Raw genomic sequence first — 56,497 nt, 5'->3', positions numbered from 1 at the left:
CCTTAATTTACAGATATTAGTTGGAGAGTTTGAGCGAGATGCTCGGAATTGGTTGATTTTTCAGGTATTCTGATCACATGTACACAACATTAGATATCTATGTTTGCTTGCTGAGAAAGGATAGGAAAATGAAAACGAATTTAAATCCCTGAAGCACGGATTGTTTATTGTTTGGGTGATGATCTCCACTAAATTGAGCTAAAAGTAGATATTTTGCTTATTTGGGATATTACATTCTTTATGTTTTAAGATATGTCATCATAGAGCGCGAATTTATTTGTTTTTTCGCAGTTCAGCTTTGTGGATTCTCTGTAGCGAAACTTCATAATTTTACGAATCTCATTTAGAAAATATGAATCTTCTGTTAAGAACTTATTAAGATAAATAGAATGTTGAAAAAGCAAAACACCAATCACGTTCTGAAAAAAGGCAAGAGGTGATTCAAGGAAAAATATGGCATTATAATGACGACGAAATCTAGTGTTTGATTGTGTTTTCATTTGTTACATTTTGACAAATATTGTTTTGATTTTCCTATGATTCCTCTGATGTTTTATGTGGAGGAGAAGACAAGGTTCCAGTTTAGCTCGTTTTAACTATTTAGTGATATATAAAAGTTAGCAGATATTTCTGCATAAGGGTAAAATATGTGGTGAGGGACAAAATGATTCTGTCAGATGAAAGGTTTACTTTAATTCACAGGCTAAAATCTACCAAATCAGTTGTTAATTATCTCTTGGGGATTTTCCATTTTCAGTGAAGATGTGACCCAAAGGACCTATCCTGAAACTTATGTATCCTTGACTTGGGAATTGGTAAAAGATACATCTCCACAAATTTTTATTGTTTTCTGATTTCATTCTGAGCCAAAAATTTAGTAGCTCGAATTTTTCAACTCTAATTTAATAAATGAAATACTAGTCGTCTTAAAGAAATGTAAATAAAAAGAAGCTAGTAGCTTCCTGGAATTTCAAATTCTCGACAGTGATCTAGAATTTAAAACTCATGGATGAAGGTTTGAGCAGATTTCCTTTGCGTCAATTTAACTTATGGTGCCTGGTTGACGGGTATTTACTCCAATAAATGTTTGACGAATGTTATTCTGTCTTAATGGAGAACTCCTTTTTAAATTGATGCACATTTCCAACCTGATATGCTTGTGTTTTTATTGAACCCCATACAAACAATATTTTGCTGACCAGTTGCATACATGAAATGAGACTACATATTTCATAATTGAAGTTATTGGTACACATGTTTGCAATTATTTTAGTTGGACCGGCTATGTTTTTCTTTCTTCTGTTTGCCACAAACCTTAATGGTCTCTTTAGTGAAGCTACGCTAGTTTCAGAAACCTTTTGAGTTCCAGGTCTGATATGCTCCAGATATGCCATGGGAGTATTGATTTTCTATGACGGCTGAGATGAGATGCAATGCGTGCTGGCGAGAACTGGAAGGCCGAGCCATCACCACAACCTGTGGTCATGTTCTATGTATCCAGATTGATAGAAATACTGTGCCTTTGCAGTTGTATAGGTTAATTATTTTTCTGTCTGAAAACTGGAGTCATTGGTCCACTTTTTCAAAAATTCCTTGATGTATAAAAAGGCACAGAAGATGCCAGCAGGATTCTTAGCAGTGATGGAGCTTGTCCTATTTGCGATCAAGTGCTCTCTAAGAGGTAAGTAAGGTGTAATGAGGATCAAGTGCTTTCTAAGAGGTAGAAACTTGTAAAGGTGATGCTTAGATTTTGTTTCATATTTTCTTTTGTTTAAATGTTTTTAAGTCTGTATTCTTCAAGTCGTGGATTTCTTAGATGTGCATTGGTGATAAGCATAGATGAAGATCAAGAATTTAACCATGATACACTGCGAAAACTTCTTGGCTTTAAACGCCTTTGTAAAGCTATTTTTCTTCGGTGATCTATTAATTCTTTTTGAGAACAAAACAGAAAGCTTTGATATGAAACTGTCGTTAAAATGTTACTTGGATGCTGAGATAGAGTTGTTGTTCACACTTAAAGTCTCGTTTCTTACTTCCAAGCGGCATTTATACATTCCTGTTATACCCTACTTATTCTTCCTCTCTACTTGACAGTCATATGAAACCCGTGGATACCACTCCAAATGATGAATGGATAAACGTAAGCAATTTTGAAAATTACATGTACTTGATTGGATTTTTTAAGTACTGCCCTAAACTCGGTCCACTTCTCTAGAAATTGTTTCCCTCTGGTACTTTAGTTTCTTTACCTGGTAACTTTTTCAACGTGTTGTTGGTTGCAGATGGTTATGGCTGGAGTATCACCTCAGATATGTATCCTTTTTCCTGAATAATGTAGTCTAATAATAATGTTACAAACTACCCTAGGACAGAAAACGAGGGACGATATGGTGCATTACTTTAGATTTCTCCTTGTGTGAGTAATTAAACCAAATAAGGTGTGCTCTATGGCTTGTGCAAAGTTCAGTTTGGTAAGACGACAGAGGGTGACTTTTCTTTCCTTGACCAATCCCAGTGATGAAGGCCTCATACAGAAGCGTAATGTTCTATGTTGGACAGAAGGAATTGGAAATGCAGTACAAGATGAACAGAATAGTAGCTCAATGCCGGCAGAAATGTGAAGCAATGCAGGAGAAGTTCACAGAAAAACTGGAGCAGGTACATACTGCATACCAGAAAATGGCTAAACGGTGCCAAATGATGGAACAAGAAATCGAAAGCTTATCCAAAGACAAGCAGGAGCTCCAGGAAAAATATGCAGAAAAATCCAGGTGTTTGTTTTCCCGTTACTGTGCATTGTTAACATTCCTGAAACTTTAGTATTAGCATTTTCTGAAATTTAACAGTGCCACTATTGGCTCTGATGTTATAACACTAAACTGTTCCTTATCAGGCAGAAGAGGAAATTAGATGAAATGTATGATCAGGTGAGAAGTGAGTACGAGGCAATGAAAAGATCTGCCATCCAACCAGCAAGCAACTTTTATTCGAGAAATGAGCCTGATTTATATTCCAACCCAGCTACTGTTGTTAATAACAGAGAAGCTATCAGAAAAGGTAATCTTTTCCCTGTTTCATACCACATTCTAAGCACTAACTAATTGTCAAGTCTGGAAATTTTCTCTACAATGTACTAAAAATTATCAGCACTTGAAAGCGTATAAGTTGGCTTATCGACACTGGCACTAAACGAAATAACTTGTGCTTGCTTAGATATTCCAAAACCAGTTGACTTACTTGTTGCAGATTGGCTGGTTTTTACTCCGAACACTCCAGGGCCCAGAGACGATATTTGGACAGTGCGACAGAATAGTTCAAATTCCGTTGGTACCTATGACATTGGCTCACCAGCAAAACAAGCTGCTATTCCAGTTGATGCTGGGAACAGAAGAGCTGGTGCTCATTCTATCTTTCGAACTGGATCTGGATCTGGATCTGGCAACCCCTCAACGACTTTGAGGAACTTGATACTCTCTCCTATCAAGAGGCCTGTACTCTCACGTAACCACGCACAATTGTTCACGTAAGCCACAAAATTAATTTTATCAAACTTTACTTGACTACTCTACACACTAACTTTTCTTGGCATTTTGTTTTAGGTTGTAGGATCAAGGTTGGGGACTTGCCATCTGCTCGACTATTACTCTGGTTTAAGAATTTGTTTCCGAAAGTTTCTTTTGCCACATCAACAACTGATGATCAACAACTATATCGATCATCTTTTTCTCCGAACAAAGGAATTCTGTAGGTATTGTAGAGAAACATGAATCACAGGTTCTCACAAAGTTTATAGTGAATGCTAATTTTCTTTTGGTACTGTGAATGCTAATTTTCATGTGTAATGATATGTTCTTTAAGCTGATTCACCTGGATGCGAAATTGCCAAAACCTCTTCTACTACTATCACCTTTTGTAGCTTCCACTGTTGAAAACTTTTTTTTTTTTTTTTGAAATGTTTGAAATTTGAATGCTGGAATCATCAATATGCTTGGTCTTAAAACAAGCATTGGAATTTGAACTTGGGAAATGGAACTTCATGGTTGCTTCCCTGGCCATGCCAATTAAAGAGAAAAAAAAAAAAAAAAAAAAAAAAAAAAAAAAAAAAAAAAAAAAAGCACGCAGCCTGTACTCCTACTTGTTACTAGAAACATCGTTCTAATTGAAAATTTGAGAATTTAAATGTTCCGTATATAACTGAACTGTGATATGATAAGCTTGGCAGGGTTTAGCATAAGAGATTTTGATGTACCTACTCCCTTATCATTGTGAATCAGGATAGAAAAATATTAGCAATGCACTTTTATCCAGACTTAGCTAATGCTTGAGAGTGCCAACTCCCGAAGAACAGATTATGGGTTTATAGGTACGACTGCTGCTGTAGTCCACAGCACTTGGAAGAAAACTTACAATCTGCTGTAATCAGCGATTTCAATTCAAGAAAAACGGATGTTAGATAGTGTTCAACAGTCCGTGAAGGTCAGCTTTATAAGTGGCTTGATATCGAGCATATTCTTTATGAAACTTATAAAGCCAGGTATGCTTTAAGTTTATCAAGTGACACTGATAAACTTTACTCTAGATTATACGCCATAAAAGCGGTAGCATTGGTTTTTCTTCAGCCTACAGTCAGCATGCTAGTTATATTACTTGATATTCTTTTCAATGAGAATAATATTTGGAATTTTCACCTTACATGACTAATTTGTTTCACAAGAACATAATGGTAGAAGCAGGCACGTTCTAAGAAGAGTTGCAGGGTGTTAAGAGGGCAAACACCTGTTGCATTCTTGTAGGGTGTTAAGAGGAAGTGTTGTAGGGTGTTAAGAGGGCAAACACCTATTGCATTCCTTTGATTAGTGATTAGATAACTTAGAACTTTCATTTATCCACCTTCACCATGTGTCCCTACTGTTCTTAAATTCACTTTTAAATAATATTCATGTTCCAGGAATCCTGGCGTCACTTTTCTAATTTACGACCCTCAACTTTTCAATATTGTGACATGCTCAATCTACATTTCTGAATCCGTTCCAACAACAAACAAATGACTCATGCTGTATTAAAACAGCTAAAATTTCAAGTCGTATGGACAAACTTTCGATATCTAAAGCGCAAGTATAGGATACCTCAGCTTCCTTTTCCAGTTGTGTGTTGTAACAAATGGTCCGGCAAAAAGACCTTCAAAATTGGGGCCTTGGAAGATACTTCAACAGTATCCCCGTTTTTTACAGAGTAGCAAACATGGGAACCATCGATGTATATGACACCCTCTTTACAAAACCATGTCAAGCCCATGGATTGATCCGATTTGACTAATCCATGCAATAAGCTTGAGGTTTCTGCTGAAATGGGCTCTCTCACCAAGTACTGTAGATCACGCGATAGAATAGGCATTGGAAACCCACCTGCTGAAAGCATTGCTGCCGTTGATCCAGCAGCTGTTGAAACTCTGAGACCACTTGAACGACAGTGCACTATACGGGAAAATGATTGGTCATTCCCTTTAAGTCTGCCGAGGAGAAAAAAAAAAAAAGATATTTCGTTCATTTATTTTCAGTTTGAGAAAAAAAAGTTTGCCCATATAATCTGCAAAAGGAAAGGCCAAATGTGGCTTAATTTAATGAAACATGGAAATCAATTTACTTGAAGGAGAACCGAGAAACTGATGCTGGACATGGATGTGCAATCAAAATGTCATTCAGACCATATGTAGGCAGCTGCTTTGAGTTTAGACGCATTAACATCCTTGATAATTGGGAAGGAACTCTTCGACCCTCGATGATGCTGTCTAGCACCTGAAAGAATTATTTGCTGTTTTATAATGAAACCTAATATCAGCATTTATAAAATAAATTTATGCATTGGGCTGAAAAGCACCATCAACCATGAAATTAAAATGTGAGTGCAACCTTGTTAAAATCTGTGTGCTCCCATCTCCATCTCTTAAAACACAAAATAATTTACATTGGTAGTGTTTCGGGGTTCGGGCTATTGGTACACAAGCCCATCAATCAATGCATAGGTGGCAAAGCTGAAACTACTAATACAATTTACAACTCTCCACATTAAAACAAATAATTTAGGAAATCTTACCTGTTCAAAGTTGTTGATGGTTGCTGCACAAAGGTAGCCAGTGCTTCTAGTAGCATCAAACTCATTGCTGAACTCTTTCACCTAAACATAAGAAAATAAAAATTAATCTACTAATGGCGACAACTTCCCCAATAAAAGGTATTCAAATCTGATTATGGAAACCATGCACCGAGGAAATGGATATGCTAATAGAGGAGTGAAAGTCTCTAATTAGACAAGCAAACAACCGACCTCATCAACTTGGGTAGGATCAGAATTTACACCTATAACTGGAATCGAGTCATCGATGAAATGGCTGGCCTGCAAAAGAGTGCCATCCCCTCCAACTGTAACAATCAGGTCCACATCAGAGATGGGACGTGATAAATCGTTACGAAATATGGGTTCCCACTCAACAGGCTTATCCCGCAAAACATCCTGGCAAAATTTTATGGCATCCTTGTGCACTTTAAGCCTATTTTCCAAATAACGCAAGACCTGTGATTCCTTTGAAAGAAAACGAATTTCAAGTGAGAAAAATAATTGAAAATAATAGTACAGGTTTCCGCACACAATACATTCATGACACAAAATTCTTTTGGTGAGGTCTCTATCTTCATTCTCATTTTTTAAATCCTTGCAACAAAACAAAATATGTGTGTCGAAATCTTACCTTAGTTCGGATTTCCGGGGCTGCTTTATTCTATATTAGGATAGTTGAATATTTTGTATTAAGTTACCTAATTTCTTGTTTATTCTCTTTCCTTATTTAGGTTAGATTGTTACCCTTATATTTGTTTACCTTTTATTCTGTTCACACGGTTTGCATATTGCAATCGTTTCCTATATATATGCAACTGTAATGTTCATTCAATCAATAAGAGAAAATCAGAGAGTATACTTTCTCTCTCAGTAATTTTCATAGTATCAAAGCCTACCTCTGAAAAACCCAAATCCCTTTTTCATGACCAAATACGGCATGGCTACTGAGACTACATCCGAAGTAACCTCCACTCCAGAAACTGCTGCACCAGCTTCGAGCAGCCATGGAGGTCCGGACACTCATTCTCTTCTCATAACCGGCCACAAACTCAATGGTCAAAACTATCTCGAATGGTCCCAGTCAGTTATGATGTTTATCTGTGGGAGAGGCAAAGACGAATATCTCATTGGAGAAGTCACCATTCCAGAAAAGAATGATCCCAAATACAGGCAATGGAAAACCGAGAACCATATGGTAATGTCATGGTTGGTTAACTCGATGAACAATGAGATAGGAGAGAATTTTCTCTTGTACGAAACCGCACAAGAAATCTGGAATGCTATTAGGGAGACATATTCAAGTTCTGAGAATACTTCAGAACTCTTTGAAATCGAGGCCAAGTTACACGATCTTCACCAAGGAGACCTCACGGTTACTCAGTATTTTAATACTCTCACTCGATATTGGCAGCATCTTGATGTATTCGAAGTGCACATATGGAAGTGCCCTGATGACACAGCCCTCTACTGGAAAATTGTGGAGCAGAAATGGACATTCAAGTTTCTTCTCGGCCTCAACAAAAATTTAGATGAAGTTAGAGGAAGAGTAATGGGGATCAAACCTTTTCCTAGCATTCGTGAGGCCTTCTCAGAAGTTCGACGTGAAGAAAGCAGGAAAAACGTGATGATGGGTCCTCAGGAATCTACTCCAACTCTTAAAGGATCTGCCCTTGCAGCACGAGGACCACCAACAAACAACACTTTTGACAACCGGCAGAGGAGAGGAAGACCATCGTGTGACCACTGCCGCAAACCAGGACATCTCAGAGAAAATTGCTGGAAAATTCATGGCAAACCCGCTGATTGGATGCCCTCTCGATCAACAAATGACAAGGAAAATCGTGCCTATGTTGCTGCCTCCAAAGAAGATAGTCCAACCACAATTGAGACAAGCCCTTTCACCAAAGAACAACTTGAAGTCCTACAAAAACTTTTCAGCCAGAACAATCAGCCTCAGACAAGTACTTCGGCACCCGAAACCAGTATGTTAGCACAAAAAGGTAACCTTCCAATGGCTCTTATAGCTAATAGAGGGCACTTGACACCATGGATTATTGACTCTGGAACGTCAGATCACATGACGGGAGATGCAACTATATTTCACCAATACAGGCCATCCAGTGAGAACTTTACCATCCGAATTGCTGAAGGTTCCTTATCCAAAGTTGAGGGAATTGGCTCGGTCCAGATTACTAAGGACTTGATTCTAAATTATGTCCTCCATGTTCCTAGTTTGGACTGTAATTTACTCTCAATTAGTAAATTGACCAGTGATCTGAATTGTGTAACTAAATTCTTTCTAAACTTGTGTGAATTTCAGGAATTGGATTCGGGGAGGAAGATTTGCAGTGCTGAGATGTGTTATGGGTTCTATCTACTCAACACTCCTCTAAGAAGACAAGCTCAAAATGCAAGTGGTGTGTCCTTTAAGAGTCAGTCAGTTTTAAATTCGTATGTCAATAAAGATAGTGAAATTATGTTATGGCACTATCGTCTTGGTCATCCAAATTTTATGTATCTGAAAAAACTGTTTCCTTCTTTGTTTATCAATTAAGGTTCAATGTCTTTTTATTGTGAAATTTGACAACTTGCCAAACATACTCGTAGTAGCTATCCTAGTCATTCATATAAGTCATCTCAACCATTTGCCTTGATCCATAGAGATGTCTGAGGCCCCTCAAGAGTGAAAAACATAACAGGAACTCGATGGTTCGTATCTTTTGTTGATGATCACACTAGATTAACCTGGATATTTCTCATGAAAGAAAAATTTGAAGTTGGTCAAATTTTTCAAAATTTCAATTCCATGATACAAACCCAATTCCAAACCAAGATTCGAGTTTTAAAAACTGACAATGCCAAAGAATACTTCACAACTATCCTTGGTGATTACCTCTTGAGTCAAGGCATAGTCCACGTAAGTTCTTGTATTGATACTCCCCAACAAAACAGGGTTACAGAAAGAAAAAACAGACATTTACTTGAGGTAGCCCGATCTCTCATGTTCTCTACTAATGTTCCAAAGTATTTATGGGGAGAAACTATTCTTACATCTGCCTACCTAATCAATAGAATGCCATCCCGAGTTCTCAAATTCCAAACTCCTTATCGAGTCTTTCTCCAAAACTACCCACATACCAAACTTATTTTTGCCTTAGATCCAAAGGTATTCGGGTGTTCAGCCTTTTTGTTCATATCCATTAGCAAATTAGATCCTAAATCCATCAAGTGCATTTTTCTCGGCTACTCCTCAAACCAAAAAAGGTACAAGTGTTATTCTCCTATTACCCGGAAATTTTACAACTCAATGGACATAACCTTCTTTGAACATCAACCCTACTGCCCCAAATCTGAAATTCAGGGGGAGAACATGAGGGAATATCAGCTTTGGAATGTTCCAGCCAATACTGAATCCTATTCTGGTTATTCACCACAGTCAAATGAAATACTTCCTGAGACTATGGATCATATACAACCTGACAGTGAATCCGATAGTCAACCACCTCCACCTGCACCTGCAAACTCACCACAAAATCCAGTTTCTAATCCAACCTCTTCTGTCCACAATCACTCCAAATCACCACAAACTGCAAGTAAAGAGCTTCGTGACTATGTTAGAAGGAAAAGACCCGAAAGGGAGATAGAGCACTCAACTCCTCTTGCACATGTTCAAGAACCTGTACTGAGTCCAAAACCTGTTCAAATTCACTCAGGTAAGGAAACTCCCACTCTTGAGATTGAGAATGAAGTAATTGCCACTAATGATTGTGATATGCCGATTGCTCTAAGAAAGGGTGTTAGAACATGCACACAACATCCCATATACAACTTTGTCTCCTATGGAAAATTATCTCCATCTTATCAGGCATTTGTTTCGGCTCTTGATGGTGTACAGGTACTGAAGTTTTTAGGGTTGAATGATTATTCTCTCATTAATTAAAAACATGTATGTACAGCCCTACTTATACATTAGGTCTCTGTTCACCCTAGCACTAATTACATAATTACTGATTCCATATAGAATCCGGAAATAAAGAATAAAATAGGAAACAAATCAGAAATCAAGAAACTACCATAAATAGAGATATTGGGAATGATCCGAAATCTCTTTATTCCTAATTTACTATTGTTGGAAAGTTAGGAAATAATATCCCATAGAATCAGGAAATTAGAATTTGAATATTTTCTGTTTTAGTTCTTTCTGGTTTTGTTTCTGTTTCCTTTTCTTACTCCTCAATTCTAGGAACCGAATATTGTGTTCCCTTTCTATTTAAACTAGTGTAACCTGTGTTATGAATAATAAGAAAGAGAGAGGTTCTGCCCTCTAGGTTTTCCTCCTTGATCTACCCTCTTTTCCTACATGGTATCAGAGCCTTAGGCTCCGATCTAGGGTTTATCTATGGCAGGCCAGAATCCGTGGAAGACAGCTCTAACCGGTGCAGCCAGCAAGGACTCAGCGGCGCTAGGGGAAAGCACTGTGAGTTCGAATCTGAACTCCTCCATCTCATTCAATGGCACAGAGGGGTCCACTAATTCACTCCAACTGAGTATTCACCGTCTAAATGGAAAAAACTACACGAAATGGTCGCAAACCGTTCGGTTGATCTTGGATGGCAAAGGGAAACTTTGATATCTGATAGGAGAAGTAACAAAACCTGCAGATGGAGATTCGGGTTTCAAAAACTGGCAATCAGAGAATTCCTTGATTATTGCGTGGTTGGTAAATTCAATGGAACCCACAATTGGAGAAAGCCCTTCATATTTCTGCCAACAGCCAAAGATGTTTGGGAAGCAGTCAAGGACACGTATTCTGATTTGGAGAATTCTTCGCAGATTTTTGGTTTAAAATCCAAACTTTGGCATGCAAAACAGGGTGACTGAGATGTGACCTCATACTACAACGAGTTAATGACCTTGTGGCAAGAGTTAGACCTCTGTTATGATGATGTTTAGGAGTGCACGAATGACGGCGTTCGCTTCATGAAACGACAAGAAAATGATCGTGTCTTTATGTTCTTGGCAGGGCTAAACAAGGAGTTAGATGAGGTGCGTGGCAAAATTTTAGGAAAGATGCCTCTGCCAACAATTCGTGAGGCCTTCTCATATATTCGGAGAGAAGAAGCACAGCAGAATGTGATGCTTAGCAACAAATCCAGTCCTCCTTTTACCAATAACTCAGAAGTAGAGAGCTCTGCCCTCGTAACTCGAGGTTTCCATTAGGAAGTGAAGAAGGATGGTAGGCTTTCTGAACGACCGTGGTGCGACCACTGCAAACGCTCATGGCACACACGGAAAACCTATTGGAAACTTCATGGCAAACTTCATGGCTCACTCAGCTACTTATGCGCGCCAACTTCCACTGGGATGCCGCGGCCATAGAGGCTTTTTTCCGCCTCAAGCAGGCCATGACAACGGTGCCAGTCTTGGCCTTACCCAACTTTACTCAGCTTTTTGTTGTGGAGGCGGATGCGTCCGACCATGGCCTTGGGGCGGTGTTGATGCAAAACAACCGCCCCCTCGCCTACTTCAGCCAGACCCTCTCCTCTCACGCGCGTTTGAAATCCGCATACGAGCGAGAATTGATAGCTATTGTGATGGCCATCCGCAAGTGGCGCCACTACCTTCTAGGCCGCCATTTTGTGGTCCACACCAACCAACGGAGCCTTAAATACTTGCTAGAACAGCGGGAGGTTAGCGCCGAGTATCAGAAGTGGCTCACCAAACTCATGGGATATGATTTTGATATTCACTATAAGCCAGGTTTGGACAACAGGGCCGCGGACGCCTTGTCCCGCCGGGAACCACTTCCTTCCCTCGCCACCCTGGCTGCTCCATACTGCTTATTACTAGGGGACCTCGACGCGCAAGTTATTGGGGGATGAGAAGCTTCAGGCCATGGTTGACACCCTTAAACGAGGCGGAGTTAGGCCTGCGGGGTATAGCCTCGTGCAGGGGCGATTGTTATACCACAACAGGCTGGTGGTGCCACGCTCCTCACAACTGGTGGGTACCATCCTCAAGGAGTTACATGACGGCGTAATGGGCGGCAATTAAGGCTATTTGAAGACTCTTAAGAAAGTGCAGGCCTGTTTCTATTGGCCAAGGATGAAGCTGGATATCCTCCAGTATGTTGCTCAGTGCGCCGTATGCCAACAAAACAAGAATACCACCTTGGCTCCCGGGGGTTTGCTGCAACCTTTGCCAATACCGGACGGCATTTGGGAGGATGTTCGATGGATTTCATCGAGGGTCTTCCGCATTCCAAAGGGGTCAACGCTATCTTAGTCGTCATGGATCGGCTGAGCAAGTATGCCCATTTTGTGGGACTCCGACACCCATTCACGGCCCAATCGGTGGCAGGAATCTTCGTGAAAGAGGTAGTTCGCCTCCATGGCATTCCCTCTTCCATTGTGTCCGACAGAGACAAGGTGTTCATAAGCAAGTTCTGGACCGAACTCTTCCGTCTTCAGGGAACGGTGCTCAGGCATAGCACGGCATACCACCCTCAAACGGATGGGCAGACCGAGGTTGTCAACCGCTCCGTGGAGACGTATCTGCGCTGTTTCGCATCCACCCGGCCTAGGACGTGGGCGCGTTGGCTGCCATTGGCGGAGTATTGGTACAATACTTCGTTTCACACGGCCACACGAACCACGCCCTTCCATGTTGTTTATGTTTGGGACCCTCCCCGTTTGCTGCGTTTTGAGGCTGGTTCCACTCCCTTCTCAGCAGTGGACTAGCAACTGCGGGACCACGACGCTGTCTTGGATGAATTACACCAACAATTGTTGCAGGCACAACAGAAAATGAAGCACCAAGCGGATAGGCATCGCCGGGATGTGTAGTTCGAAGTTGGCGACCTAGCCTACTTGAAGATCCGCCCCTATCGCCTCAAATCCTTAGCTCGACATCCTAATGAGAAGCTCGCTCCCCAGTTCTATGGGCCTTTCAAAGTCCTCGCGCAAGTAGGACCGGTCGCCTATAGACTCCAGTTGCCCGAGTCTTCTTCTCTCCATCTCGTGTTCCACGTCTCCCAGCTCCGTCGCGCGGTGGGTGCCACGTCTGTGATCTCCGAGCTGCCTCCCCACCTGACTGAAGAGTATGAGCTACTGATCGAACCAGAGAAAGTGCTGGGGTTGCGCACGTCATCGGCAACAAGTGCAAACCCACTAGAGGTGCTGATTCAGTGGAAGAACCTGTCTCCTGCAGAGGCCACGTGGGAACCTTTTGAGTTGATCCAAGGCCAATTTCCCACATTTCACCTTGAGGACAAGGTGACTCATTGGGAGGGGAGTACTGATAAGCCTCCTATTCAGTTCACTTATGCTAGGCGTGGCAAGCACTTGAGGGGGGGAAATTAGTTGGTACGGTAAGGTCAATTTGGGAAACTCGTGTGGGGGCCTGGGGATCTGTGTTAGTTACACGGGAATTCAGTTGTAATGGAATAAGAAGGGGGGGATTCGGTGGAGAAAGGCAGGCATTTAGTGAGTGGAGTAGAGTAATTCCTCTGGGAGAGAATTGAGCCTCTCGAAAGCTCAATACCTATCTTACTTTCCTGTATTTTCTATATTTCCGATTGTGCTTCCATTAATACAAACTTCCAGTTTCTTTTCCCTATCATCTTGCTACTTTCTGTGTGGACTCTATCACTCTCACACTTCATAATGTCCTTCATGTTCCAAATTTGCCTTGTAACTTATTGTCCATAAGCAAAATAACTCATGATCATAAGTGTCAAGCTAACTTCTATCCATCTTATTGTGAGTTTTAGGAACTAACCTCGGGGAGGACGATTGGCAGTGCTAGAGAGATTAGTGGACTTTATTTCTTTGAAGATGGATCTGAATCAAGAAGACCGACTCATAGTACTTGTCTTGAATCTATTTCTTTTACTAAGAGGGATGAAATAATGATGTGGCATTATAGGTTAGGCCACCATAGTTTTCAATATTTAAAACGTTTGTTTCCAAACTTATTTAGAAATAAAAATCCATCTTCATTTCAATGTGAATTTTGTGAATTAGCTCGTACCACATTTCCATTACAACCATACAAGGCTTCAAAACCTTTTTCTTTAATACATAGTGATGTATGGGGGTCTTCACGGATCACAACACCATCGAGAAAGAGATGGTTTATCACTTTCATAGATGATCACATAAGGATAAGTTGGGTTTACTTACTAAAAGAAAAGTCAGATGTGGAGGTGTTCAAAAATTTTTACATAATGGTGATGACACAATTTCAAACACAAATTCAAGTTTTTCGAAGTGATAATGGAAAAGAGTATTTTAACAAGATTTTGAGAAAATTCTTCCTAGAAAAAGGCATAGTTCATCAAAGCTCGTGTAATGACATCCCTCAATAAAATGGAATAGTTGAACGAAAGAATAAACACCTCCTAGAAGTAGCTAGAGCACTACATTTCACAAATAAGGTCCCGAAGTATCTTTAGGGGGAAGCTATCCTCACAGCTACCTACCTTATCAATAGGGTGCCAACTAGGGTGTTGAAACTCAAAACACCATTACAGGTATTTTCAAGTTGCTATCCAACATCTAGGTTATCGCCTACAGTTCCTATAAAAATATTTGGATGCACAGCCTTTGTAGACATTCATGATCATAACCGGGGAAAACTTGACCCTAGAGCTAAAAAATGCGCCTTTGTAGGATATGCACCTACTCAAAAAGGTTATAAATGCTTTGATCCAATTTCTAAAAAATGTTTGTTACCATGGATGTAACATTTTTTGAATCTAAACCTTTTTTTGCTACTTATCTTCAGGGGGAGAGTACAAGTGAAGATGTAACCAAATTTGGTAAACTAACATGGTATCAGAGCGGGAGGTCCTAAGTTCAAACCGCCGTAATTGCATTATTTATTCCCATTTAAATTGTCATCATGTGTTGGGTCTTTAATATATCTCGGACTTAAATATTCACGTGTTGAGCTTTCCAATTAATTTACCCACACAATTGCCTATTGTGCAGCCCACACGTGAGGGGGAGTGTTAAAGTATAAAACTATTGTTGGCCCACCTCCTAACAGCTTAAGCTATTGGGATGGATTGGTAAACTAACATGTTGGAAAATAGGAAAGAATCCGGATAGTGGAGATTAGGAAAGAATCCGGATATGTTTTGTATATTTTAGGAAAGTAGATAGTTGACTTCCTAGAATTAATGTGTAATTATGTGTAATTAGTTTTCTGTTTTGAATAAGTGATTTGTTTCCTTTTTTTTGCTATAATCACAGCAGTAATGACAGCATGTATACCGTTTATCCTTGACCTCCTTAAAGAAACAAAAATGAGTAGGTGTAGGCCTACTAATACCCCAATGGACCCTAACCAGAAGTTAGGAGATGCCAAAGATGGAGATCCGGTAAATACAACACGATATCAGAAGTTGGTAGAAAAATTAATTTACCTATCTCATACCAGACCAGACATTACGTTCGTAGTTAGTATGGTAAGTCAATTCATGCACTCACCACGTGAAGAACACCTTGAGGCAATATATCGAATCCTAAGGCATTTGAAAAGCACTCTAGGAAAAGGACTCCTCTTCAAGAAACACGAGCAGAAAACAATTGAAGCATACATAGATGTAGATTGGGCAGGTTCCGTCACAAACAGAAGATCTACATCTGGATATTGCACTTATGTTTAGGGAAACTTAGTCACTTAGAGGAGTATGAAACAAAGTGTAGTAGCTCGAAGTAGTGCAGAAGCTGAGTACCGGGCAATGTTGTAGTTAAAAAGGATCCTTGAGGAATTGAAGAAACCAATAGAGATGCCTATGAAACTCTACTGTGAGAACAAGGTTAAGCTCAGTATTGCTCACAACCCAGTGCAACATGACAAAACTAAACACGTTGAAATTGACAGACATTTCATAAAGGAAAAGCTAGAAGAAAGCGTTATTTGTATGCCGTTTGTTCCAACAACACAACAAATAGCTGATATTCTCACGAAGGGATTATTCAGACCAAGCTTTGAGTTTCTTATCAGCAAGTTGGGCATGATAGATATCTATGCACCAACTTGAGGGGGAGTGTCGAAGACCTAGGTTTTGAAAGTTAGGAAGTTATCTCTTAAGGAGATTATCATTCTAAAAGTTAGGAGTTATCTCTTCCTAGATTATGTTTTAAATTTAGAAATCCGGATAGAATATTTGATTAGGTCCGGATAAAGATGACTTGGAATTCAATTAGGATTTCATGATTAGGTTAGATTTTCTAAGTTAGTTTTATGCCTATTCTCAAAATTCAGAGTAAATAAGATGATGAAAATCGATTAAAAGTGTCTAATTACGAGGGGTTGTTTACATGTATATATAATTACACCATTGAGACTAATTAAGGAAAGAATAAACAAGAATCTCCTAATTTACAAATTAGAGAAGTCAACTCTCCTAGAATCTGAAAACAATAAAACTAGAAATACAATCAATCAATTACACAGTTTCCTAAAATAGGAAAAACGTGTTCTTTCCAACACTCCCCCTCAAGCTTATGAATGGATGTTATCCATTCCAAGCTTGTCCACTAGTCTTTGAAAAACTGTCATAGAAAGCCCCTTTGTAAGAATATCTGCAACTTGATTCTTTGCGAAGACGAATGGAGTACAAATTAAGCTACTATCAAGCTTTTTCTTTATAAAGTGTCTATCAACTTCTATACGCTTCGTGCGATCATGTTGCACTGGATTGTGAGCAATATTGATGGCCGACTTATTATCGCAAAACAATCTCATCGGACTTTCAATCTTGACCTTTAGGTCTCCCAAAATAATCTTTAACCATTGAAGTTCACAAATTCCAAGGGCCATGGACCTGAATTCTGCTTCTGCACTTGATCTCGCAACCAAATTTTGTTTCTTACTCCTCCATGTAACAAGATTTCCACCCAAGAATGAACAGTACCCCGAAGTTGATCTTCTATCATCAACTGATCTAGCATAATCAGCATCAGTATAGGCTTCAAGGCTTAGCCTTTCTCCTTGTTTAAACAAGATTCCCTTACCAGGTGAACCCTTCAAGTAGTGTAGAATTCTATACACGGCCTTTAGATGAGTCTCTTTAGGATTATGCATAAATTGGCTCACTACACTAACAACATATGCTATGTCTGGTCTTGTGTGTGACAAGTAGATTAATCTCCCAACTAACCTCTGATAATTGCCTTTGTCAACCACCGCACCTTCTTGAACACTACGCAATTTATGGTTGAATTCAATAGGTGTGTCAACTAGTTTACATCCCAGTTTACCTATCTCCTTCAAAAGATCAATCACGTACTTCTGTTGAGATATGAAAATTTCTTGTCGAGAGTGAGCCACCTCTATGCCAAGGAAATACTTAAGATCACCAAGATCTTTGATCTCAAATTCTTTCACTAGATGCTCTTTTAATTTCCCAATTCCTTCCAAATCATCTCCAGTCACTATGATGTCATCTACATATACTAGCAATGCCGTTACTCCCCCTGAAGCTGAATGTCTTACGAACAATGTGTGATCACCTTGACTTTGTCTAAATCCAAGATTTAGCATCACATTGGTAAACCTTCCAAACTAAACTCTTGGGGATTGCTTGAGGCCATACAAAGCCTTTCTTAACCTACATACCTTTTGTTCTCCACTTGTAGAGCCGAACCCTGGAGGAACCTCCATATAGATTTCTTCCTCAAGATCACCATGTAGGAAGGCAATCTAGACATCAAATTGCTGCAGTCTCCATTCAAAGTTGGCTGCCAATGACAGTAACACTCTCACTATGTTCATCTTTGCTACCGGGGCAAATGTCTCAAGATAACCTATGCCATAGGTTTGTGTATAACCTTTGGCAACTAACCTTGCCTTATATCTTTCTAGTGAGCCATCGTACTTATATTTCACGGTAAAGGCCCATTTGCATCCAACCGATTTCTCCCCTTTCGGCAATTCCACCAAATCCCATGTCTTGTTTTTCTCAAGGGCCTCCATTTCCACCTTCATGGCATTCCTCCAATTCTCATGTCCTAGTGTCTCAGGTAATGTTTTAGGAATGGTAATGCTGTCAATACTAGAGAGAAAGGCTCTATAGTTATGAGATAGCTTGTTATAGGTCATGAAAAGGTATAAGGGGTGTTGGGTGCAAGTCCTAGTCTTTTTCCTAAGTGCTATAGGAACATCAAGGTCAACTTCTTTATGGATATCTGGATCTTTGGAATCATAAGGAGTAGTTGAAGAACTTACCTCATCAGTCACCAGGTTTGATTCAGATGATTGGACTTGTATCGGTTGAGATAATGGCCCTTTCTTCCTTGAATAAACTTTAGCAAACGGCTCAAGACGATTCTGTGTACAGGAGGAGCAGTTTCGGCTTGGACAGGAGCTGTTTCGAACTGGACAGGCTGGACAAAAACAGCTTCGGACTGGACAGGAACAGTTGTGACAGGCTGGACAGGAACAATTGTGACAAGCTGGATAGGAAGAGTTGTGACAGGCTGGATAGGAACAGTTGTAGGCTGAGACGCATGCAGCTCAAGAAGAAACTTATCTTCCATGAATGTCGTCTCCCCCTGAAGATAAGGAGTGTGAAAGTATTGGTCGTCCTCAACAAAGGTAATGTCTGCAGATACATAAAATTTTCGAGCGGGAGGATGATAGCACTTATAACCCTTTTGAGTAGACGAATAGCCAACAAAGACACATTTGGTAGCTCTTGGGTCAAGTTTACCCCTATTTTGAGAATGGACATGAACAAATGCACCACAGCCGAAAATTTTTGGAACAAGATTGTTGGAGACATTAAAATTAGGATAGAATTTTGCAAGGACCTGTACAGGACTCTAAAAATCAAGTACTCTCGTGGGCAATCTATTTATGATGTGGGCTGTGGTTAACACGGCTTCTCCCCAATAATTTTTTGGAACATTTTTCTGGAAAAGGAAAGCTCGGGTGGCTTGTAAGAGATGTCCATTTTTCCGTTCAGCAACCCCATTTTGTTGAGGGGTGTTGATGCAAGATGACTCGTGAATAATGCCATTTTGTTGAAAGAATGGGGAGAGAGTTTAATTGAAATAATCTCTAGCATTGTTAGATCGAAATCGTTTGATTCCCACGCCAAATTGGGTTTTAACCATATTAAAAAACATTGGAAACACAAGACTCACATCGGATTTGTTTTTTAAGAGGAAAATCCATGTCATACGAGTATGATCTTCAATAAATGAAACAAACCAACGAGCTCCAGCAATATTGGGAACTGTAGAAGGCCCCCAAATATCACTATGGATAAGAGTAAATGGAAATAAGGTTCTTTTAATGCTTATTGGAAAAACAAAACGCTTGTGTTTAGCAAGCTCACACACATCACAATGAAAGCTTTCGACATCAATTTTATTGAATAATGAAGGAAACATGACTTTAAGAACATTGAATGATGGATGACCAAGACGACGGTGATGAAGCCATATTTTGTCTTTATTGGTTTTAGGTGACTCGGTGAAGAGTGATAGGGAAGAATCATCCTCAAATTTATGTTGTTCACTAGGTCTTTCAAGATAGTAAAGGCCATCTCTCTCCCTAGCACGTCCAATCATCTTCCCCGTACCTAATTCCTGAAGTTCACAATGAGAGGAATAAAAAAATCACACTACAATTAGCATCTTTGGTCAGCTTTTGGATAGACACATGATTGGTGAATAATTTTGGGACATGAAGAACATTTTTACGTGTAAGAGATTCACTAATAAGAATATCTCCCTGACCAGGAACAGTAGTGACTGAACCATCGGCTATGGTGATTTTCTTATTACTAGGACAAGGTGTATATGAGATAAATTTAGTGGAGGAAGAGGTCATATGGTATGTGGCTCCTGAGTCCATTATCCATGTACTATGAATAGCATTATCCGAGGCAATAAGAGCACAAGGGTTGGAGGATATACCTGATAAGGCCAGGTTACAAGTACCTACCGCCGTGGGTGACTGTGTCCCCAAGAAACTCTTCAATCTCTCAATATCTTCTTTGTTGAACTCCAGTGATGTTTCTAAGTTGTTGTTGCTGTTGTCGGTAGTCTGTACTCCAACCATGTGAACTTAACTTTGTTGTCCTCTCACTTGTCCATTTCTTCCTGTCCCGTTCTTATTGGGAACTTGCGGCCTACCATGAAGTTTCCAGCACTTCTCTTTGGTGTGGCGAGCCTTTTTACAGTAAGTGCACCATAGGTTGTCTCTGTTTAAAGGCTTTGACTGATATGGCTGTTTATTTTCTTCAGTAAGAGACTGTTCTAACATGACATTCTTCTCACTTGTTGTTCTTGTCACCAATGCAGAGCTCTCAATAGAAGCATTTTCCATCATGACTCCTCTCCTTCCTTCTTCGGCCCGGATTATAGATATTGTCTCATTAAGAGATGGCAAGTCCTCCTTGCCAAGAACTTGAACTCTCACTACATCAAATTCCATATTAAGACCTGTCAAGAAATCATAAATTCTGTCTTTTTCAACGAACCTTTTAAGAGTGGCTGCATCCTCACTGCACTTCATTTGGATGCATTGATAATGATCCATTTCTTGCCAAAGGCTTTGCAATAGACTGGAATACTCAGTAACCGTTCGGCTTCCCAGTTTTGTTGCAGCAATTTTAGTTTTGATCTCATAGATTTGTACAGCATCTCGAACCTTTGAATACGTTTGTGCGACTGCATCCCAAATCTCCTTAGCGGTATTAAGAAAGATGCACGTATCGCTAATCTCTGGAGACATGGAGTTCCAAAGCCAAGACATCACCATCGAATCTTCTTCATCCCACGCATCAAACATCGGATCTCCCCTTTTTGGACCGGTACCAAGCAAGTGGCTCAGCTTTCCTTTGCCCTTTAAGTGTGTCCGCACCAGTTGAGACCACTTCAAATAGTTCCTTAGCGGTATTAAGAAACATGCAGGTATCGCTAATCTCTGGAGACATAGAGTTCCAAAGCCAAGACATCACCATCGAATCTTCTTCATCCCACGCATCGAACTTCGGATCTCCCCTTTTTGGACCGGTACCAAGCAAGTGGCTCAACTTTCCTCTGCCCTTTAAGTGTGTCCGCACCAGTTGAGACCACTTCAAATAGTTCCTTCCATTCAGCTTGTGCATTGCCTGAATATTAGGTAGCTCTCGGACATCATAGCAGCTGTCGTCGGTTGGGCTGAACCCCGGTTACTTGAGATTCAGATGTATGACTATCTCCAGCGTTTTTTGACATGATTCAAGCGGAATGAAGAGAAGAAAGACAGCGAGAAAGAAGGCCAGGAAAAAAAAAAAACAACAACTTGCAATAAGGTCAAGACAGTGAATCAATTGACAAAGGAATAAATTCTGGAATGAGAACCAGAATCGATTGACAAAGGAATAAATTCTGGAATGAGAACTAGAATTGATTGACAAAGGAATAAATTCTGGAATGAGAACCATAATCGATTGACAAAGGAATAAATTCTGGAATGAGAACCAGACTCGTTTGACAAAGGAATAAATTCTGGAATGAGAACCAGAAAAACACAGCAAGGATCGATAAACAGAAGCTATGAAATCCCTAGAAAAAACTAAAATCCCTAGAGCTCTGATACCATCTCAGAATTCGGAGTAAATAAGATGATGAAAATCGATTAAAAGTGTCTAATTACGAGGGGCTGTTTACATGTATATATAATTACACCATAAGGACTAATTAAGGAAAGAATAAACAAGAATCTCCTAATTTACAAATTAGAGAAGTCAACTCTCCTAGAATCTGGAAACAATAAAACCAGAAACACAATCAATCAATTACACAGTTTCCTAAAATAGGAAAAACGTGTTCTTTCCAACACTTATAAATAGCTTATAAATTCCGCGTATTAATAATAAGAAAATAAGTAATTTTTCTTCTAAAAAACTACAATTATTATTATTATTATTGACGTATTTTCCTAGATGACAAGCAAGAAAACGAATCCCCCATCCCAAAAAATAAAAAATAAACAATAAAAAAAAAACCATAACCGTATAGCATTCAACAAAACCTTTCATTTCGGCATTTCATCAAACATGTTGAATGCCAATGCCAACTAGAAGCACAACTCTTGAAAATGTTGTACAACTTAATAAAATCGTTGGGGAAATTAAGACAAACAAGACCAAATATGAGAAAAGTGAAAAACGAACATCCGCCCATTATTGGAAAGCGACCAACTTGGGAGATTTAACAGAGTAAAGAGTAATTAGTTTTTCTTTCTTTTTTTTTTTTTGATAAAACAGAGAATAACGATTCAGCGTGCATTTAATAAACCATTAAAAACCGAAACAGAAAGCTTAGTTACCAGAGGGGTTTTGAGGCGAGAAAGACCTTCGGATCGCCAAACTGGGTAAATGTCGAATGGTTTCAACAGCAGCAACAGCTTCCTCATCGCCATTATTCTCTCCCTAGAACCGGCTCTTTGGGTTACGTAGTTTGACAGACAGTGGACCACCGCCTTCTTCTATGTAGCCGGCTATTGACCCAAATAGCCGGGGCTGGGCGGGACACATCCTTCTTTTTGCCCCTCGCTTTCTTTCTTTCTTTCTTTTAAAAAAAGAAATTTTTTCCGATACGTCAGCAGTTAAATAATTTTTTATCTATTAAATTTATATAAAATCACGTAAAAATATATAGATTTAACAATTAAAAAAATTTATCCTATTGATATGCTAAATGTACTAAAAAATCTTCCACATAAAAAACATATATTTTAAAAAAAGATATTAGAGCAAAGTTCGGTCAAACGCTTAAGGCGGCATATTTTTCACAATTTGAGTCAAAAAATTCTAACTAGAGTCAAGATCCATTCAAGATAATTTGTGCTTATGCTTTTAAGTAGTAGAAGAAAATAAACATAAATTGATGCTTTTTTATTAGTGTTTGGATAGTACTTGAAAAAATATTTTTATATTTAAGAATAGTTTTTGACCTTGTTTAAGTAAAAAAAAAAAAGTCAAAAACACTTATAAAAAGTAATTTATTGTTCATAAATAAAAGGTTAAAAATATAAATAACAAAACTCTTTATAAGCATTTTTTTCATGACCAATAAGGAGATAACTTATTTTAAAAGTGCTTTAAAAATCATAAGCATTTTAAGATTGTCCATCCAAACATGTTTAAAAATGACTTTTAAACTAAATAAAACAAAAACAGCTTTTTTTAGCCAATACAAACGGGCCCTTAAAAGCTTTCAACTTAAATTGGTATTTGAGAACAAGAGTTTGGAATATGATTCAAGTTAAAAATCAGTTCTAGTTGGTCAAATAAAATCGGAGTTCAAGTTCCTTTTGAATTCATTGATTCCAGTTAAATGAATAATACATTTTCCTCTTTAACATGTCAAAACTTTTTTGTTTCATCTGTGATGAGACGATTCTTTTCTCTGTGTATTTAGAATGAAGAGACGAACAAAATTACATCCATATATATTATTAAAATCCGTCATCTTCATTGAATTTTTGTGAGAATATTATTGAAATATAAATTAAAATTTTATTCTCATTTTAAATTATTATTTACCTATTCAAGCACTAGTTTGAATCGTAATTCCAATTTCATTAAGCAAAACACAAAAGCCTTGAGAACAAAAATAAGTAAAAATCAGAGTTCGAAGTAATTACCTTAAGTTTTGTATTGAAGATTGTATCTAATTCTTCCTCTCCATTTGAGGCGATTTATAACACAATAGGAATTAGAGAGTTTGATTCTTCTGTTTATTATAGAGTTTTATTATTTCTTTTATTACAAAAAAACTTTCACCTTTTGGGCGTTACAACTGATGAAATACTTCATATGCTTTACTCATCGGTCCCTACTTGTTTTATATTATCATTGTTGTTGGAGTAAAATTTCGTCCAACACCCAATCAACCTTCTTAGACTAAAAACACAGATCAAACGAACTAATAATCTAAGAAAATTGGATAAACACTTTAAGAACATAAACAACCTAGAAGAACAAATACAAAATGTCAGAATCTCAAGGTTCTTGTATTGAAAATTGAGTGTCTCATTTTCCTCTCAAATCGAGGGAATTTATAGTACAATGAGAATATGGAATTTAATTCTCCCATTAATTCGAGAGTTTATTCTCTCTTTAATTACAATGTAAAACTCTTCATCTCTTAGGTGTTACAATTGATAAAAAATCAAATCAAATTTACTTTGGGTCATATACATTTAATTACCGGCCGTTATGCTACTTGGTGTTGCTATATGACCTTTGAACTTCCCCTTTAATCCTAGCATTAATGCTCAAACACTCGAACAATTGGATAGTCAGACAATCGGACACTTATGGGATGTTTAGTTGGAGGATTCAAACCATGATTTGAATCATAGTTTATGGTTCGCTACAGTATTTTCTCTCACGAAAAATTTACGTAAATTAAAAATAATTCTAATCACATGATTTTAATCCATGAACCAAACGTCTCCTTAGATACTTGGACGCTTGGATGCTCAGATGTTTGGACACCCGGCCCATTAGTGTTCAGACTTTGTACAAGCCACGTGGCATAATGCCACGTTGCAAATATATTATTGTAAAAATCTCATCCAACAATTATTGTACTACTTGATGACGCTTTGTGACTTTCAAGCTTCTGCCTTTAAGCCAAGATGTACTCAAACGCTCAGACACTCAGGGGGCGTTTGGTAGAGGGATTCGTTCCCTGATTCGAATCATGATTCGTGGTTCGCTACAGTATTTTCTCTCATAAAAAATACACGTAAATCAAAAATGATTCGAATCACATGATTTAAATCCTCTAACCAAACGAACTCAGTGTTTAAACGCTTAAGTGTTCAAGTGCTCATATGTTCTGGTTCTTAGACTGCTACAACGTCTGACGTATTGGTGTTTAGATGTTCCATGCGGCATGTGGCATTATAATGTCGTACATATTATTGTAAGACATTGCATCTAATATCTCCTCCTAGTCTTCCAGTGTTGCATGCCAAGCGAAAGAGATTATAGATTTTTACAAATATCTTTACGTTCAGTTCAGCCAAACTAAATTCTAAGTCTAAACCTGCCGAGCAATTTTATATCTAACGGCCTACTGGACTCGCTCAATTAAGATATACGTAATTAACTTCACATTATTGTGTTCAGTCATGTTGAATTTATTTAATTCGAATCCACTGAATCAACTTCTTTTTTGTGTGTTTAGCCATGCTGAACTTGTTCAATTCGAACCTATCGAATTAACTTTTTTTATTGTTCAGTCCTGTTGAACTTGTTCGCCTTAAACATGCTAAATTAATTTTTCGTTTTTAGTAGGTGGTAACTTAATCTTATTCTCTGAATTTCGACAAATTAATCCTTAACCTATTAAGATATTGGCAATTAAAATATTTCCATCCATTTCGTTAAATTTCTAATGGATTGTTGCTTGTGATCCGCACATACATCTCCTTGTTGATAAAAAGTTGACTTTGCATCTTTTTTATGGATGGATAGAGTTGATTTTGCATTTTTTATGGATGGGTTTATGGGATTTATGTTTTATATGAAGGTTGTTACGCATGAAAAGTCATTAGAGTGGGGAACAATGCAAATGACCTAGGTTACTGGAGAGATTATTTGTAACACATTAGGTTAAGAACGTAATCAGGTACCTAAATTGTAAAAGGTAAAAGTATAACAACTTGGTTTGACGTGACCATTTCTTATACATATTATTAACTTAATTACTTAGAGCCCGTTTAGTTCATTGATTCGAGTTGAAATGTGACTTTTTATGAGAGCTTTTTACTATAGCAAAAAAGTTAAATGTGATTATTTCTTAGAGTTTTTTACTGTAACGAAATTCAAATTCTAAACTCAAATCTGTGAAGTGAACGATGCTTTAAATTTGTAAAACATTTTTCTAAAACTTGTTTAATTTAAAATTGAATAAATAATAGTATAGTACTAAAAGTCATAATTATCAAAACATATTTTTATGGAATAAAAATACGCATTACTAAGAATGGTGTCTAAAAAGTATGAGATGCAATAAGATATTATTTAATAAAAATAGATTTTCTATTATTTTGTGTGCATGTATTATTAAACTATTGAAAATTTCGTGATTATTTATGTAACCTTAAATATTATAAATGTATGTAACATTTATATATAATGTTGTATATAAGTGTATATACAATATTTAAGGTTATATTAATATTGTATATAAGTTTACATTTTTTAGACTATTAACACTTTGTATATGCAGGTTTTTCATCAAATTAATGATTTTGATACCAAAGATACTAAAGGAGGAGATTGTTAGTATTGTTAATCCTACGAGGCATTTGTGGCCTGCGTGAAATTTGTGGCTTTTTGTTGGCAACCTTATATCAAAATCAATTTATTTATTTGTTGCTGATTTTCATAAAATTTTCATTTTTACGCGATTACAATTTGTTTTATTTGTGTTGACTTTTAGGCCGCCATTCGATTTTTATCATAGAATTATTGTGCTGATTTTATATGATAATAATTTGGTTAACTATTTGTCACAATTAATTTTGTGGTTATTTCAATTTCAGTTTTTGTGGATTGATCCATGAGCACAACAATTTTATCAGAATTTTTTGTTCAATTTCGGATCTAATTGAAATTATAATTGATAACAATTTAATTAACAGATAACGAGTTGTATGTCTTGAGTGTTTTGACAGTTGCAGGATTCAAGTACTCTAATAAGCAAGTTGTCTGTTCGCACAATGTAAAGGATTTTAAATATGTTCAAACGAGAACAACTAGAATATTGAGAATACTTAAATTAGAAGATTTTTTGCAACTAAAATTCAATCTAATGAGGAGATTGCAATCAAATTTCAACTTTGATTAAGTGGAGAAATTTTAGCCCTCGCTCATATTGAGGTGGTTCATCATTTAAGGAGGTCACATTGTGACTTTCGCTTCTTTGAGCATTTATTTGTGAGAGAAAATTTGGGTATTCTCATTTGTACTCTAGAGTGAGAGAAGACCAGAGTTTTTATTAGGCTTTATTTGTAACTCTCAAGCTCTGTAGTCTATAAAATTTGTGAGAATCAAAAGTAGGTAGGAGGAGCCGAAGGCGAATCGTGACGCTCGGAGTAAAGTCGGGAGGACTGAAGGCGAGCATCGTACTTAGAGTAAGTCAAGGGGATTGAAGGCGAGCAGATGATACGGAGTAAGGTGAGGAGTCTGAAGGTGGTGAAGAGTAGTCAATGTGAGTTAGGAGTTGGTGTTGATGTGCGATGTTTCTTGTAAATTCAAGCTTTGTAACTGCATCTGGTGATAGTGGAATCCTCTTTTGTGCTGGTGTGTTCAGAGCACGTGGTTTTTTTCAAAAAAAACTTTGACTACGTTAATTAACCATATCGTTGTGTTCATTTCATTTCGCAATTTTACTTTACACAACAATCTTGGTTTCTATTTAAACACCGTTGATCTAACTGTTTTGTGCACACAAAATGTCAATATTGTGTTTGGCAGGTCTTACAAAATTAAATACATTGGTGCACCCTATCTAACTGTATTTAACAACTTAGAATCCAAGCTTTACATTTTAACAAATAAGATCCAAAATTGAAAAATTTATTACAATTATGGTCCAATAGTTAACATACTTCAATTAATAAACGGAAATTGTGTAAGTTTTTTAGATAAATACATCCCAAAATTTTTTGTTGTTGAGAATTTGGACTCTCAATTTTTTAAAATATAGCATTATGTATCATTATTACTGTTACTCTATTGATTAGACTGCATTGTCAAAGATTGTAAAAGTTAAAATCTTAAACACAAAAAGATAACGATATGTTCAAGGTGCAACATGCAAATAACGATATGTTCAAGGTGCATGAATCCAATTTTCCCTTTCTCTAATTAAATTTTAACCTCAATTGCAAGAAAAAAAAAAATTTAAATTAAACCCCAATTAATATGGGTACAGGATTTTCGGACCTAACCCATATTTGTCTGACTGAAACACACGGTCCTCCAAAATCCAACCCTAAAATTACCGGATTATCGGATCGGGCTCCTCTGAAGTTTCCAGGAAACAACAAACGTTTCTTCAGCAATCTCTGTAAGACCCATTTCAGTTTTGTCGTCCATTTGCCATTATTTTTAAACTCCCTTTTTCCTTTGTTGCGTTTCACTCGTTAATAGAATTTGTCAACGTAATTATCGGTAGTTCTGATGAATTTTCGGTGTGATTCGTATGCTGAATTGCGGTTTTTGGAAGAAATTGCAAGTGGAATGCTGAATTGAAATAGTTGGGAAAAAAAAGAGAATGTTTTGGAATCGACTTATTTACCTCCATTGAATTTAAAGTGTTTATAACCTTTTTTTTTAAGCTTTTGTCGATCTGATGATTATATTTATGGTTGCTATTCAATTTATACACAGATTCTTGTATGTTTTTCTTTTGTGGTGGCTTAGGGTGTTTCATCACTGAAGATTATTATGGTGCCGTTTGATTCACAGCCTAATAATGAATAAAAATGAAGATATTTACTCAATTCATTCCGCCCTTTTCCTGATAGGAAGAAATAGAGAACAATTTATGTCTTAACAAATTGCACATAACACATAAAGTTAGTGGTATTTTATAACTAATCGATTGAGCAGCAGCTTGTAGACCACTTAAAAAGAATATTTATTATTTCAACCGTATCTTGACATAAGAATGCCAATGGGAGCAATACTTGAAATGGCAAAGCCATTAAAAAAAATACTGATATTGAGATCCACTAAAACAAGGTGAATCACAATTCAAATATTTTTGTTGTAGTTTTTTTTTTTTCTCACAAAAATTTGAATTTTTGTTTAAACTTTTTGTTCAAACTTATGACCAAATGTGCAATATTATGCGATAATGATGTTCGAGATTTTAAAGATTCATCCTGTCAATTCATTTGATAATTGTATTCTGTGGCTTAGTGATTCTTGTATTTTCTTACTTGATTTCATATGAATGTACAGCATTCGGTTAATTTCAAGCCTATGTGATGGAAATACCGAATGATTCGGGTATTAAGAAACCAAAAAGGTTGACCTCTGTCGTGTGGAATCATTTTGAAAGGGTCAGAAAGGCTGACACTTGTTATGCTGTTTGTGTCCATTGTAACAAGAAGCTCAGCGGGTCGAGTAATAGCGGCACGACACACCTGAGAAATCACTTGATCCGGTGCCTGAAAAGATCTAATTTTGATGTGTCCCAACTACTTGCAGCAAAAAGGAGAAAAAAGGATACCACTATTAGCCTTACAAATATCGGTTACGACGAAGCCCAGAGAAAAGATGAGTCTATTAAACCTTCAATGGTAAAGTTTGAGCATGATCAGAAAAAAGAAGAGATACTCAACTTTGGTAGTAGCAAATTTGACCGGGAATGTAGTCGATCTGATCTCGCCCGTATGATTATATTACATGGTTATCCACTTGCCATGGTTGATCATGTTGGATTCCAAGTTTTTGTCAAGAATCTTCAGCCAATGTTTGAGGTTGTCCCGAGTAGTGATGTTCAGTATTCCTGTCTGGAAATTTATGGGAAAGAGAGAGAAAAGGTGTTTGAGCTGATGAATAGATTTCATGGGGGAATTAACCTTTCTGTGGAAACGTGGTCTTCTCAAGAAAATGTCGAGTATTTGTGTTTGACCGCACATTATATTGACGAAGAGTGGAGACTACAGAAGAAGATAATGAATTTTGTTACGCTTGATTCTTCTCATACAGAAGACTTGCTCTCAGAGGTCATTATTAAGTGTCTAATGGATTGGGATATCGATAGTAAGCTGTCCGCTTTGACATTTGATGATTGTTCCACTGATGATGACATTGTTCTGAAGATTAAAGATCGGATCTCTGAGAACAGGCCTCTCTTGGGTCGTCAATTATTTGACGTGCGCTCTGCTGCACATGTTCTGAATTCAATCGTGCAAGATGCCATCGAAGCGCTACAAGAGGTGATTCAAAAGATTCGAGAAAGTCTCAGGTACGTAAAAAGTTCACAAGTAACGCAAGGGAAGTTTAATGAAATTGCACAAGAAGTTGGAATCAACAGTCAGAAGAAATTAGTTCTTGATTATCCTATTCAATGGAACTCAACATACCTCATGCTCAAAACAGCCTTAGAGTACAGGGCCGCATTTTCTCTCTTGCAAGAGCATGACCCTGCATACATGTCTTCCTTAACCGACGTGGAATGGGACTGGGTCACTTCCATCACTGGTTATTTGAAACTCTTTGTTGAAATCACTAATGTCATTTCGGGCAACAAATGTCCAACTGCAAACGTATTTTTCCCTGAAATTTGCGATATTCATATCCAATTAATTGAATGGTGCAAGAGCGCAGATGATTTTCTTAGTTCTACATCACTAAAAATGAAAGCCAAGTTTGAGAAGTATTGGAGCAAATGCAGTTTGGCTTTGGCAATGGCAGCAATTTTGGATCCTCGGTTTAAGATGAAGATTGTGGAATATTACTATTCTCAAATCTATGGCAGTAATGCTCTGGATCGGATCAAGGAAGTTTCTGACGGCATCAAGGAACTTTACAACATGTATTCGATTGTTCCAACTATGGTAGATGAAGGGTCAGCTTTACCTGGCTGTAGCATGACTAGTAGTAATGAGACTGGGGACAAACTCAAGGGCTTTGACAAGTTCCTCCGTGAAGCTTCTGAGAGTCAAAGTTCAATATCCGACTTGGATAAATATTTAGAGGAACCAGTCTTTCCTCGTAATGGTGAATTCAAAGTGCTAAACTGGTGGAAGGTCCACACCCCAAGATACCCTATATTGTCTATGATGGCACGCGATATTTTGGCAACTCCAATGTCCACAATTTCACCAGAATTAGCATTCAGCACAAGGGGCCGAGTGCTTGATCAATCTCAAAGTTCATTGAGCCCGGATACTCGGGAGGCTTTGATTTGCACACAAGATTGGTTGCGGGTGGAACCACTTGGTACTTGAGCTATTTCTCTATTTAACATCGCCTTAAATTTCTTGCACGTTGTACTTTATCTTATTCTAATTGATTTTATGCCATCAGATATCAATCCCCTCGCGATCCATACAGCTCGACCGCTTCTTATCGAATCAAGTTAATCACTCCTTGGTATGGTTGTTCTTTCTAAAAGATTCTCATGTTGCCTACATTATCTCTTGCCAATTTACTGATATTTGTATGATGTCCTTGTCTTGCAAGGTTGAGGAATTTGCTAAGACACTCCACATTACTCTCTGGTGTGGTCAGTGAAGCCCCCCATTTTCTTATACCTTAGATAAAAATATTGATAGGTTTTGCAACTTTATTAATGTTATTATGCAGATTAAATGTAAATTTCAGGACACGACCAGCTAGATAGACTGTGCTTGAAATGGAAAACCCGTCTTTAAGTAAGAAGGTTGTGTAGATTATGCTTTTCATTTCACTATGACTCTAAGAGGGCTGCTTTCCCATCGCTGGCTTAAAGCCTTTCCAATCCTCTAGTTATATCTTGTTGACCGGCTTCGTAGGTTGTCCTAAAAATGGGGGAAAAGAAAAAGTAAAATAAAATTTTATTCTTGACGTTTCCCCGGCTTGAAATTTGAATCCGCGGCTATTAAGGAACTTATATAATTTGTTTTATAGGTCTGAACAGAAATGCAAATTTTTGTTAGTGAAAAAAAAGTTCAAGCCCATGAAATAACTTTTAACAATTGTCATAGCTTACTCAGCAGAAATATAAGTGTGAGTTTGTGTGGTAGCAATTGATTGAGACCTTGTCTCTTCCGGAAGAAAATTGAAAACTATCCTATTAGATGTTAGTACTTTGTTTTCTTTGAACACAAAATAAACAATTGAAATCATAAGACAAACCATTTTGATATTTTAATAAGTTTATTTATTTATTTATTTTGAATGTATTTATCTATTTATTTTGGTTTATATGAATGCATAGCGTTTCAAAATTCTTGGAATGTGTAAAACTGAAATTATTTTATTTGTCCCATTTTTTTATCCGTTATTTTAGTTTCATAAAACTAAAAATGAATCATTGTTTTAAATATATGTAACATTTTCCTTTAAAAAAATTAAAACTCGGAGACTTCTTTTTTTTTTTTTTTTTGGGCTAAGAACTCACAGACTTGTTTGCTTGCACTTTTCTATACTATACTATCTTCTGTTCATCAAGACATTGAGAACAATTCCCACAAAATATATATATATATATATATATATTGAGAACAGTTATTTAGGTGACATTTAATTCATGAATCTAAAATCATTTTTATGATTTTAATAGTTGAATTTTATTTTTTTTTAAGAAAAAAACTGTAATAAAATTAAGAATTATGCTCTTAAACTATACAGAATTTTTAAAATAAACATCACTTTATTTGTTGAATACAGAAACCAAAACAAATCCCATCAAATCTTGAGCGCTGCTACTCTGTTTTAATTGATCAGGGTGTCTGGAGTTCATTTTCAAGGATGATACACAGCAAAACTGGAATCTTATTATTCTTTTTTTTTTAAATCCTATCTTTGTATCTTATTATTATTATTTTTTTAAATCCTATCTTTGTTTGGAAGTTGACTAGATATCAAGTGAGCATACGATACTCTTACGTAGAGCACTCTTATATCATATTTATTTTGATGGGGTTAAAATCTTGATACCGATACAAAGAGGGTCTCGTTAAGTGAGTAGGTGAAATCTAACTTGATGGGCTCATTATTTTATAAGTGATGAGGTTTATCCTAATAGGAATAAATATTATTTATTTCCTACATATCTTATAGGATAAGCTCATATTATACACAAGGCAGGTCTCACTAAATATGTTAAAATAGTATATTTGATTAATTGTTTTACTTTGTAGTTAAAAATATAATGACTTTAAATCTTATTTATTTTTCTATTAAAATTCTAAATTCTGAATTTCGTGAAAGATAAAATTCTAATTTTCAAAGGTGAAAAAATGGCAGTGTCATTTCTTGAAAAAGAAAAATCACAACGTTATAATTTTTGCTGATCAAATGACAATGGTATAATTGTTAAGCAGAAAAGGCAACACATTAGGCACAAGTAACTAAATGTTAGAATTTATCAATATAACATATAATCGATAATAAATTTTGACGTTAATTACTAAATATGTTATTATGCTGTATTTCATATGGCGCTGCATTGAGATTGAAGAATGATTTATTATTATTATTTTTTTTTAAATCCAATTGGGAAATTGTGATATTGACTGATTTCACTAGAGATGCTCTAAGGAAACCAAATTCTTGCGCCAAATGCAATGTATTAATTGATGTGGTAACTTTCTATCCACACAAACAAATTCATTTAAAGAATTGATCTCCTGTCTTAAAATTGCAATTCTTGATACTTCTAATGCACAGAGGAAAAAATAATAATTATAAAAGCTCTTCTGATGTATGCTAGTATGCAACATTTAATTCAAAATGTGTACTGAGTTTCTCGTTTGTAACTATTTAATCATTTAATGATTTTAAAATGTCGTAATATTGGGGTTTGAGTTTGAGAATATGACTGAAAAATAGCTGAAGTTGAAAGTTTAATGATATCGAAAAAGAAGATTAACTGGTGACATTTGGTAAGGGGATTCGTATCTTGATTCGAATCATGATTCATGGTACGTTACAGTGTTTTCTCTCATAAAAAATACACGTAAATCAAAAATAATTTTAATCCCATGATTCTAATCCATGAACTAAACGTCTTATACAAAAATTTCAGACTATGGCGGTTGAAGGTGTGATCTTTCAATTCATTGTTTCTTTCCTTTTTTTTTTTTTTTGTTTCAAAATATGGATGAGAAATGATTGTGGAAAGCAGTATAGGATAATTGAAATCACGTTCTTTCTTACTTATCAATTGATAATGTGCTGATGTTTTCGCGCGGAAAATTCACAAGATGAAACTACCGGAGGACTTCAACGAGATCGAGATCGAATCGAATCAAAACGAGCAATTCGTTACCCAACCTCGAATAACATGTCATTTCAATATCCACCTTTGAATATATTAATCAAAGAACCACACGTGTCATTTTCTACGAATAATACGAGGGAATTTCTCTGATAATTTCTATGAAGAAATTCCTTTAATATTCTCAAAAGCCCTATATGACATTTTTTATCCTCAAGAATAGGCTAAGGGATCCCATTGAGTAATCACATTAAGGGTCTGTTTAATTCGCTGACTCGAGTTTTATAATTCGAGTTGAGATGTGATTTTATGTGAGAACTTTTTACTGTAAAAAAAAAAAAAATAGATGCGATTATTTTTGAAATTTTTTTACTATAACAAAACTCAAATTCTAAACTCGAATCAGTGAAATGAATGGAAACTAAAGGGTTTTTGATTTGAGCGTCGATGGAGTATACTCCTCACGAACTGAGAGCGATGGAAAATGGGAGAGCTGATAGAGGAACATTCATTAATGTTGTAAAATCCACACCATTTATTTTTTGTTCTCCTTTGTTACGAACCGTGTGGATATGAACTTGCAATTTTTTCCGAATTTATTATTATTATTTAAAGAAAAAAAGTCCGTACGGGTCTCAAACTTTAAATAAAAGAAAGAAAGAAAAAAGGTTCTCGTCTAGAGTAATGGATATCCTGTACACCGAGAAGAAAGGTAATTACATCAATGACCCCACATGTTATAAAGATTCTGGACCATAGAATCTTAATCCAAATGTTCCTTTAACGTGCATGAGTGGAAAAGAACAAGAGAACACAACACTTGTAGTGCCCCCACCTTGAGCTAATTTTCCCAAAACTCTTGTAACTTATAATGGGGATTTCACACACTGTCTGTCGACTGTCTGTATTTCCTTGGATAAGTTATGAGCTAATTGTCCCTACAAATGTGTCCAAAAATGCCTACGCCCACTATGGCTATACGAATTGCAAGCGCATCAAACAGCCAAGATTGATGGAGAGAGAATTTCTCTACGAGAGCTCGAGTTTAATTAGAATTTTGAACTAAATTATTAGTATAAAACAAACTCAAAATCTCATATACATATATATGTTAGCAAAAATATGGATAATATAAAGAAGAACAATATATATATAACAATTTTTACAAGAACAAAAGAATGAAATTGTTACAACACAAATTTAACATTTCTACCAAACTCGAAAAAAAAAAATGAATTGGCAAAGATGTCGAGGCATGTGAACTACGTTTTTTTTAAAACAGATTCGTCAATTCCGGTAAGTGCTTGAGGTAACATTGGATGTCCGTCTCCTAAGATATAACGATAACGACGATAGCTCTATCATTAAAACCGAACTACAAAGAACTGTAAGAAAAACTCAAAGAAAATGAGAGAATTGAGTAATATATGTAAGTAGTATAAAACAAACTCAAAATCTCATATGCATATATATATATATATATGTATTTACTATTTATTTCTTTATTTTTTTTTATTAATTTACACTTTTTTCTTTCATCCTAGAGTTATATAACTGTATTGTATTCAATTTTTAGCTATTTAGATTTTTAAGCTTAAAATAATGAATACAAGTTAAAGAAATGAAACAATTTGTATGTTGTATGGATATAAATGAAATTTTTTAAAATTATTTCGCTTAGTTTGAAAATGTTTAATGGGGCTATTTGGGCACGACCATGTTGGCTATAATGTTGTTACTATTCGTGCCCTGGATCTTGTTTTTATTTTGATTTATTTTATCTTTGTATAACAGGATTGGAGGATTTAAACGTTAAGATCTCCATGACAGCCAAGAGGAATGTGGAATTATTCGTACAGAAAAAAAAAAAAGACGGAGACAGAAAATATATTGCAATGCAAACAATTAGGTTTCATTTTTTTGCTGAATAACCAACAGTAGTGATCAAAGGGGCCATCGCATATTAAGATCCCGTTTATTTCACCAATTCAAATTTTGCTACAGTAAAAAATTCTTAAAAATAGTCATATCTAACTTTTTTACTACAGTAAAAAGTTCTTACATGAAGTCACATCTCAACTCAAATAAAAAACTCAAATCAGCGAACTAAACGGGCCCTAAGTATTACTTGCATTGAGCAAAAACTAATCAACATTAACCCCATAAAGACCTCAAGAATATTGATTTTTTTTTTATTTTGAGAAAATCAAGAATATTGAATTGGTAGCCTAGTCTCAAGCACTTCATATGGAATCTTATTTGATCAAGCGTCTATCAAATTAAGGGTATGCATCAAACTTAAACCAATTATTAACACACGAAAACAAAACTAAACTAAATCAATTTACTAAAGGGTTTAATTTGGTTAATTTTTTTTTAAAAAAAAACCAATTAAATTGGAACGGTTCATGGTTTTATTTTTAAAAAATCAAACCAAATCAAACCAATTTTTGTTTATGAGTATTTTACACATTTTTTTTTTGAACTAGTATGGTTTTCACAACTTGTCCCCTGAACTTTTAGTTTTGGTAACTTGTCTCCTCAACTTGTAAAATTATTGTAAAATACCATATTTTGATGATGATTGTGCTAAATTAATGTCGAAAAGGCACATTCGACGAGAAATCTTTTAATTTTTTAACTTTTAATCCCTTAAATCTAATAAAAAATTTGAGTAAATTTATATAAAAAAAAATGGGACACATTGCAACAATTTTATAAGTTTGAGTGACAATTGTGCTAAAAACCCTTTATTTATATATTTAAGAAAATTATATATATATATATTTATATATTACATTTGACAAAACATAATTAGCTAGTTCATTATATGGTATTATGTGTCATTATTGAATGATAGATTAGTTTGTAGGTATTTAACTCCATATGATTTTATTTTCGTGATGTATTTTATGCATACTTTTTATAATTCATAAATAAATAAATGTTTATCCTATCAATTAGTTTTGGTTTTAATTATGGCCGAGAACAAATTGATAAATCTTAGTTCAAACTTACTGTAGTCAGTTTTTTTTTTTTTGTTTTTTTTTTGTTTTTTTTTTTTAAGAATCAGTTTGGTTTGGTTTTGATCCTTTATATGGCTAGGTTTGATTTGAAAATCTCTAAACCAACTATAAGTTCATTTGGTTTGTTCTTGAACTAAAATAAGTAGTTTGATTTGGTTGCACACCCCCATATCAGACCACTTAAGAATAAGCTCAATGCTATTAAGCTACTACCTTAATAGATAAAGAACTAAGGCTTAGTTTGGTATTATATTTCCCTCTTAAAATTATCTTCTGCTTATAGCAGAAGCTGATTTTAGTGTTTGGTAAATATCTTTAAAAGTACGTTTTGAATAATTTTTTAAGAATCTACAGCTAAAATTAGCATCAGCCTAAAGACAACTTTAGCTTTTAGATTGTGCGGGAATCAGCATAGTACAATTAATAAAAATTTCATAATACCTATAATACCCCTAATGAAATTTAAAACTTACAATCTTCCAGATCTAAAATTCAGACTCGTAATATAATATAATATTATAACAAATAATATCATAATTATATTAATAACTCTAATATTATTATTTCATCATATAATATGATATTATAATAATCACCCCCTTAAGATTATTATCCATTTAGCTTGCTTAGAAATGCACCCTTTATTGTTTCTAACTTCTCCCTTAATTTAAATAAAAATAAGGTCGCTTTTGTTTACTTATTGACTACTATATATATAGATAAAGTCTCCAGTCTAGCATCAGATTATGTATTTTTTTTAAAACATGTATATTTTTTTTATTAGAATGTGTATATTTTTTTTAAAACATATATATATTGTATATTTTACCATAAAAGAAAATGTACATATTTTAAAAGGAAATATACACATTCTAAAGAAAAAATATACATGTTTTATAGAGAAATGAAAAAGTGCCGCTCCAGTCTGGGTACCGGACTGAAGACAATTCATATATATATATATATATATATATTATATTATAGTATAATATAATATAGTTGTAATTTTTAACTATCCACAGCAATTTAACTTCATAATTTACCAAACGCTATTACATTGATTTTGAAACCAGCACAACTACTATAATTATAGTTTACCAAACACTTAGTTATTTTTTATAATAGCTGCTTCTTCTTTCAACACAGTTAAAAGTAATTTTTTTTTAAATCTACAGCACTACTAAATTAGGCCTAAGTTTCAATAAAGCTTTGTTCATGGATGCCAACTCGTCTTGTCTATTTTTTTGTTATATTTTCCGAGTATTTGATGCAAGACATTTTCCTACATTTTCGTATCTTTTCTTCTGCATAGATCTTAGCTTCTTGTTCTAACGCTACGAGTTGTAAAAGTGAGTGCAAATTAGGCTCAGTATCATTTATATCTTTTATGAAGTATCATTTACATTATTTTTATGTGTAAATTAGGCTCAAATCTTTTCACATAGTTGAATATTCGAATACTAACTTTTGAAAGTGATATTTCCTTATTTTTATGTGTAAATTAGTATCACTATAATAATAAAATGTTTCTAAAATATTAAATAGTTGATGCAAATCTAAATGTGCGGTATGATAATAAACTCCGGAAAGTAATTTATTAACATTGTAGAAAATTTCTAAAAATTTAGAAATGTACTCACCAATACTCCAATCTGTATCAAAAATTAAAATTTGATCGTTCTTACTGTTCACATACGTTGTGATGAGTGTTGGTATGGGAGTGTTGCCTTCAACATTAAGTAGGTGGAGTTTCACATATGTCTAACATCAGTTGAAAACTTTCTTGGGCGCATCTGGCTACTCTCGCAATATTGTCAAAATTCTTGGAGCCGAGCTCCAGAACTAGATATGAAGGATAAAGATTCTTTAAAATTTGTTAGATTAGAGGAAATATGCTCAATTCCTGCTTGTACTACTAAATTTATTATGTGACAAGCACACCATTGATGAAAAATTTTGCCACCAAATGCTTGTTTTAAACTACGTTTAAATATGTTAATTGCAGCTATGTTAGCTGACGCATTATCAAAAATAATAGTTAAAACTTTATCTTCTATCCCATAAAACCAAAAAATTTTCATTATTGTTCTAAAAATAGCATTTGCGTTATAAGGAAATGGACATAAATAAAAACCTATTATTCTCTATTGTAAAACTCATTCATCATCAACATAATGCGCCGTGACGCATAAATATCCAGTTTTATTGCACCCCTCCTATAGATCAGAAGTACAAGATATAGTAGCATTAAAAGACCTACAATTATCAACTATAGATTGTCTTATTGTATAGAACGCTTTCATGCAATTGTGCCGCCTTCAGCAGCTAGTAATTGGCATCCTCTAGTGGCTGATGTGGTCAAGATAAACATTAATGCAAGTGTGCAACGATCGTTGAATGCAATAGGTATTGGAGTGGTGGTTAGAGACAAGGAAGGAATTGTTTTGGCAGCCATAGCAAAAAGGATGGATGGATGTTCTACCCCTCATATAGTGGAATGTTTTGCAGCTAGAGAGGGTGTGGTGCTGGTTGAGCATCTTGGCTTTCACAAGTGGATCCTTGATGAATCGGATGCTATCAATGTGGCTCGTGCTATTTAGGGGCTTCTTGGTCGTGGTCTTGAATCAAATATCGTTGCAGATATTTAAGATTGTGTCTTTAGAGCACAAAGTGGTACCGTTTGTCATATCTCCAATAATGAAAATAGAGCGGCTCACTTCTAGCTAATTATAATTTTCGGTTGTCTACAGATCTCTTTTCTATTGATGTTTTCTATAAGGCTATGCGACCTTTTGTTTTGTATGATATTTCCAAGTTAATTTAAAGTTTCTAGTTTTTTCCTAAAAAAAAACCTGTAGCTCGTACAAGATAATGCAAATGCAACGACCAAAGGCAATATAATTACTTTTCTAATTATTATACTATGAATATTGTTGGTGCAAAGTTTCGTCCTAAAAGAATGCCATTTGAGCTGTAATTCCGATCAAACGAACAACTTTACTAGGATTATTCCGAGTATGATCCTTCTAGCTCCAAGTACTAGTGGTAGCTAGGGAGTCCCCAAAGCTCGCATTCATCCATGCTTCAATTAGGAATTTACCTAGTTTGACGGTCAGGATTTCCCTAGCAATGAACGACGGCGAATATGTGTCCCGACGAGTAGTCAAAGTTATTTTATAAAAAAAAAAATACCCTCTAACAGATTATTCCGAAACATATTGCGTACTAAACGACAACAATGGTGTTAATCTTGGATGATGAGGCAAAGATATTCCAGAGTGAAGTTGTTTCCCTAGCTCCAAAATGTCTTTTCAGTTTCATCCCTTGGGCTTTAGCAACCAAAAATGGCTTTCCTTATACTACTCCGTTCTTGCAATAATTTGGTTACAAACTTATTTTTCTGTTAAAAATTAAACTTCTATTCTTGTGTGGCATTTGCTAATAGCAATATCCTTTGCAAATTTAGAAATGGCTAGCATTTCTAATTTTCACATAATACGCTGAATTATACGTGTCAAAATATTTTAAGAGTTTTTTTTTTGTTTTTTTGTTTTTTTGTTTTTTTTTTGTTTTGTTTTGTTTTGTTTATAAAAAGTAAAAACAGCTATTTGCTTTCAATCAAACGAATATTAAGCTCATTGTAGATAATGAAATCGAAATATAACATTGTCCAAACCACTGTATGCTACTGTGAATCAAATTTGTAGAAAGATTTGACTTACTTTTAAAATATCATAGATAATTAGTAATTTAATAGTTATATCAATATTTTTATTCAAAAAATTGGTAAAATCAATACGGAAGGAAAAAAGTTAGAGACACAACATAATTCAGGGAGCAAAACAAGTACATTTTAAAATTCAAGGGGCATATTGACGTAAGTGACAAAGTTTAAGAGATATTTATAAGCACTTTTGTTAAAAAACTTAACGGAGTTAATCTCAGGGAGCATGTTGACATAAGTGACAAAATTTAGAAAACACAACATGTATATTTTAAAATTTAAGGGGCATATTAATACAAGTGACAAAGTTTAAGGAAAATTTATAAAATTTATCCTCAATTATAATATCAGAAAAAAAGTAAAATAAAATGAATTTGGGAATATGAACCAATAGATCAGTGACAACTGTTGTTAAAAAAATTCAGTAGAATATAGATCGTCACACTCAAGAATCTTTTAAAGCTAGCTAGCTATACTTGAGTCAAAGTTACACTTAACACGTATTATTCTCCAACAAAAACGGCCACTTTTGTGATATACATATACATATATATATATATATATATATATATATAGAGTGAGAGATATATATATACACACACTTTTGACCCGGCGGGGAAAGACTGCTAAAAAGGGTAAAGCTAAATAACTAATAAAAAGAAAGTGAAAAATCAAACTGTGGCGTCAAGATAGTGAAATATATATAAGTTTTATTCCACGACCACTGACGAAATTACAGGACAGTGAAATATATATAAGTTATATAAAATTAGAAATATATGTATATATTTTTTTATAAAAAAAGAGAAACATACGTGTATATATAAAAAATGTCTTCACTTTCGACGGTCGTACCAGTCTAATAAATATAACATTTTTTATTTACTTGTGTAACATTTTGCTTACATTTGTATAATTCAAATTTTGTCTGAGTGTAACACTCAACAAAATATAATCTATCACTATATTATATACAACTTGTTTTAATATAATATCATGTTACACCGAAGATTCACAAGTTCATAATGAAAAATATTACACATGTTGTACCGTACCACCTCTGGACTAAAAACCACACAGACACATGTATAAATATTCTCTCCATCCAATTAAAAACAAAAAAACAAAACAAAGAAAAGAAAAGAAAAACCTAATGCTCATAGTGTATATGCGCCCTAATTCCTTTCCCCGTTTTACCAAAACAATTTACAAAAGTAAAAGCAGAAGCTACAAATGTAACATGTTAGATATTTTATAGCAAAGGGGAAAAAATAGAGATGGAGATTAGAGAGTGATTCGCGAAAATCTTTTTTGTAAGTTGGACCCCAAAAGCCCTACGGCCTATGGGGAACAGAATGAGAATTGTTGACTCCAAGGGTAGGATTATATAACGATGCCTTTGGCTTTTTGGGATTCCCTGTCGTCGAAATTGTGGCATGCAAAAATATTGCAATCAATGCAGACATTTACCATTATTTTCGCTGCCATTAGCAATTATTGTCCCAAAGTGTCTTTTCCTATATCCCACCAACAAAACTAGTGTTAAGAGTGTATCTTATCCTACTCGAGAGAGTACGCGTATGGAGGTGTCGTTCGTTTTAAAAATAACATTTACGTTACGAGGATATAAACATAAACAAAATTTCTTTTTATTTATTTATGAAACTCATTCATCGTTAATATAATATGTCGTGATGTATAAATATTAAGTTTTATTACACTTCTTTCATAAATCAGAAGTACAAGATACAGTAGCATTAAAAGACCTAAAATTATCAATTAGAGATTGTCTTATTGCATAAAACACTTTCATGCAATCAGAACGAGTTGAGAGTGAGATCACGAGAGAAAAGCTTAGAATCAAAATCAAAGAGACAAGATGAGAGATAGAATGAGAGTGAGATGAGAAATTGAGAGTGAATTGTTGTGTGAGATTTAGGGTGGGATTAAATGATATTTATAGGGAATTTTGAGAGCTTTTTTCAGATTGTGACTGTTGGGTCAGGCCCGTCACGAGCCGACCGTTGGGTCAAGCCCATCACGAGCCGACTGTTAGGCCCGTAAAGGGCCCAACAGTCACAATCCTCACAGGTTGGAGGGCTTTTTAGCGGGCCGTTTTGTGGGCCTGGGCCGGGCCGAATAAGAACCGAATCCGGGCTTAGGCCAAACTAGGCTTGGGCCAAGCCGCGGGCCTTTATGGCCTAGCTCAAGCCCATCAAACGTGCCGGGTCGGCACAGGTCGTAACAGTACCGTATCGAGCTGTGCCGAATTCGGCACTGTTACGGGTTGGGCCGGGCCGTCCATAAACGGTCCGGCTCATTTGACACCTCTATACGTGTACCGTATATATATATATATATATATATATATATATGTATATATGCCAATTTTCCGGACGGGTATGGAAATTAGAAGTATAATGTGACAATTATAGATTGTGTGCATATATAATAATGTTAGTTAAAGGAGCGATAACAATAAATTTATGGTCCATTCCATTTTGATTCAAGAGTTTGAACAAAAAATTAAAATTAAAATTTAGTTATTAATGTGACAATTATTCTGTGAAATAATAATTGTAATAATAATAAACAATGGTAATTAAAGGAGTGATCATAACAAGAAATTTATCTATTTTTGATGATTGTTATACATTTTCTATATCATTACAAAAATAAATGTCATTTTACACTTTTCTGAGTGTAGGATGGTCCTTTAAAAAGGATTGAAGACTAATAATATAATATAGGGTTATGGTATTGTTAATCACTTATAGTGATATTGTGATCTCTAATCTTTTAATTTTAGTAAATTAGTCAATGAATTTTTATTTTTAGTACTTTTGGTCCCTGACACTAAAATTGACAATTTTTTTTTTTTTTGAAATTTAACATATATAACACATCCTTATCAGAAAATCACATCCTTATGCAAATTAGCCAACATTTTATTCTATTTGAGCATTACTGTGTTTTCAGAGCTTTTTTTCTTCTTTTTTCAAGCACGCTAGAAACAATGTTTGATTTTAGAAATTAGTAAAAACAGTCTTTCTCAAATCATGTAGGAAATAAAAAAATTGATAATTATTAGTAACTATGCAAAGTACTCTACGGATAAGTATTGTTTTAAAATGTAAATTTTTTTTTAATCAAGATCTATTAATTTCGTATAGTGCATTGGTAGGGAAGAAAACTTCAAATTAAAGAAAAATAATGATAATAATAACAGACATATACAAATTTGCACAAAAACAAAAGGATTAAATTGTACTGTTGCACCCGAAATCTTTTTATTGTTGCATAATATACTCCAATTTTGAATTTTGAAAAATTACATTCTGAACTTTGAAAAATTTAACAATTAAGGTCCAATAGCTAATGAGCATCATTCAATGGATAGTTTGAGACACAGTATTTATACATGAAAAGTAAAACTCACTATTTTTCAAATTAAGTCACGTATAAATCTTATATTCTGAACCGTCAACTTAGTAATACGTATCTATCAGTTATTCGATTTTAAATTCTAAAATTTAAGAGAAAATTTGTTAAAATTAAATATTGGGGGTGTATACACAAAAATATAAAAAGTTATTAGACGGTAATAATGCGATTTATGCAAATACGAGAGCATTCTTTGGTAACGAAAGAAAAGATAGCTATATGACAAGTGAGCTCGAAAAGTTTAAAAATACAGGAACCGACTATAAAAGGCTGATTTATGTGTTGTTGTATTTGTAGAAAAAGGCATGAGGTGGTGAGCTAGAAAACCAGTAGTAAAAAGTAGCAGATCAAAGGCAATCTAATTTGCCGCGAGCATCTTCTTTTATTTATTTATTTATTTTATTTATTTATTATTTTTAACGATCAAATATTTGGGAATCTTTCTGTTTCTTTCTTGCAAGTTGGAGGACAAGTGCAAAGTGAATCAACATACTTTTTGTAAAGGTGAATAAAACTTTCCTGCTTATAAATTTTAGTTGCAAAAGGTAATTACAGTAACGAAAAAGAACAAAAAAAGTCTAGGCAAAAGAATAAAAGAAAAGAAGACAAAAGTAGTGCAAAAATTTTAGCTCACGTGACGGCCAATCCAAGGGGACAAATAAAGAATGTTGTGTTGTAATTGTTGTGTTTTGCCTGATCACTACGCGTGTTAATAGGGTCAAGAATCACAATAAAGCCCCACCAGCGAATTCAAAAGCACAAGGTCTCCTTAGCTATTTAGGCCCAGTTTATTTCACCGATTCGAGTTTTGTTACAGTAAAAAACTCTCAGAAACAATCATATTTAACTTTTGTATTACAATAAAAAGCTCTCACATAAAATCACATCTCAACTCGAATTAGCGAACTGTTTTGATTAACTTTGCATAATAACAATGTCTGCTTAATTAAATATTTTCTTTGATAGGCTTTTAGAAGTTGTACAATAGTTGCGTGTCACAATCTTGCCCTTCCAATATGTGTAATCTCCAATTGTCCATGGTTAAGTTTGAAGACAAAAAGCCCCGTTCATTTCGCCAATTCGAGTTTAGAATTTGAGTTTTGCTACAGTAAAAAGCTCTCAGAAATAATCACATCTAACTTTTTTGCTACAGTAAAAAACTCTCACACAAAATCACATCTCAACTCGAATTATAAACTCGAATCTACATTCAAGTTTTTGTAGTGTGACTCAATTTAGTAACGCAACATTAATACCAAAAGTAATTACATAAATATTCCTCGTACTTCAACTTTTCACGAAAAGTATCCTTTAGATTTGAGAAAACATGTTTCAATTTAATTTGAGAGCTTTTAGGGTGTCGAGAGATGAATTCTCAGTATTAGTGTCAGGAATATAATAATTTACACAATTTACATTGAAACTTGCAAATTTTGAACGTTTAAGTTGTAAAATTACGATAGACTTATTAATTTTAAGAGAGATAAGATAGTTTGTGCATTTGAACGAGATACTTCAAAATGTTGACTATTAAAATTGTAAGAGTTACGAAAAATTCGTGAGCCGACGACAGTGTCGTGGAGTCCAACACGCGAAAATAATATTTGAAAACAATTTTAAACATTTATAAGATATTAAAACCATAAAATAACACATAAATTTTTTAGAGGAAAGCATATTTGACGCCCATAATTCTTTTGAAGAAAAACATAGAAGTTTTCTTAAATTGTTTTTCAAGAACTATTTATGTGTATTTTTGTTTTTCCACTTTATTTTTAATCCAAAAGATGCGGGAAGGATGAAACTGAAACATGTTTTTTATAATTTAAATGATGTTTTTGTAGATTTTAAAAAGAAAAGTGGGATAAATTATGGGCTCATTTAGTTCGCTGATTCGAGTTGAGATGTGAATTTATATAATAACTTTTTACTGTAACAAAAAAGTTAGATGTGATTATTTTTAAGAGCTTTTTACTGTAGCAAAACTTAAATTCTAAACTCGAATCGGTGAAATAAACGGGGCCTATAAAACTGAGAGTTGTACTTGTGTAATTAGCACATAATACAAACAAAACAGTCGGATCCAATACTAACCTCCTATTCAATTCTTAACAAAAGTTGGGACTTCGAAGAGAAAAGAATGGCACGCCACATTTATATCGTAGCATGTACTACAGAGATGGGATATGTTTGGTAAATCTTTCTAGAGGTTATGTTTGAATTTAAAAACTGTTTTGAAATTGTCGTGAATATTCTTTGGGCCTGTTTAGTTCGCTGATTCGAATTTTTAATTCGAGTTGAGATGTGACTTTACGTTAGAGTTTTTTACTGTAGCAAAAAAGTTGGATGTAACTATTTCTGAGAACTTTTTACTATAACAAAACTCAAATTCTAAACTCGAATCGGCGAAATGAACGGGATCTTTGAAACTTGTACTAGAGTCTCGTTCAAACATTATAAATTAAACTCTATTATAATGCTTGTATTGCTTATGAAAAAATTTTAAAATTATGTTGATCGATTAAACTATTTTAAAATGTGGTTCTAAACTTTTAAATTTTTTTTCTTTTAGTGACTAGAACCAAAAACAACAACTCTGCGAAACAGGCCCGTAATGTCAGTTGTGATTGAACTAATTCCTTCTAATGAAAAATATTTTGCAGCGATTTTTTTCCTTATGTTCTTTAAGAGTAAAATTCATCTGATTTATGTGGATATTCAGACTTTGTTTATTTTTCATCTACGAGAGAAAAATGATCATGCCAAAAGCCAATCAAAGAAAAATATATTTAAATCGTGAGGAACAATTTAATGTTTTTAGAATTTTTAAAATATTTTCAAATTTTTTCCCAGAAAAATTATATTTTTGAAAAGTAAATTTGCTTTTAAGTAAAGGGTATTTTTTTCCCTTTCCTTTTGTTTTTCCGTCTACAAAGTATGCGGTGGATGATTTTGAAATAAGTTTTTATAATGTAAATGATACTTTGTTGTTTTTAAAAACAAATAGACAAATTGAAAAATAATCAAAATTAGAAAGTATAAATATGTAATTAATTTCACTTTTGACCCTGAATTATCTTCCCCATCCCATTTTGGCCTTGAACTTCAAAAGATTACATATATATCTTCATCTTTTGGACACAATTATTCAATCGACCTAATGAGCCACAACATCGATGATACCAAAAGAAATACACAAACGGATTTATTATTGCCTGTCATACATTTTGATATGCTATTAATTAAAATTAAAAATATTAAAAAGTACTTCATGAAAAGTTATGGAAAAAAATAATGCTGAAAAAGCTTGGGAATATTTTCAGAGTATCCGTGAGGAAATTAAAGTTCATTAGTCTATACTTGAATTAAGAATAACACACTTTTTGAGTTAGGTAACTTGAGTGTAGATTTTGAGTTGAGTTTGAGTTATAACTTGAGTTGAAGTTGTAACTTGAGTTTGTGTTTGGTTGTGTACATTTGAGTTATGGTTTGAGATAAGAATCTTTTTTGAGTTTGTGTTTGAGTAAGTCAAAACTTGAATTTATTTTTAGGTAGTATTTTAATAAAAACTCAATGCTGATGAAAAATTTTAATAGGGTATATGAGTCTAGTTTTATTCGTATTTTCGTTGTCAACGCATAGAAAAAAAAATCATCTCAACCAGAATTACGAAAAAGTTATAACATTTTTAAGAATAGAAAAAATACTGTTCATTAACTTGAGTTCGAGTTTCTGAACTCGAGTTGAAGGGAAAACTTGAACTCGAGTTTGAGTTCCAAACTTGAGTTCAAACTTAAAAGAACATGAACTCGAATAAAGTTGTAACCCGAGTCACCTTTATTTGAGTTTTTCACTCAAAAATTACCTCACCGAACAGGCCCTTTGTTTCCTAACACTAACAATTATGATGAAGCGTCGACATTCTTCAACGTTTTTTTGGTTAAAGAAAAATTCAAAAAAGGGACGATTAATGTTAGCATATCTCGTGATCATTAGAGGAATATATCACTTCAATCTTACTAAATGTACTGATGATAAATATATGTGAGGGCGTAGTCCCAAACACTTTAAATTAAATACCAGATCGATTACCACAAATCATCACATTTAAAGCTTAAAGAGAGCCATTCAACACACAAATCTCTGATCACTATCTAAAACCCCAAAGAGAGCCATTTAAGACTCGAATCTATGATCACTAATCCACTATGACAACCCATTACGGCAAAAAAAAAAAAAAAAAAAAAAAAAAGAATTCAACTTCTTCATCCCTAAGGAAAAAAAAAATGTTAAAAATTTAAAAAAAGTAAAGGGGAACAAATTCCCTCCAAATGATTGGGCGCAACCACAAAGGCCAAGAAAGCAAGCCCCTCTCCTCTTCCCTCCCACCCCGCCAAAAAGCGAGTCTGACGAAACCATTGTCTGCCAATTCTTTTTCTCCCGATTCCTCCCTATATATATACCCTCTTAACTTTTCCTCTCCGATTTCTCGATCATTTTCTCTCTCTCACTCTCTCTCTCTAGCAATTTCGTCGACGAAGCAGCAACACAGTGGCTCTCAAATGCTCGAGATCGTTTAGCGAGCCTACGGTTAGCTTTCTCTCTCCAACTGAGATCTCATTTCGTTTGAATTCTTCTGAAATTGATTGAATTATTCTGGTTTCACTATGAATTTCTCGATTTCTCTTTGCGCGCTCTGTTTCGTTTGAGTGTCTTCGTATACATACACACACACACGCACATATATCTAGTGCGTGTAGTGATCTGATTGAAGTTCTTACTTGAGCAGCTATATTTGCTTGAAGCTGTACTACTGCGCATCATTTCTAGGCTTTTAGTTTCGATCCACATTGCTATTGATATAGTGGAGTTAGGCCGGCGATTCAATCGTTCTGATATATGAATTCCGAATCGGTTTTATTATTATTATTTTGTTTGCTTGGCTGCGATTAGGTAATTTTTACTTCGTAGCAGAAACATTTTATCTAATTTTTACGAAATTTTTAATACTGCACAGAATTTCGCCTTTTGAGATTGCAGTAAACAAACAGGGTGTTTTCTGTATCTATGGTCGCTTTGTAGGTTTTGAGATCACATATTTGAAAATTTTAATTTGAGTTTTCGCAATGAAATTTTAAGGATACATATCTACGTTAAGTCCCGCTCTTTCCCTCCATTTGTATTTTTTCTGCAAAGAAATGTTATGCTGTACATTTTTCATAATTATTCAGATCAATATAAGGTTAGTGCTTTGAACTGCCTACTTCGCATTTGATTTTAAGAACTATTTCTATAGGTTAGAAAGGCAAAAGTTCAATTTGCCCATTTGTGGGCCTTGTTGAGGGATTTTGATGTCCTGTTCAGAGTTCTTATTAACATCAAGTTTAATGGGCACGTTTGTCATGTTTACCAATAGAACGCAAGATATTTTGTCCATTAAAGTTCATTGGCGGCATTTTTTAGCCTGGGCATTTTGGTTCCTAGCTCAGAAAATTAGACAAGGAAAAGAAGAGCGAGTCCAATAGCTCGTTAGGTGAAGTAATCTCTACCCATTTTTATTTATGCAAGAAAAGTTCGTAAAAAACCTTCAACTGAAAAACAGAGGAAAAGAAAAGGAGCCTTAGTAAAAACTCTCTAATGTTGACAGCCTCTGTCAGACTTTGGACCAATGTGAAAAGAGTTACTACTGTGCCAGGCATGGCTTATTGTAAATTCAAAAATTTTTACCGTTTTTGTTCTTCCATGGGTTCCACTTGTAATTCATTCATGCTAAGCATGCTTTGTCCTGTTCGGTTTTTCATTCAAACAAAGACGCCAGTTTTGATTATTTTCGTCCATGAGTCAGGATATCTTTGGTTGTGGGAACCACATCATATTTTAGGTGCCTACCCCCCGTTGCATGCGTGACAAATTTGTGTAACTATACGTTTTACTTCGAATTCCCTGGCTACTGGGTTGTTTTCACGGGCTCTTCCGCACTCTAGAAAGTAGAATCTCACAAGTCTGACCATAGCAATAATATCAACTCCACTTGCACCATAGCAATAATATCAACTCCACTTGCTCTCGCTTAGCGGAGAAAACAACAATGCTTCATGCGAGAGTTTTCTGTCAATTTCTGGCTTTATGGTATTTTCACTGATTTATGCGTCCATTTCCAGTGCGCGTTGCCTAAAAAGCTAAAGACAGTCATAATTTTTAAAGAAAAGAAGAAAAAAAAAAAAGAAAAAAAAGGGAAAGTCAGCACTAAATTTAGTGTTAATATTTGAGCAAAGAGCTAGCTGTTTATAACCGGTTCATGCGGTTTTCTCATATGGAGCTCAATTATAAATAAAGCTCCTCCCATTTTTAATTTTGCATATCATTCTCACCTTTATGAGAGAATTCCCATAGTGAGAGAAAAATTTATGGTACGTTTAGAACTCGTTCTAAAATAATTTTATTTTTTATATGAAAATTGAAATGAAAATGTTTTCAATTTCAGACAAAAATTATTTTTGAAAATGCGTTTGGTAGTTTTATCAAGAGATTGTTTCAGTATAAAAAAATCCATTAATGTCTATGTCTCTCTCTGCTCTTGAGAGGAGAAAACGGAAACAAAAAATAAAAAATGACTAAAAACCGTTTTTTATTTCTGTCTCATTTTACACTAAACTAAAAAAATGTTTTTATTTCCGTTTTTTGTCTTTAATTGTGCTAAATGCCATTTTTCTTCCGTTTTTATTTTTTCTTTCTCGAAAAACGTGAAAAACAAAAATAACTACAAACACAGCCTTAGTTTTTCCGGTTTTTTCTTCTTTTGTAAGGTGTTTTTCTTATTTACATGAGAGAGTGGTTCTTATTGTTTTTTCCGTATAATTTAGAAAGAATGTTGTAATTCTCATTTTTCATAGTGAAATTCTTCTACAGTTATTCCGTGGTTTTTATTTTGTCTCTTTTGAGGGTTTTTCACTTAAAATATGTGTCTATTTTATCTTTATTTTTACTCATTTCTTATTTTATTTTTATTTTTACTCATTTCTTATTTTATCTCATATTTGCCAACATGTACTGTGCCTTTTTTTCACACCCTTATCTATTGTTTTATGAAGGGTTAGATAGGTCCGTATCTCGTCATTCAAAAAGATATCTAAAGGGAGTTGGTTATTATGTTCAGTGACAGTGTTAAAGACCAAAAGATTGTTTCCTTCCTTCAAGAAGGTAAGTGCTCTTGTCTTGGTCTTTTTAATCTTATCTTCTTCTCGTTACATTTGATATATATCAGATTTTGCGCCAACTTGCTTTTCTTTTTTCCCTCTCGCAATAGTAAAAGGATTTTCTGTCACTCTTTTCATCCCCCATTTCCTTCTCTTACTTTTTGTTGGATTACTTTGACATTTGTTTGGGTGCCACAAGCTTTAGATTCCTTCTTTTACTAGGAGCAACTACTTTTTCATGCACATGATCAACTTTAAGTTAACGACTTGTTGCAGCATCTTTTATAGGCAAGGCACTGACTGCTCTATGCTAGTCATGCTACCTAACTTGTGTGAACTTGTGGTCAAGTGATGATGTAATATTGTTTTCTTAAGATCTTTCTGGAAATAGAAGGGGAATGTAAAATACATTATATACATACAACTTGTATAGCTTAAGAATTTTAAACCTAACTAGGGTTTAAAAACAATGCCAATATAGCGGTTAAACTAGTGATCAACAATGATGAGAAAATATATCCAAATAAATTTACTCGAGTAATTTTTCTTGGGGACTTTGGATAACTTGTTTTGATAAGTCAAAGAAGGGTAGTTTTATTTAACGCACGTGATATTGAATGCAATAATATAAAATGCGTAAACTGTGAGGTGACATTGGGATCCGAAAAAAAAGGGTTTATAATGCTAAACATCTTGGGTCTACTGTATATCAGAGTGGACCATAGGTTTTTTTTAGCATTTATCAAGTAAAAGAACATATAGTTCCCTTTTTTTTCTTTTGAAAATTTTTTATTTAATTATTCCTCATGTACAGGTTAAATGATTTACGGAGAAAATAAAGAAAAATTTGCTAATCAAAATTATTATAAACGTTCCTACAAAGGGAAACAAAATAAAAGAGAAGAAAACTTTGCTTAATCATGAGCATAAATGTTGGTTTGCCGTGCGTAAGAGTTGGTGACCTATGCCGATTATGGCTTTGGTCCAATTTGTTTTCTAATAGCATTTGGAGCACTGTCTTGTTTTGTTTAGTTGGTTATTTATGTGAGAGAAATATCATAGCACAAAATGTTAACTCTGAATTTTTATAAGAGAAAGCATTATAGTAAAATTTTAAATTGTGATTCGAATCAATAAAATGAACATGATTAACGGTTTAGATAAATAAGAAGAAATCTTTTAACTAATCAATTGACATAACTTTTTAGTTGAGTAATTAGACTAGCACGAGACACTGTATCATAGTGTCCATTTAATTTATGAGTTTAAATTATAGTTTATAATTCTAAATTTTAAAATTAAAATTTTTATGAGAAAAAAATATTATAACATAATTAAAAATTATAATTTAAACTATGCACCACTGGTTATTTTGCTAATAGTCATTTTATTTATTTTTGTTTTTTTGACAAATGATTATTTTCCGGCTAGTAGTCTAGTCATGGGCCGCTTTGTTTTTGTTGGTCCCGTCCAGTTACTTAGCGCTCGGTTTTTCGGCGAAAGTGTCCTCCTTTTTAAGTGATTATTTTATATAAATTGTCTATTTTAAAAATTATCTATTTATTATCTATTTTTCATGATATTATGATTCTATTTATATTTTAAATTAATTATTTGTATTTCCGCTTGATCTTTTTTGTGTACTGATATTGATTATTACAAAATTGCAGTCTTTATAATAATGAGCATGTTTGCATATTGTACTACCGACACAAAATATCTAAATATCAATGTTTTTAAAAACAGTTTACAATTTTATCGTCTAAACATATGTATAATAACAGTTTCAGCGATCTAGGGCATCCTCGGATTAGAAATTTGAAAAGGTCAACAACGTTTATGTACAATATACAAATATTATCTTTATCACAAAGATTGTAACTTTATAACAAAGACATCATAATTACAAAATCGAAGCACAAAAACTTTCTGTCAAGGAACATGAGCATATTACAACTTTATTAAATAAAAAAAAAACAGAGATTAAAAAGTTGAATAGATTTGACAATATTTGTGCATAACCAACAAACATGACCCAACAACTTTATGTCAACTTTGTGCATAATTGCTTGAGCCAAGATTTCCTTTCAGAATTTGTATACAGAAGTCATGTAAGCGCTTAGTTACATAAATTCTTTCCCAGCAAGTTTTGTTTGAAGATTATTTATCCCGTGTTCTTATATTCTTGTCTTTCCACGCGTCACAATTTCAATCGTTTGTCACGTACTGAATAGAAAACGCGAGCGAAAGCTTGACAAATGATGCTAAAATTTTAATTGTGTCCTTATTATTCTTTTTCTTGGTGTCCATAGTATCCTTTTTCTTGGTTAGAACAGAATATGTCTATGACTGTAAGTAATTTTCTTTTTCACGTTTTCCTAGGAAAATATTTTTTTAATTTTCTCATTTTATTTATGAAGTGTGAAAATTTTCATCATGGACTCTCATTTCTCATTTTCTTTTTGGGACTTGTTGTAGTTAGACACCAGACTAAGTCATAAGGTTCACAGTGGCGATAGCTTGGGCTTATATATTTAGAGGTTGTTTGTTTCATGACTTTGAACCACGGTTAAATCTTTTTGCTGCAATGTTTTATCTTATAAAAGTTGAATTATAGTTTAAATTTTCTAGTTTGAACTCATAAATCAAACAACACTATAGTTTTATAGAGACATAATACGGAAAAACTTACAGTCTTAACTCAAGTTTTCCTTGCCTCGTCTTAAAGCCTTATGAAAGGGGAAAAAAAGGTTTTTTGTTCACAAAAGAATTTCGTCCTGTATTGAACCAAGGCAAGGAGCAGAAAAAACTTACGTTACTGGTATTTCAGTAATGACTTTGATTTTTAGTACCTGGTCAGTTGCTATTCTGGTGACATTAACTAGTATGTGATTGGAATTGGAAGGTATATATTTAAAGGAATTGTCTTAAGTCCGGCTGCAAGGACCAATTAGACACATAAGAGTTTTTTTATTTATTTTAAATTCCCGTGTAAAATCATTTGCACATGTGCGTAACACTTGGTTTACTTTAGTGTAACATTTAATAAATATAATCCAATACATGTAACATAAAGTGTTGCACGGACATAAAAAAAGTTATACGTATGAATTAATGAGATTATGCTTTCATATAAAAAAGTTGCATTTGCCGAATTGTATGAGTGGACTGTGGACTTAAGATTTTGCCTATGTAAATTTTTAAAAAACAAAGCTAAACAACATGAAGTTATTGAGGCCACTTTCATGTAGTTGTGAAGCAATGGGAGACAAGCCTCCCGTACGTTTTTAGAAGTAAGTGGTCATTATCATTTGCTTTTGTCTATGCCACAACGTTGATTCATTTGAAGGCTGAATTATCGATTGACCATTCAAAGTCAATCATTTGGGGCGCATTTTGTTCTTGGCCGTATTTTAAACACAGTTTATCATGCAACATACACGAGGGACATGTTGCCCTATTGACTTTTTGCGTAGAACGTGTTAATGCCTTGTCGAGTAACTTGAGAAATTGCCTTGAAACGCCTTTCTTTGATCATGTCAATTGTCGAGTAAGGACTTAGGATTCACATTGCATTCTTTTGTGCTCATTTTGCGAGCTTATAGAGTTTTCTTTCCTTAGAATACGGGTTCATTTTTGCTTGGCTGTGGAGAGAGAAAAAAGAAAGAAGCTTCCCTTAGCGGCTTCAACACTAAAACAGAAGAAGGGCTTCTTTTTTTTTTTTTTTTTGATTTATTACAGTAGAAGGGTGTTGATTACATTCAAACGTGTTACAACATAATATTATACTCTTCTCACAAAAAGTTTTGATATATACTTTTAAATTGTCCTTATAAACTCATGTAATTTTCTATTTTCTCTTCACTTATATGCTTTTCCTTAATTGCTTTATCAAAAGTCTAACCAAAATTCCACTTAAATCTCTTTTATTGGGAATCAGATTTATAGGAATTTGATTTTGCACGTATGTGCAAATGTACTTGTTAGTTTGTAGTATGTGGACATACGCATACATATATGCATATTGGTAGTTTGGTTTAACGTTTTTTTTCCCCCTAGAAAGAACAATTTGTTAAAATTTAATTTCCTTATTTGCATGAGAAAAACTCTACAATCATACATATTAAGTAACTTGCCCAAAACGGTTGAACAGTAGTCGGTTTTACAACTTAAATAATGTTTGCAACTAAGTCATATAAGAAACTGGGGAAAAGGGTTATATGTCAATTTGTCTTAACAATTTTATTTATTTATTTATTATTATTTACTAAGCACTTGAGGAAAAGTCTAATAATAAAGAGAAGAGATTACCAGATAAATTCTCAAAAACGATGCACCGAAATGCGTGTCTTTATTGGAGGTTTTAAGAGTTAAAAGATACCTTTGATTTAGTAATAGAAGCTCTATTCGATTCCGAAAGGAATCCAAAGAAACAAACAATTCACCAGTGTATCGATTAAGCTTGACATATTATAAGAGTTAAATAAATTGAACAATTTGGATAGAACTACTGGGGATAGAGTTTAGGGAATGGATTGACTATAACTTGAATTTGCGTTTATGATTTGGACGTAGATTTAGGCATGCAATGTATGTATACAGAGAGAGGAAGGCGCCCTTTTTTTAAGGAAAAAAAAAAAAAAACGATGTAAAGTTTTGGTGTTCTCCTTTTTCTCCTATTTTTTTGTCAATGGCTTTAATTTATTTTGGAAGGGGTAATAGCTTTATTTTTGTTACTTCACTTATTATATGCAACTAGATTCTTTCTTAAATTTTGTTTACCAAGTAATTTGGTAAGTAACATGTTATCAAATTAACTCATACAAATATGGTAGTTTTTTGCTGAATATATAAATATGGTAGTTTTTTTTTTTTTTTTTTTTTTTTTTTTTTTTTTTTTTTTTTTTTCTGCTGAAAATATGAGTATGATAGTTAGTAATGAGAATTTGTTACCCTACAAAAAAGTATGTAAAGTTGGTATACTTCAAAAAAAAAATAATGCAAATTGGTTACTCA

At 34.5% G+C, this 56,497-nt stretch overlaps 4 protein-coding genes across 11 annotated transcripts in view; 3 read left to right on the top strand and 1 right to left on the bottom strand.

Annotated features, from left to right (window-relative positions):
* Window positions 1-3,895, top strand: part of LOC21400505 (E3 ubiquitin-protein ligase CCNB1IP1 homolog) — a 4,518-nt gene extending 623 nt beyond the window's left edge. The window contains exons 3-11 of one of the 8 annotated variants that reach the window (XM_024163726.1): window positions 14-64; window positions 1,386-1,493; window positions 1,609-1,681; window positions 2,098-2,143; window positions 2,286-2,316; window positions 2,519-2,774; window positions 2,897-3,060; window positions 3,250-3,526; window positions 3,603-3,895. In XM_024163726.1, the coding sequence (XP_024019494.1) occupies window positions 1,412-1,493; window positions 1,609-1,681; window positions 2,098-2,143; window positions 2,286-2,316; window positions 2,519-2,774; window positions 2,897-3,060; window positions 3,250-3,526; window positions 3,603-3,609 (936 nt within the window). In that variant the 5' untranslated portion in view covers window positions 14-64; window positions 1,386-1,411 and the 3' untranslated portion in view covers window positions 3,610-3,895. Of the gene's footprint in view, window positions 1-13; window positions 65-1,337; window positions 1,494-1,608; window positions 1,737-2,097; window positions 2,144-2,285; window positions 2,317-2,518; window positions 2,775-2,896; window positions 3,061-3,249; window positions 3,531-3,602 lie in introns of those variants that run through there. The other 7 variants (XM_024163725.1, XM_024163729.1, XM_024163724.1 and 4 more) reach the window with 7 other exon arrangements.
* A 1,003-nt stretch (window positions 3,896-4,898) lies between these two features.
* LOC112091034 (NADH kinase) lies at window positions 4,899-22,681 on the bottom strand. The gene is made up of 5 exons (XM_024163723.1): window positions 22,456-22,681; window positions 6,328-6,582; window positions 6,097-6,177; window positions 5,647-5,798; window positions 4,899-5,512 (listed from the first exon to the last, which is right to left on the bottom strand). The coding sequence occupies exons 1-5, from the start codon at window positions 22,546-22,548 to the stop codon at window positions 5,131-5,133; spliced, it is 963 nt and encodes a 320-aa protein (XP_024019491.1). The 5' UTR covers window positions 22,549-22,681; the 3' UTR covers window positions 4,899-5,130.
* Window positions 22,682-28,082: 5,401 nt separating this feature from the next.
* On the top strand, window positions 28,083-31,710 carry LOC21411423 (zinc finger BED domain-containing protein RICESLEEPER 1). The gene is made up of 4 exons (XM_024163694.1): window positions 28,083-28,220; window positions 29,120-31,108; window positions 31,196-31,261; window positions 31,352-31,710. The coding sequence occupies exons 2-3, from the start codon at window positions 29,146-29,148 to the stop codon at window positions 31,249-31,251; spliced, it is 2,019 nt and encodes a 672-aa protein (XP_024019462.1). The 5' UTR covers window positions 28,083-28,220; window positions 29,120-29,145; the 3' UTR covers window positions 31,252-31,261; window positions 31,352-31,710.
* Window positions 31,711-48,808: 17,098 nt separating this feature from the next.
* The window catches only part of LOC21400504 (alpha,alpha-trehalose-phosphate synthase [UDP-forming] 1), a 21,131-nt gene continuing 13,442 nt past the window's right edge, over window positions 48,809-56,497 (top strand). The window contains exons 1-2 of the mRNA XM_010095147.2: window positions 48,809-48,875; window positions 51,377-51,485. The gene's annotated coding sequence lies outside the window, so the exon portion shown is untranslated. The remainder of the gene's footprint in view (window positions 48,876-51,376; window positions 51,486-56,497) is intronic.

Source organism: Morus notabilis, unplaced genomic scaffold, assembly GCF_000414095.1.
Source record: "Morus notabilis unplaced genomic scaffold, ASM41409v2 Scaffold243, whole genome shotgun sequence".
Lineage (NCBI taxonomy): Eukaryota > Viridiplantae > Streptophyta > Magnoliopsida > Rosales > Moraceae > Morus > Morus notabilis.
This window is presented reverse-complemented; position numbering and strand designations above follow the sequence as displayed.

Bases quoted from the DNA above. Each gene is read 5' to 3' on its own strand.
- LOC112091034 (XM_024163723.1), bottom strand. From the start codon at position 22,548: ATGGCGATGAGGAAGCTGTTGCTGCTGTTGAAACCATTCGACATTTAC. The intron at 6,178-6,327 runs GTCGGTTGTTTG...TCTTATGTTTAG, and splicing joins ATCCTACCCAAGTTGATGAG to GTGAAAGAGTTCAGCAATGA. The intron at 5,799-6,096 runs GTAAGATTTCCT...TAATTCTTTCAG, and splicing joins CCATCAACAACTTTGAACAG to GTGCTAGACAGCATCATCGA.
- LOC21411423 (XM_024163694.1), top strand. From the start codon at position 29,146: ATGGAAATACCGAATGATTCGGGTATTAAGAAACCAAAAAGGTTGACC. The intron at 31,109-31,195 runs GTACTTGAGCTA...TTATGCCATCAG, and splicing joins GTTGCGGGTGGAACCACTTG to ATATCAATCCCCTCGCGATC.